This window comes from Nicotiana tabacum, chromosome 1, assembly GCF_000715075.1.
Source record: "Nicotiana tabacum cultivar K326 chromosome 1, ASM71507v2, whole genome shotgun sequence".
Taxonomy (NCBI): Eukaryota; Viridiplantae; Streptophyta; class Magnoliopsida; order Solanales; family Solanaceae; genus Nicotiana; species Nicotiana tabacum.
In genome coordinates this window covers 74,693,336-74,765,424 of record NC_134080.1, presented here as the reverse complement: position 1 = coordinate 74,765,424, position 72,089 = coordinate 74,693,336, and the positions used below count along the sequence as shown (strand labels likewise).

The 72,089-nt window shown below is 39.5% G+C and overlaps 2 protein-coding genes across 2 annotated transcripts; one reads left to right on the top strand and one right to left on the bottom strand.

Annotated features, from left to right (window-relative positions):
- The first annotated feature begins 17,738 nt into the window (after positions 1 to 17,738).
- LOC107793771 (potassium channel KAT3-like) lies at positions 17,739 to 32,591 on the top strand. Its single transcript, XM_075219935.1, has 14 exons — positions 17,739 to 17,787; positions 24,020 to 24,029; positions 24,540 to 24,755; positions 26,651 to 26,812; positions 26,939 to 26,996; positions 27,073 to 27,390; positions 27,499 to 27,738; positions 27,834 to 27,932; positions 28,007 to 28,039; positions 29,434 to 29,520; positions 29,742 to 29,810; positions 31,327 to 31,385; positions 32,092 to 32,228; positions 32,437 to 32,591. The coding sequence occupies exons 1-14, from the start codon at positions 17,739 to 17,741 to the stop codon at positions 32,538 to 32,540; spliced, it is 1,641 nt and encodes a 546-aa protein (XP_075076036.1). The 3' UTR covers positions 32,541 to 32,591.
- A 27,296-nt stretch (positions 32,592 to 59,887) lies between these two features.
- LOC107762633 (subtilisin-like protease SBT1.8) lies at positions 59,888 to 62,655 on the bottom strand. The gene is made up of 2 exons (XM_016581002.2): positions 61,788 to 62,655; positions 59,888 to 61,649 (listed from the first exon to the last, which is right to left on the bottom strand). Exons 1-2 carry the CDS (start codon positions 62,449 to 62,451, stop codon positions 60,028 to 60,030), a joined length of 2,286 nt encoding a protein of 761 aa, XP_016436488.1. The 5' UTR covers positions 62,452 to 62,655; the 3' UTR covers positions 59,888 to 60,027.
- Between the last annotated feature and the right edge of the window lie 9,434 nt (positions 62,656 to 72,089).

Here is a 72,089-nt window from a genome sequence, read left to right as displayed (position 1 = left end):
ATATATTTGATGATTATGTTACAAATATATTGAGTTCTCTTATAATTATTTTTGTATTAGATGCAGTTAAATTTTTTTTTTTAGCTTTAAGATACAAATTTAATTTTTAATTTTCATTAGTAAAATTACCTATATTAGAAAGTTATTTATATTGTTAAATTTTATTTTAATCATAGAAAAATAATTTCTTAATTGTTTGAACATATTATATATATGTAGTAATATGTTTATTGTCATTTTATTTCTTTACATAATATTTTAAAAAATAAAAACTTATGAAATAAAAAAAATCTCATCTCAAATTCAAATAATTCTTATCATTCTATTTTCTAAATTGGACCGCATTTTTAAAATATTATACTATATATTCAAACTTAAACTAAGTGCACTCAATTCAGATATTAATCATAAAAAAATATTTTCTTTGTTGTTTGAACACATTATATGTTAATGTTGTAGTAATATTTTCATTATCATTTTATTTCTTACGTAAATTTTCTTTATTTTTTAGATTTAATACAAATTTAATCGTTAATTTTTATTAGTAAAATTACCTATATTAGAAATTTATTTTCTATTTTAATATTTTTTCATAAATAAGACTTCAATTTCGTGATATTATCCATAGTTTGGATATTCTAATCGTAGTTTTAACAAATTTCTAATTTCAAATTCAAATAGCCTTTACCTTTCATTTCTAATAATAATTTTTTTAATAATTTTGCTAATTTTTAATCTATTATTGTGACGACCCAAAGGGCCATCACCGTAATTCTTCCTTGTTCCGTGCTCCCAAGGCCTTGAAAACCTTACTTTTAGTTGCCTCGATTGGCGTGCACAGTTCGAGCGCGTAGCCGGAAAGTTTTTATGTTAGAATATGTGAATTATGTGAAACATTTGATGAATTTTGATATTAATATGCATAATGTTGACTTCGGTCAACATTTTGGGTAAACGGACCCGGACCTGTGATTCGACGGTCCCGGAGGGTCCGTAGAAAAATATGGGGCTTGGGCGTGTGCCCGGAATCAAATTCTGAGGTCCCAAGCCCGAGAAATGAATTTTTGAAAGAAATTGTTTTTTTGAAATTTGATATGAAAATTTGAAATGAAAAAGGGGTTAGAAAATATAGGTATTGGGCTCGTATTTTGGTTCCGACGCCCGGTACAAGTCTTAAATATGTGTTAAGCACTATCTGTAAAGTTTGGCTAAAAACGGACATCATATGACGTGTTTCGGACTAAAAATGGAGAGTTTGAGTTATGAAAGTTGAAGAAAGAAAATCATGTGTTTGAGGCTTGATCCTATGTATAGGATGTTATTTTGGCAATTTGATCGCACGAGTAAGTCCGTAAGATGTTTTTAAGGTTGTGTGCATGTTTGGTTTGGAGCCCCGAGGGCTCGGGTGAGTTTTGAATGGGGCCCAGGAGGTCTTGGACTTAAGAAAATGCAGGTTCAGGTGTTGCAGACACCAGCGCGGCCGCGGTCATTTCCGCGCGGTCCGCGCTGGAGCCGTGCGGCCGCGATGCATTTTTGTGCGGTCCGCGTGGCTGAGTCTGAGGGTTAGGGTTTCAGGTTAACCAGCGCGGCCGCGCACCAAAACAGTGCGGTCCGCGCTGGAAGTGTTCAGAGAAGCCCCACTTTTCTCCCACTCGGCGCAGCCGCAACACATTTTTGTGCGGTCCGCGCCAGGTCCTCAGAAAGGTATACAAGTTCGGAAAATCTCAGTGATTTTTCACTTTTCAAAAACCCAAAACCTAAGAGGCGATTTTCCAAACAACTTGTTTTTCTCCAAAACGATTGGTAAGTGATTTCTAACTTAATTTCTTTATTCCTTAACATCTTTTAATATAATTTCACCTTCAAATCAAAGATTTTCATGGGGAAAATTGGGTGTTTTGGGTAGAACCTAGGTTTTCTACAAATTGAGAAGTTGGACCTCAATTTGGGGTCCGATTTAAAAACAAATCATATATTGGGATTCATGGGGGAATGGGTAACCGGGTTTTGGTCTGAACCTCGAGTTTCGACCACGTGGGTCCGGGGGTATTTTTGACCTTTTTGAGAAAAACCTTGAAAAATCTATTTTTCATGCATTGGGGATGATTCATTTAGTAATTATTAATGTGATTAAGTAACTTATGACTAGATTCGAGCGGATTGGTGGTGGAATCAAGAGGTAAAGCTATACTAGAAGCGTGAGTTGAGTTTGGAGCATTCGAGGTAAGTGTTTGTTCTAACTTTGGCTTGAGGGAATAGGATTACGATGATATTTGCTACTTGCTAATGTGGAGTACGGTGTATAGGCATGGTGACGGTTATCTATGCACTGGAGTCTAGCATGACCGTGAGTCTTGATTGCTTTTAATTCGAATAATGTGACACAAGCTCCTTGTTTATTTGATGAGTTTCACATAATATGAACGGTTGAGGTAAAATTGCGATTGGTGTACTTTTGGAGCGTTAGCTCGAACATGAATGTGTTAGTTGAGGAAGAATGGATTTAAAGGAGAATGTGTTGTGAATACTCCCTTACCGGGATGTGTAGACTGATATATATATATTCTCCCTTGTCGGGATATTTTGGGCTGTTAGCTGTACCTTTGCCGGGTTAAAGGTATTGAGTTGTTATTCTCCCCTGAAGGGGTCTACTATATGAAGTCAGATATTATGAACTATATTATGGGATCGTGTGGCACGTCGTCCACTTATATATGATATTATGGGATCGTGTGGCACGCCGTCCACTTATATATGATATTATGGGATCGTGTGGCACGCCGTCCACTTACATATGATATTATGGGATCGTGTGGCACGCCGTCCACTTACATATGATATTATGGGATCGTGTGGCACGCCATCCACTTATATATGATATTATGGGATCGTGTGGCACGCCGTCCACTTATATATGATATTATGGGATCGTGTGGCACGCCGTCCACTTATATATGATATTATGGGATCGTGTGGCATGCCGTCCACTTATATATGATATTATGGGATCGTGTGGCACGCCGTCCACTTATATATGATATTATGGGATCGTGTGGCACGTCGTCCACTTATATATGATATTATGGGATCGTGTGGCACGCCGTCCACTATATATATATATATCATGGAAACCAGAGTTTCTTCTATTTATTTCCGATATTTTATTTTTATATATATATATATATATATATATATATATATATATATATATATGCTTATTTCCGATATTTCATTTTTATCTGTTACTCCCCGATAGCATGTCCCCTCCTAATTTTACTTTGTATTATCTTGTTATTATTTTCTTGCACTTGTTGTATATATATTTGTATAGGTTTAATGTGGTAGGTACTATCTAGCCTCGTCACTACTTCACCGGGGTTAGGCCAGGCACTTACCAACACATGGGGTCGGTTGTGCTGATGCTACACTATGTGCAAATTTTTGTGCACAGATCAGGGAGCAGCTTACGGACCACAGCAGTAGGATTTCTGGGAGCTGTCTTCAGTCCAGGGACTCTCGAGGTAGCCTAGCTGGCGTTCGCAGGCCGAAGTCCCTTTCCATGTTTTTCGTTTGTTCATCTTGTATCAGACAAACATGATGTATTTCCTTTCAGACATTGTTTGTAGTATTCTGTAGTAGTCCGTGAGCTAGTGACACCAGACCTTGGGTAGTGATGTGTATTAAACTTCCACACTTTTGGTTTTCAGTTTCTTTAGATTTAAAGTCTTCCGCTTAAATTTTGTCTCATTTATTATATTGTTTGAAAGAAAGCAAAAAAGGTGTTTTAAATATTTGGCTTGCCTAGCTCCGATAGTAGGCGCCATCACGACACCCGATGGTGGGAAATCCGAGTCGTGACAAGTTGGTATCAGAGCACTAGGTTACTTAGGTCTCACAACTCACGGACAAGCTCAGTAGAGTCTGAGGGATCGGTACGGAGATGTCTGTATTTATCCCGCAGAGGCTACTGAGTTAGGAAAACTTTACCTTGTTCATTCTTGTCGTGCGATTCTGGTTCTTAAGTACTGATTGTCTTTCCACTCTGTTCTTTCGCAAATGGCGAGGACACGTGCTTCCTCTTCTACCGCACAACAGCCTGAGCCCCCAGCAGCAACCCCTATTAGGGGCAGAGGGCGAGGCCGAGGCCGTGCCAGAGGCCGAGGCCGGGGCAGAGGCCGAGGCCGGGGCAGAGCTCAGCCCCGAGCAGCATTTCCAGCGACGGAGCCTCAGGTCAATGTTGAGGAGGAGGTTCCGGCCCCAGCTTTTCCAGTGGGCCCAGCTCAGGTCCCAGAGGGTTTCATAGCCACTCCAGTGCTTCAGGACGCTTTGGTCCGACTGGTAGGCTTTATGGAGGGCATTTCTAGAGCGGGTTTGCATTCCGTAGCTCCAGCCACATCTCAGGCTGTGGGAGGAGTTCAGACTCCCGATACTCGTACTCCAGAGACGGTAGCTCCTCAGGCTCAGGTTCCAGCAGTTCAGCCAGCTGTGACAGCCCAGCCAGGTATTGCGGCTCAGTCCAGCGATGGTGCGACTATGTCCGCGGATGCTTTGTGGAGGCTTGATCGTTTCACCAAGCTCTTCACAACCACATATAGTAGCACTCCCTCAGAGGATGCTCAGGATTTCATTTTCAGCTATCATGAGGTTCTATGGACTATGGGCATTGTAGAGACCAATGGGGTCGACTTTGCCACTTTTCGCCTGGCAGGATCCGCCAAGACTTGGTGGAGGGATTTCTGTTTAGCCAGGCCAGCAGGGTCGCCATCATTGACCTGGGATCAGTTTTCAGAGTTATTTCTGGGGAAGTTTCTTCCAGTTACTCAGCGAGATGCTCTTCGCAGGCAGTTTGAGCGTCTCCAGCAGGGTCCTATGACGGTCACCCAGTATGAGACCCGGTTCATTGATCTTGCTCGTCATGCCATTGTGATACTCCCCACCGATAGAGAGAGGGTGCGGAGGTTTATTGATGGGTTGGCCCAGCCGATCCGTGTTCAGATGGCCATGAGTGCCGGTAGTGAGATTTCATTTCAGGAGGCGGCAGATGGTGCCCGCCGGATAGAGATGGCACTTGCTCAGGGAGGTGGTCATGGGTCTGATAAAAGGCCCCGTCATTCTGGTAGATTCAGTGGTACCTCGTATGGAGGTAGGGATTCTTATGGTAGAGGCCATCCTTCGAGGCCCTTTCAGTCAGCTCTCCAGGCTTCTCATGGTACACCAGGTGGTCGTGGTTCTCAGCCGCAGTATTCTAACCAGCAGCTCTTCAGTTCACCATCAGCACCTATCAGTGCACCACCACTTCGTTTTTCTCAGCAGCCGAGGGCTTGTTATACTTGCGGCGATGTGAGTCACATTGCCAGATATTGCCCTCGAGCTTCAAGTAGCTCGCAGCAGCAGGGTTCTCGCCCGATGATCTAGGCACCAGTTGCCCCACCTCCTGCCCAGCCGGCTAGAGGTGGGGGTATAGGACATAGAGGTGGAGGTAGAGGTCTTAGAGGTAGAGCTCAGACCGCTAGAGGTAGGGGTCAGCCAGCAGCAGATCATCCCAGGAATATGATTCAGGGAGGTGGGTCCCAACCCCGTTGTTATGCTTTGCCAGCCAGGCTAGAGGCTGAGTCATCAGATGCTGTGATTACAGATACTATTCTGGTCTGTGATAGGGATGCTTCTGTGCTATTTGATCTCGGATCTACGTATTCATATGTGTCGTCCTATTTTGCACCCTATTTGGTCATGCCTAGTGACTCGTTAAGTATTCCTATTTATGTGTCAACACCGGTGGGTGATTCTATTGTGGTCGACCAAGTTCATCGTTCTTGTATCGTAGTGTTTGGGGGTCTTGAGACCCGTGTTGATTTGTTGCTTTTGGACATGGTCGACTTCGATGTTATATTGGGGATGGATTGGTTATCCCCGTACCATGCTATCTTGGATTACCATGCCAAGACCGTAACCTTAGCCTTACCGGATTTACCCCGTTTAGAGTGGAGAGGGACTTCTGGTCATTGTACCCGCAGTGTTATCTCGTATGTGAAAGCTTGGCGTATGGTCGAGAAGGGATGTTTGTCCTACTTGGCGTATGTTCGCGATTCTAGCACGGAGGCCCCTTCTATTGATTCTGTGCCCGTTGTTCGGGAGTTTCCTGAGGTTTTCCCTTCAGACTTGCCGGGTATGCCGCCCGACAGGGATATCGACTTTTGTATTGATTTGGCCACGGGCACTCAGCCCATTTCTATCCCGCCATATCGTATGGCCCCGCCGGAGTTGAAAGAGTTAAAGGAACAACTGCAGGATTTGCTTGAGAAAGGTTTCATTAGACCCAGTGTTTCACCTTGGGGTGCGCCGGTGTTGTTTGTTAAGAAAAAGGATGGTTCGATGAGAATGTGCATCGATTACCGGCAATTGAACAAGGTTACAATTAAGAATAAGTATCCACTGCCGAGGATCGACGATTTATTCGACCAGCTTCAGGGTGCAAGGGTGTTCTCAAAGATAGATTTGAGATCTGGTTATCATCAACTGAGGATTAGGGCGTCTGATGTCTCTAAGACAGCATTTCGCACTCGGTATGGGCACTATGAGTTTTTGGTCATGTCATTTGGATTGACTAATGCCCCAGCAGCGTTCATGGAGTTGATGAACCGAGTGTTCAGACCTTATTTGGACTTGTTCGTGATAGTCTTCATTGACGATATTCTTATATACTCCCGCAGTCAGGAGGAGCATGAGCAACACCTCAGAGTGGTCCTTCAGACCCTAAAGGATAGTCAGTTGTATGCTAAGTTGTCAAAGTGCGAGTTTTGGTTGAGTTCGGTCGTATTCCTAGGTCATGTCGTATCAGCAGCAGGTATTCAGGTAGACCCGAAGAAGATAGAGGCAGTCAAGAACTGTCCTCGACCAGCTTCAGCTGCGGATATTCGGAGTTTCCTGGGGTTAGCAGGTTACTACCGTCGGTTCGTAGAAGGGTTTTCATCCATTGCAGCCCCTATGACCAGATTGACCCAGAAGGGTGTCCAGTTCAGGTGGTCAGACGAGTGTGAGGCGAGCTTTCAGAAGCTCAAGACGGCTCTGACTACGGCACCAGTATTGGTTTTGCCCACAGGTTCAGGGCCATATACGGTCTATTGTGATGCGTCTCGTATTGGGCTTGGTGCAGTGTTGATGCAAGAAGGCAAGGTCATTGCTTATGCTTCGAGGCAGTTGAAGATCCACGAGAAGAATTATCTGGTTCATGATCTCGAGTTGGCATCCATTGTTCATGCCTTGAAGATCTGGAGGCATTACTTATATGGCGTGACGTGTGAGGTTTACACTGATCAAAAGAGTCTTCAGTATCTGTTCAAGCAGAAAGAGTTGAATTTGAGGCAGAGGAGGTGGTTAGAGTTGCTAAAGGATTATGATGTTACTATCTTATACCACTCGGGGAAGGCCAATGTGGTGGCCGATGCATTGAGCAGGAATTCCGCTAGCATAGGTAGTCTTGCTTATATTCCAGTCAGCCAGAGATCGCTTGCTTTGGATGTTCAGGCCTTGGCCAATCGTCTTGTGAGGTTAGATATTTCTGAGCCTAGCAGAGTGTTAGCTTGCACGGTTGCTCGTTCCTCACTATTAGAGCGTATCCGCGAGCGGCAGTTTGAGGATCCCCATTTGTGTGTCTTGAGAGACACGGTGCAGCGTGGAGGTGCCAAGAAAGTAACCTTAGATGATGATGGTGTATTGAGATTGCAGGGGCGAGTTTGTGTGCCCAATGTTGATGGGATTCGAGAGTTGATCTTAGCGGAGGCCCACAGTTCTCGGTATTCTATTCACCCGGGCACCGCGAAGATGTATCAGGATCTGAGGCAGCACTATTGGTGGCGTAAGATGAAGAAAGACATCGTGGTGCATGTGGCTCAGTGTTTGAATTGTCAGCAGGTTAAGTATGAGCATCAAAGACCCGGTGGTTTATTTCAGAGGATTGCACTTCCCGAGTGGAAGTGGGAGAGGATTACGATGGATTTCGTTACTGGACTTCCGATGACTCGGAAAAATTTTGATGCAGTTTGGGTCATTGTTGATAGGCTGACCAAGTCAGCGCATTTTGTTCCTGTTGCAGCCACCTATTTGTCCGAAAGGTTAGCCGAGATTTATATCAGGGAGATTGTTCGCCTTCATGAGGTGCCGCTATTTATCATTTCGGATCGGGGTACGAAGTTTACCTCGCATTTTTGGAGAGCGATTCAGCGAGAGTTGGGCACCGAGGTTGAGTTGAGTACAACATTTCATCCCAGACGGACGGTCAGTCCGAGAGGACTATTCAGATTCTTGAGGACATGCTCCGAGCCTGTGTCATTGATTTTGGAGGCTCGTGGGACTAGTTTTTGCCTTTAGCAGAGTTCGCCTACAACAACAGCTATCAGTCCAGCATTCAGATGGCTCCGTATGAGGCATTGTATGGTAGGCGATGTCGGTCTCCAGTTGGATGGTTTGAGCCGGGAGAGGCTCGATTATTGGGTACGGATCTGGTTCAGGAAGCCTTGGACAAGGTCAGGATTATTCAGGATAGACTTCATACAGCTCAGTCCAGACAGAAGAGTTATGTAGACCGCAAGGTCAGAGATGTTGCTTTCATGGTTGGTGAGCGGGTATTGCTCCGTGTATCGCCTATGAAGGGCGTGATGAGATTTGGGAAAAAGGGCAGGCTCAGCCCTAGGTTCATCGGTCCATTTTAGATTCTTGATCGTGTGGGAGAGGTGGCTTATAGACTTTCCTTGCCACCTATCTTTTCAGCTGTGCATCACGTGTTTCATGTATCTATGCTCCGGAAGTATCGCGGAGATCCGTCGCATGTGTTGGATTTCAGCACTATCCAATTGGACAAGGATCTGTCATATGAGGAGGAGCCGGTGGCTATTCTAGACCGGCAGGTTCGACAGCTGAGGTCGAAGAGTTTTCCTTTGGTGCGTGTTCAGTGGAGAGGTCAGCCTCCTGAGGCATCGACCTGGGAGTCCGAGTCCGATATGCGGAGCCGTTATCCTCATTTATTTCCCGACTCAGGTACTTCTTTCTTTGTCCGTTCGAGGATGAACGGTTGTTTTAGAGGTGGAGAATGTGACGACCCGAAGGGTCATCACCTTCTTCCTTGTTCCGCGTTTTCGAGGCATTGAAAACCTCGCTTTTAGTTGCCTCGATTGGCGTGCGCATAGCCGGAAAGTTTTGATGTTAGAATATGTGAATTATGTGAAACATTTGATGAATTTTGGTATTAATATGCATAATGTTGACTTCGATCAACATTTTGGGTAAACGGACCCGGACCTGTGATTCGACGGTCCCGGAGGGTCCGTAGAAAAATATGGGGCTTGGGCATGTGCCCGAAATCAAATTCTGAGGTCCCAAGCCCGAGAAATGAATTTTTGAAAGAAATTGTTTTTCTGAAATTTGATATGAAAATTTGAAATGAAAAAGGGGTTAGAAAATATAGGTATTGGGCTCGTATTTTGGTTCCGACACCCGGTACAAGTCTTAAATATGTGTTAAGCACTATCTGTAAAGTTTGGCTAAAAACGGACATCATATGACGTGTTTCGGACTAAAAATGGAGAGTTTGAGTTATGAAAGTTGAAGAAAAAAAATCATGTGTTTGAGGCTTGATCCTATGTATAGGATGTTATTTTGGCGATTTGATCGCACGAGTAAGTCCGTAAGATGTTTTTCAGGTTGTGTGCATGTTTGTTTTGGAGCCCCGAGGGCTCGGGTGAGTTTTGAATGGGGCCCGGGAGGTCTTGGACTTAAGAAAATGCAAGTTCAGGTGTTGCAGACACCAGCGCGGCCGCGGTCATTTCCGCGCGGTCCGCGCTGGAGCCGTATGGCCGCAATGCATTTTTGTGCGGTCCGCGTGGCTGAGTCTGAGGGTTAGGGTTTCAGGTTAACCAGTGCGGTCCGAGCTGGAAGGGTTCAGAGAAGCCCCACTTTTCTCCCACTCGGCGCGGCCGCAACACATTTTTGTGCGGTCCGCGCCAGGTCCTCAGAAAGGTATACAAGTTCGGAAAATCTCAGTGATTTTTCACTTTTCAAAAACCCAAAACCTAAGAGGCGATTTTCCAAACAACTTGTTTTTCTCCAAAACGATTGGTAAGTGATTTCTAACTTAATTTCTTTATTCCTTAACATCTTTTAACATAATTTCAACTTCAAATCAAAGATTTTCATGGGAAAAATTGGGTGTTTTGGGTAGAACCTAGGTTCTCTACAAATTGAGAAGTTGGACCTCAATTTGGGGTCCGATTTAAAAACAAATCATATATTGGGATTCATGGGGGAATGGGTAACCGGGTTTTTGTCTGAACCTCGAGTTTCGACCACGTGGGTTCGGGGGTATTTTTGACCTTTTTGGGAAAAACCTTGAAAAATCTATTTTTCATGCATTGGGAATGATTCATTTAGTAATTATTAATGTGATTAAGTAACTTATGACTAGATTCGAGCTGATTGGTGGTGGAATCAAGAGGTAAAGCTATACTAGAAGCGTGAGTTGAGTTTGGAGCATTCGAGGTAAGTGTTTGTTCTAACTTTGGCTTGAGGGAATAGGATTACGATGATATTTGCTACTTGCTAATGTGGAGTACGGCGTATAGGCATGGTGACGGTTATCTATGCACCGGAGTCTAGCATGACCGTGAGTCTTGATTGCTTTTAATTCGAATAATGTGACACAAGCTCCTTGTTTATTTGATGAGTTTCACATAATATGAACGGTTGAGGTAAAATTGCGATTGGTGTACTTTTGGAGCGTTAGCTCGAACATGAATGTGTTAGTTGAGGAAGAATGGATTTAAAGGAGAATGTGTTGTGAATACTCCCTTGCCGGGATGTGTAGACTGATATATATATATTCTCCCTTGTCGGGATATTTTGGGCTGTTAGCTGTACCCTTGCCGGGTTAAAGGTATTGAGTTGTTATTCTCCCCTGAAGGGGTCTACTATATGAAGTCAGATATTATGAACTATATTATGGGATCGTGTGGCACGCCGTCCACTTATATATGATATTATGGGATCGTGTGGCACGCCGTCCACTTATATATGATATTATGGGATCGTGTGGCATGCCGTCCACTTACATATGATATTATGGGATCGTGTGGCACGCCGTCCACTTACATATGATATTATGGGATCGTGTGGCACGCCGTCCACTTACATATGATATTATGGGATCGTGTGGCACGCCGTCCACTTATATATGATATTATGAGATCGTGTGGCACGCCGTCCACTTATATATGATATTATGAGATCGTGTGGCACGCCGTCCACTTATATATGATATTATGGGATCGTGTGGCACGCCGTCCACTTATATATGATATTATGGGATCGTGTGGCATGTCGTCCACTATATATTATGGGATCGTGTGGCACGTCGTCCACTATGTATATATATATATCATGGAAATCGGAGTTTCTTCTGTTTATTTCCGATATTTCATTTTTATCTGTTACTCCCCGATAGCATGTCCCCTCCTAGTTTTACTTTGTATTATCTTGTTATTGTTTTCTTGCACTTGTTGTATATATATCTGTATAGGTTAAATGTGGTAGGTACTGTCTAGCCTCGTCACTACTTCGCCGGGGTTAGGCCAGGCACTTACCAGCACATGGGGTCGGTTGTGCTGATGCTACACTATGTGCAAATTTTTGTGCACAGATCAGGGAGCAGCTTACGGACCACAGCAGTAGGATTTCTGGGAGCTGTCTTCAGTGCAGGGACTCTCGAGGTAGCCTAGCTGGCGTTCGCAGGCCGAAGTCCCTTTCCATGTTTTTCGTTTGTTCATCTTGTATCAGACAAACATGATGTATTTCCTTTCAGACATTGTTTTTAGTATTCTGTAGTAGTCCGTGAGCTAGTGACACCAGACCTTGGGTAGTGATGTGTATTAAACTTCCACACTTTTGGTTTGCAGTTACTTTAGATTTAAAGTCTTCCGCTTAAATTTTGTCTCGTTTATTATATTGTTTGAAAGAAAGCAGGAAAGGTGTTTTAAATATTTGGTTTGCCTAGCTCCGATAGTAGGCGCCATCACGACACCCGATGGTGGGAAATTCTAATTTTTAATCTATTATATAGTCTTATTACGTTTTATGTGGCTTTTCATTAACTTATAATTTTTTTTAATATCATTATAATCTACTATTCTTTAATATAATATAGATAAATATATAATTTCTAATCATAAAATAAATATTTATTTTGTTTTAAAAATATTGCTCGAAAATTTTAAATTATTTAAATTTTAATAAGATTTTAAGCATTGTATATTTAATTTATTTTATTTTTTAAACTTATGATTTATAAATATCTCATATTATCTCTAATTTATTTCTATTATTCAATATTTTTAGTTTTTGATTTTATCCATTAGACTTGACTTACGTGGACTTATCCATATTATGAATTTTCTTATCATAATATAAAAAACTTTCCCATCTCAAATTTAAATAAGTTTTACCCTTCTTTTCTATGATAAAAAATTGAATTTTTATTTTTTCTCTATTTATTATTTATTTTTGATATTATATTATTAAATACCTAATATTATTACATTGTCATGTGGATTTTTATTAGCTTGTTTGAATTTAATATTTATTTCTACTACATTCATTCTAATATAATATAGATAAAAATTAAAAAACTTTCTCAAATTCAAATAAGTTTTATTATTCTATTTTCTATATTTGACTACATTTTTAAAGAATTATGTTATACTTTCAAACTTAAACTTACTGTACTCAATTCAAATATTAATAAAAAAATATTTTCTTAATTGTTTGAACACATTATATCTGAATGTTGTAGTAATATTTACGTATAAAATATTCGTTTGCCCGATTTATCAATATTAATATGACTTTATTATTCTTATTTTTAAAATATTTTTTTACTGATTATTTAAGTTTTTTCTTACCTTATAAATAATTTATATACTTTATTTAAGATCTTATTTTGCTGCTTGAATTTATTTAATTTTTAAACTCAATATATCTTTAATAACTTAAGTAAATTTTAATTTTATTTTATATTTTAACTTACTCTAATGTATAAATAGTCGTAGGTTATCTCAATTACGTCTTTCTATATTTTTTTTATTTTTTCGATTAGAATTTTTAATTAATTTTTACCTCCAATATCTCTAGCTAATAAAAAAAAAATCTATCGGTGAATCAATATAGATATAAATATACTTATAAATATAAATTTAAATGTAGATATATAGATTAAATTTGTCTAAGATCTATTTAGATTAAGTATAAGATTCATTAACTACTTCCATTAATTATGTTTTCATTTATGATTCAAATTTTTAATGTTGTCTTTAAATTGCCAAGTGGTTTCTTTTTAGCTTGTCACTTGGCTTAACCACATGCTTCACTACTCTCCTTTTAATATAATATAGATAATATAGATATAGATTCCTATTCGCCTTCCGTGTAGGTACTTCATCATTTCTCAAATCTTCTCTTTTTAATGTATATTTAATTTGTTTTGGTTTTTTTGTTGTTGAGCTTTTGCATATGATTTCAGAATTGTCGTCTGATAATATATTGTGTCTTGAAAACAAACTAATTGTGTTCTTTAGTGGAACTAGATGATTATTTTCTATTAGACTTTAATGCCAAACTGATGTCTCTAAGGCTCGATTGTAGCCAGCGTGTATATAGAGAAAAAGAATTCTTGACAATTTCATGTCCTTTTTTTTATGCTTTTCTTGCATGTTATCGGGTTATGTTCATTGTTTAGGTAGATAGAATATCTTATTGTTTCTTTCATGAAACTTTATTTGGATCATCAATAAGAATTTTAAATAGCTAATTTTATCTTTATGTGTGTTTATTTGAAAGTGATCGGTCGAAAATTATTCTATATAGCAAGAAGAATTATAGAGCAGTAAGTCTCTCTAATTGATATAATTTCTTATAAATATCTTTTATCTATTTTTAGTCTCTGTCGCCATGCTACATTATGTTATTCATCTATTAATTAGTGATTATATTGGCATAAATAGCATTTTTCATAATTAAAATGTGTTTTGCTAAATTATCTAATTTGTGAAAATCAATATGAGGTTTCGTATTACTACATCATCAAAGTTTATGTTAATGTTATGTCGCTCCTTAATTCAGTGGTATTCTGAAAGTAATTAAGGAAGAAGCAACTACAAAAATTTTGAAATAATGAAAAGAACATGAAATAAGGGAAACTGAAAGTTTCAACATTTGTTGTCTGCCGACATTTGTGAAGAAAATAGTTTAAAAGGGGTGAAATTGTTTATTTTTCTAGATTTTTCAAATACATGTATATATGAGGTAAAATAATAAAACGACAGCGAAAATAGAAAATAAAATTATACTCAAGATTGTTGAAAAGAAAAATTGGTGAGATACTAAAGGCGAAAGAATCTTGATTATCATTGTAAAAAAGTATTTACCAGTGAAAGAAACTTTACCCCTATAATCATATTCTTCTTTGTTGTACTAAGTATAATTTGCAATAGGATCTGTTGGTAACAATATATCATGTTTATTTTTGAGGTTACATCTCGTTTTTCAATAGTGGGAACAAATGGGATAAGTGATTCGTTCGTATTGATAAGAATGGACTTTGGGCCTAACTCAACCCCAAAAGCTAGCTTATGAGGTAAGGATTGCCCAAGCCATATAAGGAGATCAAGGACCTCAAATTCCTCCGATGTGGGCAACTCAACACCCCCCCTCACGCCCAGACCTCTGGAGCGTGGACAACATAAATAGAGGCTCAACATCAGTAACAATAATTGGGATAGGTCTGGCTTTGATACCATGATAAGAATGGACCTTGGGCCTAACTCAACCCCAAAAGCTAGCTTATGAGATGAGGATTGCCCAAGCCATATAAGGAGACCAAGAACCTCAAATCCCTCCGATGTGGGACAACTCAACACGCATCACACTTTATTTTTGCCGATTTTTTTTCCCTCTCTCTATATCTCTTAATATTTTCCTATAATAACTATTAGTTGAGGTGCTACATATTAAAACAATCTTTTCTAATTACTCATGGCATTCAGTTTCGATGGATGGTTTTAATTTCTTTGATTTTTTGGATCAAGATTTCAGACCTTATATTGATAGTCTTCTTTGAGACTTCCGAATACAACAACCTCTTAAGACATTACGTGCTAACTAGCAAAATCACTCCAGAACTCTTTTTGGGGTAATTAAAAGTAATTGGCAAAAATTTTAAGTGTTTTCAGAGTAGAAAAAGTACCTTTCATTGAAAACTATGGAAGCAATTTTATTTTTTTTTAAAAGAAACGACAAAAAATTCTTTAAAAAAATTTAAACAAACACGTTAGTTCGAGCTACACACACTAATTAAGGTTATTCATATTTTCATGTTTCAAACATGAGAGGATTTATTATAACATTTTTATTTCTAGACTTTTCGGTTCGAAATTTTGATTTGATAGTTAAAATTTCAGACTTTCGGATATAAAATTAGGTTATGGCAGTCGAAAATTACAGATCCGATAGGTCTGAAGAAGAGAAAGATTCAATATGAAATTTGCCAAAGCTTGCTAAACTTTAGGTAGCTATCAAAACTAGATATATTTTATATAGGTACTACAAGCGGCTACCTGGTGTCATTTTAAAGAAAATAAAATAAATAAGACATTTGATGGACTCTAACATTTGTTGACACTTGATGGAGTGCTAATAATTTTTCGATGTTATATTTCATTTCATATTTTTTCATATTAGCTTTTAGTCATGATATTAAATTAAGGTTAAATATTTAATGAAAACAAAAATTTCAAGCTAATTACTTTGTTTTAACCCTTTTATAACATAATAAATGATATTTAACAAGTTGTGATAGCATAACACTTAATATTGAGTTTGCATTTGCTAATTGATCTTGCATTTTTTAGCCTTCAATAATTATATATACTTCATACGCATGCTTTAATAATACTTATGTAGTTTTTTTTTTAAATATATACAACACGGCGTAATATACACGTGCAACGCACGTACCCTAAAATTAGTTCTATATAAAAGACTCAAGCCAAGTATTTGGAGGAAAAAGCATTCAGCAGTAAAAGAAATTAAGAAAAACGTAATTAGTAAGTAGAAATCAGAAAGATTAAGATTTTTCTTCGAGTGAAGAGATAATTTTGGATCGCCAAATTTAAAAGTAGGAACTACCCCTATGCAATTTTAATTTTGACTGACAATTGAGTAAAAAAAAATATTGAATTGAATTATACTACAATACTAATGTATTTCATTTGTGTCTGTTTGTGTTTCCTTTTTCACTACATTTCGTTAAAAAAAATTTAGGAGACATTCCAAGTAAAATATCAATTAGATATTTTTTACTTAACAAAGATACTTAGATATAAATAACAATCACTATAATAAAAATAAACATCCATTATAACTATATTTGAATTGAAGAGAAGGTAAATATGGCATACCTCTCAAATTAAAAATCAATAAGTAACTAAAAACTTGAGTAAGAAAAGAGAACCTTTACATCAATTATTGTTTGAAAATAGGTTTCTTGCCAAACAGTGTGGAAGAAGTAATGACGGGATTGCTTTTCTATCGGTTAATCCCTTCTTTTCATTCACCGCTTTTATTACAGTCTGATATTTAAAATGATAATACTTAAGAATCTCAAATAGTGGTTGATAGAAATTTTTTATCGGCAATTTGCTAATGAAAGTTGATAAATTGTATTCAGTCAAAGGAAACAGACTCTTGCAAAAATTACTTTAAATTCCGTTAGAATCATCACTGTCTCTATTTATTTTGATGTGAAGGGAGCAAGCCATTTGACTTCAAATATTTTTTTTTTCTGTTCTCAAATTCATTGGAAGTTCTCAATGGGTAGCCCTTGTAAATGTCAAGCCTTCTCCAAACGGCTCTTGCCTTTGGCAACCAGACACATCTTTCTCTTGCATCTTTTCAGATTGAATCATGACTTTTCATAAATTTGTTCTTTTGAATTGTAATTTTAATATTTAAATATATATTACTAAAAGGGTTTTTTGGTCTTTCAACTTTTTAGTTTTGAGCTTCCTACTTTTGAATAATTTTATTCATCCGGGTAGTAACAAATTAATTTTTTCGAAACTCTTAATAACTTTTGTACTACAAGATCTTTTGTCATACTATTCATATGGTAAATATCTCCTTCACGGAGAAAATTATATCATAATAAATTGTCATGGTCAAAATCATCATAAGCAAAATCATTTCTTGCTTTAACTTTGCTTTTAATAACTTTTATAAGGCATGACAAAATAATATTTGGCATATCACATGTACGCGACCAATGACATATTCGTGTAACCACACAATAATATTTATTCTCTTTATTTTACTCAAACCTCCCTTAGAGGTGAGTTGTGTGGTATTCATGAATTACATGTCTTTATTCATTGCTTTTATCACATATTGCCACATTCAACTTTAGGAATGGGTTTGCATTCTCAATGCTTATCACATTCCTAAAGCAATTTAGTAAAGTATGAACAAGAAATAAAAGCAACTTAGTAAAACATGAACAAGAATAGAGATAGAGAGAAGGAAGAGATTTTCTTCTTCAATTGTGTGTATTTTCCTATCTATTACAAAACCTTTATATAGGCATGAAAAGTGAAGCAAATATGTCATGGAATATGTCATTGAACATAGAAAATATGTCATTGAATATGTCATTATGTGACATAACACGTTATCAGCACGAGTCTCTAACCAATTGTATTTATATATCTACAAAAAAATTTCCTACATCCAGAAAAATTACAATTAGAAGCCATACATATCATCACATTGTTAAATGTAAAGAGAAACTACATATGGTAAATAATGAAATGTAAGAAGGTATGATTATCTTATACTTGTCATTCCTTTAAAATCTCATATGCACACAACTTTGTACTACACCTGTATTGCATAAGCACATATTAACATTACACCTTTTATATCACATGAATGGAATAAAATTTTCGAAGTTCTATATGTTAAAATCATAGTAGCAGTTAATTGTTGATATGATGCATGTCATGGTAACCAAGGATATTTTATATAAATTGTCTTATGCATATTTATGTGTTAACTATTTTCAATCTGTCCTGCCGCTTTTAACATTTTCTTTTACTTGGATGAATATTTTTTTTCCTTTTGGATTTTTACACTTGCATATAGTACCAAAAAAAAGGAATAAAATATAATAATAAAATTGGTCACACTGATTAAAAGCATAAATCATCTTGAAGAAAACAAAAAATACTTCACATCTTTATCTAGGTTGATTAATTACTTCTTTGAAGTTTGGAAAACAAACCAGCTATTGAGAAAGTATACTTCATAATTTATGGTCGTATCATTTGAAAGCAAACAATGATTAGTATGATTACTAGAAGAGGTATTTTTGAGTATCCATAACCTACTTGATGTTTGCTACTAACTTACCATTTTTAAGTATTTTATATGAATGATGCACAAGCTACAACTGGTAAGTTGTTACCTATAATGTCACTTTTCAGGTAATATAAATGTTGAATTTATGTATTAGTACTATATATGTGTTGTTACCTATATGGTGTATTTTTGATAAATTTATTCACTAATTGCTTGGTTGAATTGAGTGAAGGAAAGTCATGGCGTTTAATCAAATCCAATAGGTAGGGTATACCCCGAAAACAACAATATTTTTGAGAGAGACTCAATAAATATTAAGACAATGATTTTATGATTCTTTGAAACTCTAATAAAATTTAGAAGAAATATTCTGACTACAAACAATTGTATTTCATATAGATGCTACAAATAATTAATAAAGTTTTACGCTGATTTGAGATTTGTACACTTATTTAAGAAAGCAAATTTGATTTGCTAAGTTGCAAATTAGCTGTGTACAACTTTCTTGGCATGTGATTGAAATTAAGGCTTGAGAATGAATCTCAATATTTTTTAGCCTATTATGCTATTGATTAAGACATCGGGATCAAGTCCTGATGCTCCATAATGATAAGAGTTGGGTTTGAGTCCCAATTTATTATGGCCTAACATGCCTTTATATTGGTAAGACATTGAGTTTGAGTCACAATGTACCATATTGATGATATAATGATGACTAAAGAAAAATAATATATTTTTCATGAAAAGGCATAAAAATTGTCCCACTTGATTTGCTCCATTCTTGAAGTGAATGTGATAACAGTGCATAATAAGTTTCAATGAAGACAGGTGGTTGAACAATGAACGTGGGCATTCCAAATATCAAAATAATAATAATCATCACTATGATTATAAAAGGAGAACAATAAGGGTTCTCAAAATAGTCCTTCAAAATATGAAGGTAATGCTTACCATCAAATTGGTATGAAAATAATAAAGCACGTCGCTGATTATGATCCATTCCTTGAAGAGAATGTGACTTGTGATAAGCATTGAGAATGCAAACCCATTCCTAAAGTTGAATGTGGCAATATGTGATAAAAGCAATGAATAAAGACATCTAATTCATGAATACCACACAACTCACCTCTAAGGGAGGTTTGAGTAAAATAAAGAGAATAAATATTATTGTGTGGTTACATGAATATGTCATTGGTCGCGTACATGTGATATGCCAAATATTATTTTGTCATGCCTTATAAAAGTTATTAAAGGCAAAGTTAAAGCAAGAAATGATTTTGCTTATGATGATTTTGACCATGACAATTTATTATGATATAATTTTCTCCGTGAAGGAGACATTTACCATATGAATGGTATGATAAAAGATCTTGTAGTACAAAAGTTGTTAAGAACTCCGGAAAAACTAATTTGTTACTACCCGGATGAATAAACTTATTCATGACATTGATATTGTAAAGTCTTAAAAGAAACTTTTTGAGTTTCAACTATATAAGTCAAAGTGATTGGCATATTGAGACTATAAATGAAAGGAAGATTGAATATCTTCATATTTCTATAATCATATTGGGTAAATATGAAAGGTTACCCGGTCTTCTTTCTATTTGTACTACACAAATATAAGCATGATGTTGGAATCATATGCCACCAGTAAACTAGAGGTTTACTAAAACAAATATTAATTGGCATGACCGGTTGGTCATCTCGGTTCAATTATGATGCGAAAAATTAATTAAGAATTACATTGACATATATTAAAGAATAGAAGATTCTTCAAGAATTCTCTTGTGCTGCTTATTCTCATAATATACCAGTTAAAGGTTGGGATTGAATCCTTTGATTTCTAGAAGGAATAAAAGGTGATATATATGGGCCCAGTCACCTGCCATGTGGACCGTTTACTATTATATGATTTTAATAGATGCACATATTTTATGGTCACATGTGCATTTGTTATCAACTTGTAGTTTGGTTTTTGCAAGATTGCTTGCTCAAATTATTAGAGCACAATTCCAGAATATAAATTATGATGATTTATCTTAATAATACTGGTTTAAATCCAAGTTGGTTTAGCAGAAATTGTATGCCTCGAATTATAGCTAAATCATTGGTTATGAGAACAAAACTCCCAAAAACGAAATTGGTATGAGATTTATTATTTAATATACAGCAGCACTTGTACGCATCTAGCCAAGTTATAAAAATTTCTCCCTATCACAATCGGTTCAGGGTCAGGAACCAAATAATTTCTATATAGAAATATGGATGTGCTATATGATTTAATTATGCCACCAAAATGCACAAAGATGAGTTCCCAAAGATGGTTGGGAAATGTGTTGGTGATCCCAACATTAGGGGGAGAAAATGGGCAGCTGAGAAAGTGATACGTGAAATGAATTATTATGAATACATATAGATCCTCGTACAAGAAAATATAAACTTGAAGTTCAAGTGATATTCATTTACAAATTATTGCCAGACGCATTTGCTGACCCAAAGCTAAATGTCATATTTCAGCTGCTAATGCTCCAAATAGAATAAAGTCCATGAGGGACAGAGTCTATGGCACACATGAAGTGTAACAGACCAATCGGTTCCAAAGATAAAACTCCTTGAAGAAGGAGAGGGGCAAATATTCAAAATGGTCATAATAAGAAGGCAAGTGCCCTAAAAGGGCACCATGACATAACACTTCATAAGACCTCATGGGAGAGGCTCAGGTACCTGAAAATAATGAAATAAAGAGATCTCAATAAGTTATGTCTTTATTGGGTAATGATGGAACCGACATAAAATGATTGTCGACGATATTGTTAATATAATGTAGCGCTCAATATGATTAATATTGACGAGGATCTTGAGATCAAATCTGTCATAAAATTTGGACGGATAAAAGATTGGCCAAATAAAAAATACGCAATGAAATTGACTTCACTTGAAAAATGTGAAATTGGACGGATAGTCCAACACCTGAAAGTATAAAGTCAATTGAGGTATAAATGTGTTCTTGTGCGAAAGGTTCAAGTCGATAGACATAAAGACGACTTGTGGCACATGAAAATTAGTAAATATCCTCACATTGAATATATGGAGACATGTTCTCTTATAGTGGATATAGTCACTTCAGGTTTTAATATGACAATATATGAAAAACTTGATATGCGTATAGTGGATAACATTGAAAGATTTAAATTGTCTTGGAGCATATTAAGGTTTCCAAGAAATTTATTAAATAAAGCTTCAAAAATCCTTATACGGATTGAAACAATCAGGGCGCATGTGGTAAATCATCCGAGAGAGTACTTGTTGAAATAAAGGTATAAGAATAATTCAATTTGTCCTTGTGTCCTTATAAAAGGATATGGATTTGAATTTAATCGCCATGTATGTTGATGATTCAAATATCATTAGAACTCCCGGAGAGCTTCCTAAAGCAGTAGACTGTTTAAAGAAAGAATTTGAAATGAAAGATCTTGGAAAGACAAAATTTTGTCTTGGTCTACAAATTGAATATATGAAAGATAGAATTTTTGTCCTTCAATCAGCATACACTAAAAAGATTTTAAAGAGCTTCTATGTGGATAAAGCACATCCATTAAGTACCCCGATGGTTGTGAGATTACTCGATATAAATAAAGATCCACTTCGACCTCATGAAAATAATGAAGAGCTTCTTGGTCCTAAAGTACCATATCTTAATGCAATTGGTGCGCTAATATATCTTGCTAACACTACAAGGCATGACATAACTTTTTCAGTTAATGTCTTAACAAGATATAACTCCGCTTAAGGAGAAATTGGAATAAAATCAAGCACATATTGCTTTATCTAAGGGGGATTACCGATGTGGGCTTATTTTATGGCAATGATTGCAATACCGATTTTGTTGGTTATGTCGATGTGGAGTATTTATCTGACACACACAAGGCTTGATCTCAAACATGTTATATGTTTACATGTGTGGCACTGTCATATCTTGGCGATCGACTAAGCAATCAATCGTGGCTACTTCTTCTAATCATGCTGAGATAATTGCTATTCATGAAGCAGGTCGAGAATGTGTATGGTTGAGGTCTACTATACATCTTATTCGAGACAAATGTGGTTTGAAGTGTGATAAACTACCCACAGTTTTGTATGAAGAAAATACAACATGCATAACCCAATTAAAGGGAGGATTCATAAAGGAGTTAGGACAAAGCACATTTCACCTAAATTATTGTTCACACATAATCTTCAAAAGAATGGTGATATTAATGTGCAACAGATCCGTTCAAGTGATAATATGACTGATTTGTTCACCAAATATCTACCGACGTCAACCTTCAAGAAACTAGTGTACAAGATTGGGATACGAAGGCTCAACGATGTGAACTGATGATCTCATCAGGGGGAGTTAATACGCGTTGTACTCTTTTTCCCTTACAAGGTTTTGTCCCATTGGGTTTTCCTTGCAAGGTTTTTAACGAGGCAACCAAAAGGCGTATTTCTAATATGTGTACTCTTTTTCCTTCATTAGGATTTTTTTTCCCATAGGGTTTTTTCCTAATAAGGTTTTAACGAGGCACATTATTTATGGACATCCAAGGGGGAGTGTTATGATAAAAATTAAAATATGGTGGATGTCTACTCTTCCTCCATGATCTTTCTCTCAAATGGTTAATGACATATTCAATGACATATTTTCTATGTTCAATGACATATTCCATGACATATTTGCTTCACTTTTCATGCCTATATAAAGGTTTTGTAATAGATAGGAAAATACACACAATTGAAGAAGAAAATCTCTTCCTTCTCTCTATCTCTATTCTTGTTCATGTTTTACTAAGTTGCTTTTATTTCTTGTTCATACTTTACTAAATTGCTTTTATTTCTTGTTCATGCTTTACTAAATTGCTTTTATTTCATAACATGTTATCAGCACGAGTCTCTAACCAATTGTATATATATATCTACAAAAAAAATTCTACATCCAGAAAGATTACAATTAGAAGCCATACATATCATCACATGCTTAAATGTAAAGAGAAACTACATATGGTAAAAGCTTGCATATCATTACCTAGATTTAAAAGCTCGTGGAGATTTCCAATCTTTATTTGTATTTTGTTAGAATTATTCAACTCTTCGAAGAACATGAACTCCTTGTCCCAACAATATGATTAACAAGTTAACAAATAAATAATGCACTAGAGTACGAAGTATAATATAAAATATGATAATACCAATTACCCTTATACTCTTATGTATAGTGGTGGACCCAGCATTTTGTGAAAGCGGGTTCAGTCGGAGAAGTCCATAACTAACATAAGTGGTATAAGCCGTATAAGCGGATTAAAAAATAATTTCTATACAAAATTTATCTTGCTTTAGCCATAATTTATATATATATACAGTATTATTTTTTGATCTAGTTATGTAAACGTGGAATATTTTGTACACCGGACTGCCCTTTTTCCCATATATATAATTGTGTATGCATATGTGTGCTCATGTTTGTTTTCATTTTCATAAAATGGTGTTATTTTTTTGTCTTAATGCTAGTTGCATGTAGATATGCATATAGGTTTAGCAAAGTTTAACTAATAGATCCCCAGGAAGAAACAAAGAGAGTACTGACAAATATATTTATGGGGATTAGCCCTTAGAGTTCGTGTTAGCTCCAAACAGAGGCGGATCCAAAATTTAAAGCTTATGAGTTCCTATAACGATCTTAAGTAAATATACAATAAGTAACTGAGTTTACAATCAAATATTTTCGTTAGAAACCACGTATAATCTTTGTCAATAAAACCTCAAGAGGACGATGATGTCTTGGTTGTTAGGGGCGGATCAGCCCTTTGGTATCGGGTTCATCTGAACTTGGTAATTTCGATACGGAACATAAATTTATGCGTAAAAATTCAACATATGAACAAATAACTTAAAAAATATACGAGCTCAAAGCTAAAAACCTTAAAATTTGAATCATAGGGTACAAATATTGCAAATACAGTCGAGTCTCGTGATCAAAAAGACAAATTGAAAGAGCAAGATCATTTCCTTGTTTTCCTTAATTTTAATATATGGTGAATATAATATTACAGAATATGGCAAACATTTTGGGTGGTATTGGTAGCATACTCAGGATGGTCATCCCCTTTCGAGTTGGCATTCAAGAAGGTAGCCGTTGAAGGCCTTTTGCCTCTTGATATAGTGGTCGATGCCTCCTTCGCCATTGACATTCTTCTCACTTTCTTTGTCGCTTACTCGGACAAATCCACTTATTTACTCGTTGATGATCATAAGAAAATTGCTTTCAGGTGCTTTATATATTATTAATTCTTTGAATTTCCGATTATAGATCGTTTGTACATGAAAGAATAGTTTAATGTCTATATGCTAACATTATAAAAGATTATCCGGTCAGCTATATATAAGATAATTTTAAACAACGTTAACAACTTGTTTGAATGGTTGTTACATATTGTATTTTTACTTCAGATAAAATGTTTGTTTTGATTGTTACTTAAATTTTATTGTATCGTATCGTTAAATCCGTCGTTAAGTAACGACAAAAAATACCACTTTATAGAACGACAGATTTAATGTGGTGGCAACGTTGCCTTGTTTTTTTCCTTTCATCTTGCCCTTCATATTTTTTTATTAATCTCACCATCTCGAGGGGTTTAGGCTGACATTAGAATCCAAAAAGGAAATACATGGAGACGGGGACATAAAACCTTACCTCTCCTTCTGCAACAAGTAAGTTAGGTATTCCTAACCGTAAAGTTAGCAAAAAAATTACATGATGTAATGTCATTCCCATATTGATCACCAAATAAATAAGTTGATCCTAGTGTCGGATTGACTAGGAATAAACAGTTAAGCTTCCAGAAAATGAGGGAACACAACTCCCTATTATCGATGTGTAAAAACATAGCTTGACGAAGTTCCATTCTTGTGCTTTTTCCTAATTCTGAAATTAGGAATTTGATTTTGATCCATTCTGGAGCATCCTCTAGCCTTCTTAGGGAGGTCTTTCCATTCATCAAACAAGACAAGGCAGTAGTACCATCTAATAAGTTTTTGCTAGAACATCTGCTCGCAACAGTGTTTGCTTCTCTAAAGCAGTGTTGAATGTTGAAATGATGGGTTTGTAGACCTTGTTTAATCTCCTCCACCCATTGAGCTAATTCCCATGGAATAACATTCCTGCTACCATCTGTATTACGTAACTTTTAACCAATTAAGTGGAGCTTTTTCCCAACTAACTGGTACAATAGTTAACATAGGTCTGGCGCTCTCTAGAGCATTACATAAGGTATGCCAGTTCCATTTTAAGTCAATTGGAGCACCAATCTTCTTTAAATGGATTTTCAGATGAAAAAGAATTTCCTCACCAGGAAATCCTCTTCCAAATCTAGCTTCACATCTAGCTTTCCAGATCTCCCAACATATATAAATCGGAGCAACCTATATATAGAAATTAGAAGAATTGAAGTTGTTCCAAGTGAAAAATCTCATTCGTAGAGTAGGAGAGTCTGATGTAAATCCCAAAGCTGTGGAAAAAAAAGACCATATTTGTTTGGCTTTTTCACTAGTGTGAAAAACATGGCCTTTACCCTACTTTTTATAATAATTCTACTCTTTATTCTATTTTTTCTTAGTAATGTTGCAAGTTTATTCTTCATATTGTTGGTGTGTGACATCATGAAACGATGGCAAACGATACAATTTATCAAAACGTTGTATTCACCAAATAATACAGTACAATGCAGTACAATACAATACCATACATAATGAACATGTAACAACAATCCAAACAAGCTATAACCTCTCTTAAAAACTGAGATTAGTGACCTAAAAAATAAGTTTACCTACTACAAGTTAGAGTACATGGATAGTGTCCGAAATTCTGTACATTGTTAGTATATACAAGGTAAATTTAAACACATATTGCTCGTATCTAGCGGATTAAATGTTCGTATTCAATTCGAAGAGGACTGCCACATGTAGGAGTGTAGTTTCTTGGCATACTACATGAAAGAAAAACTCAAAGACTCAAAGAAAACGAAATTGGAATTACATTTGGGATCTTTTACTTTTTGCATGCCAATGAAGGTTACACAAGAGTTTTTCTTTTTGTTATGACGATGGTATCTGGACCAACTGGGGTACCTCGACTGAATATTTGTAATTATTTTTATTTCGAAAGGTATGTCATTCATCTAGGGTTCCCAATGGATGTTGCATCAACCGTACCATTTCAAACCATATTCCGGATCTTTGACGGGAAGAAGCAAGGAGAAGATGTTTTTGGCTTCCTAAACTTGCTCAGACTTTGGCGACTACGGCGTGTTAATAAATTCTTCTCAAGGTATTGAGTTGACATTAATACTCAAACATGATCATTTCCAAAAGTCCTGTAATTGAATTCCAATCTCAAGTTCCAATATGAATCCCATCAATTCCATCTCAATGTTAATCTCTTTCATTCTTCCAGGCTAGAGAAGGACATTCGGTTCAGCTACTTCTGGACAAGATTCTGTAAACTAATTTGTGTAAGCACTTTTTTTTTCAAACTATATATCCATTACGCCAACTTTACCTGATCTTGTGGCTGTAATTCTGTCATAGATGACCTTATTCGCTGTGCATTCCGTTGGCTGTTTATATTACTGGCTAGCAACTCATTATCATACTGCAGAGAATACCTGGATTGGATCAAATGTTACTAATTTCCAAGAAAGAAGTATCTCTCTAGGATACACATATTCCATGTATTGGTCTGTTGCTACCCTCACCACGGTTGGCTACGGTGATCTTCGTGCACATAATACAGGAGAGAAGATTTTCTCCATCTTCTACATGTTTTTCAACATTGGCCTCACTGCTTACTTAATTGGCAACATGACCAATCTTATTGTCCATGGCATTGCTCGAACTTTCGCAATGGTAATGATACCATAAAGAAAAATGAGACTACAGTAATGCTATCCACATTTCAAGTCTCAGTGAAGAGAGCATGTTTAGAACAATATGATAATCAGTTTTTAATTGCAGCGGGACGCCATCAATAAGACAGTGAGATATGCAAGCAAGAATATACTTCCAGAAGGCATAAAAGAGCAAGTTCTGGCACATTTGACTCTCAAATTCAGGACTGCAGAACTACAGCAAGAGGAAGTAATTGGAGACTTGCCCAAAGCAATAAGATGTAGCATTGCGCAATATCTTTTCCATACAACACTTGAAAATACCTACCTTTTAAAAGGGGTTTCTGAAGATTTCTTAGTCCAGTTGGTGATGCATTCTCTTACCTGCCTACTAAAAGCAGAATTTTTAACCCATACAGCTCCACATAACTAAGCTATGTCCTTTATCTTTTGATCTTACAGGTTTCCGAGATAAAAGCAGAATACTTTCCACCAAAAGTTGACATTGTTATTCAAAATGATATACCAACAGATTTCTATATTGTTGTCTCTGGAGCTGTGGTATGTACCAGTCCCCTCAGCCTTTGCTCTTACTACTCCTACACAGTTAACTGGTAAGTGGTTGAAAACTGCAGGAAGTGGTTACATACAAGAATGGAATGGAACAGGTTAGTTATCCCATTCTCACATTGTTTGATGCTGCTCCTAATTTTTCTTTGCCGTCCTAGTCATTGCTAGACAAAGTAGAAGTTGGCTAACTTTAAAGAATGAAGAAGAGAAAGAATAAGGATAATTTATATCCAAGTGCCTGGAGACACAGGGGCAGAAAGTCCACGGTGCATACTGATTTCAATTATTCTATAAAAAGAGGACAGAAGATGAGTATCGTTTGGTTGCTAGAAATAGTCTGAGAGAACGATCTAATCTATTCTAATAAGTATACTTTCTCATATTGTCAAATTCAAACCAATCACATTTCTTACATTTATCTGTATTTTTATTAACAAGAGACTACAGAACCTCTATATTAGTTTAAACAAACTTCAGAGATTAAACATGACAAGAAGCTTAAGTAGGATATATGAACATCAATCACATAAAAAATTTGGCATAAAGATCTTGAAAGCTGGTGGAAACTATCTTATAAAAGTGAGGACAGTGCCTATAGGATTTAAACTACATATCAAGCTGGATCTAGGAGAAATTTTCAGCTTGAGGAAGTGAATTATCACAATACAAATGCTACTTTTCTTATGTAAAGCCTGATAGCTAAAAATATGGGTATAACAGACAAATCACAAAAATAGCTTTACTCACCAAAGCTGTTTGACACTTGAACTAATACCGTGCATTGAGATAAGCAGACTCTTTGACTCAGAAGTAATGAAATAGATCAACGACATGCCCATGACCAACAGAGAAAAAACCTGGTGCAAAAGCTTTGTGCTAGAGGCTATAAAAGAATAATTCTTAAGTTAACCAAGAGAGGGTGAAAAGCATATAATGTTGAGAGATCATTTGACTATAATCTCTAGATTAATGATCAGTTGACATGGACTTCACATCTATTAAATTAGAAACTGCAAAGCTAAGTGCGACTGGATTGTAACTTTCTCATCGTACCTTTTCAGCTGCATCCAACAATCTGAAATGTCATTTACTATCTACTGAACAAATCAAGAAACATCATAACAAACCATTAATGAATGATATGTGAGCAGATACTGTCGATTCTTGTATTAACTTAAAACATATGACAGTTATGTAACCTAACCATTGTTGGTAATAGATTGCATGTTCAATCATAAATGTTATCGAAAAGTGATGCTAACTCGAAGCAGACAACCTTTACTTACGTTATACCATTCACTGGTCGATTAAGCCAACATTTATCATAGTATGAAAATCTCCAATTAATCAGAGAGTTGTTTTCTTAAAATAGTTTCTCCTTTCTGCTGAACAGTTCCTGTCAAAGTTGGAATCCCCAGGATTGTTCGGGGAAGTAGGTGTTATCTTTAATATGCCCCAGCCTTTCACCGTGAGAAGTAAGAGGTTTTCTCAGGTTGTTCGAATCAGCCATCATCATTTCAAGCAACTGCTGCAGCCACTTAACGCAGATGGAAAGATAATCCTCTCCAATTTTCTTCAGGTACTGTGGTAGCTTTTAGTTGCTAGTCTTGAACATCATAATATTCCCAGTGACAAGCTAGTTATTAAGGTTTCGTGCCCTATGCTTGAAGATCTGAGCATCAGTAACACTGAGCTAATAATGGCATTTTCCAGTTGGATGACAGCTCATCAGATTAGCTCTTATGTTAGTTCTCTCTCTATTCATACTCACATCATGGTCTTGTGACATGATGTAATCAGCATCTGAAAGGAATGGAAAGGGAAGAGATACCACTCATATCAGAGCTGCTCAGTGACCTGAAAAGTGAGGTAATCCTTTGCAATAAACTAGCAAAATCTATGGCATTAAACTAAGTAATTGAACCTGGTTTGATCCTTTTTTTTTTCTTGATGACTGAGAGATCCTTCTGGGTCGAACCTTTAGGACCAACCGCGGCCTCTGAAACTCGGGGATAATGCCTCCACCCTCCCCTACCCTTCTCCACTTAAATACCATGATTAGTTCGTATGGCGCGGGTCTCGAACTTGTGACAAACATCTTTCAGGAAAAAGTTCTCCATGAGAATGACTTGTCATACCAAATAATAAATGTACGTCTACCACAGTAAAGGAGAGGACAAATACTTTTTATCCATCATCTTGTATCATCGATGGTAAAGAAACCAAACAAATGTCACCCTTTTTTGATATCCTTGAGCCAAAAAAACAGGGGAAAAGATATTCCTAGAAAGGTTTGACAACGTCCCGTTGCCGATACAACAGTAAAATCTAAAATACAGAAGTTGCAAATTCTTGTAATAGCGGGCACTACCGAAACAAAGCAAGAAGCATAGTCAAGCAAACGAAAGGCTTCCAAACTCTTATTCACTAGTAACATCAGTAACGTTATCCAAATTTTACCAGCCGATCAATTTCTTTTTTTTTTTTTTTATGAAGTAAGGTGTTATATTGCTGGCATCAAGAAGATGCAAATCATTACAAAGAGGTTGGTTAGCTCCATTTACACAAAAATATAGTTCTGACCAGGGAGCTAACCAGAAGCGCCAAAAGCCTAAAGTTGGCAATCAAACGAAAGACAGAGAGCTAATAAAATCTAGAAATGGAATTAAATCATTTACAGAGGAAAGGTTGCTCCAGCTATATAGATTCCTAAGGCACTTTGCTTTCAGTTAGCTGTTGGGAGTTGATATTCCATCAAAGCATCTGCGATTCCTTTCTGCCCAAATACACCAAAATATACATGCTGGGATCATCTGCCAGATCTTCTTGATGGTTCTACCGACTTTCCATTGACTCCAACTTTCAACTGCTTCTTCTATGCCTTGTGGTATTGTCCAACTTATGCCAAAAATTGAAAGAAACATGTGACACAAATCTGCAGCCACTCTGCAGTGCAATAGCAAATGGTTTATAGATTCTGAGTTGTCTAAACACATGTAACATCTATTCACCAGCTGGAAATTCCTTCTACATATGTTGTCTTGAGTTAAAATAGCAACTTTAAGAGCTATCCAGGTGAAGCACATGAACTTTGTGGGGAATTTTGTCTTCCATATGAGCTTCCATGGCCAAAGCTCAATTATTTCATTGCTAGCACACAATTTCTTGTATTCTACCTTCACTGAATAACAACCTCCGTTCAGATTGCCCCACCTTAAACTGTCTTGAGCTTGTGTATTCATTTGAAAACTTTCCAGTAGCCGGAAAAGATCAAAGAGTTCCCCAAGTTCCCATTCCTGCATGTGCCTTCTGAAGAGGGGATCCCATATGTTTCCTGATCTGTATTGGGCAATTTTTGAGTCTGGATTGCTTCATTCTCTTGCAGGTGGGTACAGTGAGTAGGAGACAAAATCATGAAGGACAAAGCCAAGATGGAAATAGTAAGCTTATGCTTCACCTAGAACTGTTCCATTATTAATACCTCACCCTGTGAGTAAGATATATGTGCTGACATCAAAGAGTGAACAGTTGGCATCAAAATTTACCAAAGATCGTATCATATATGCCTTAAATGTGACTATGAAACTTTGCAGAGTATGTAAAATATAACGGAACGTAGAATGGTGAAATTTGATGGACATAAACCCTTGGTTGTTTTGAAAATTTTTTAGCTACTTTCTACCTGCTTCATATTTGACCTTATATAATTTTACTCAAATAAGCAACATTTTTGTTTTCTGTAGGCATTATTAAGTTTGAAATTGAAAAACCTTGAAACATTTTGGGTTGTCGACACGCTTTTTTTCTTTTTAGTAACGTAAATAATTTCATCAATGTGGAAAAACTTTCGTAAAAAGCCAAAAATGCTTCTTTAAAAGTTTGATCTGAAAAAGTGAAAACTACTGTATGATTCAGATTTCTATTTGCAGTTCAGAAAACGGGCATTTCCAATTTAAATTCATGAGTTGAATCTCACTTAGACAACTAAGATTTAGTTTTTGACTATGGGTTGCTTCTGTATGCTTTTTAGTTTTGCATGACTTAAGGAGGATAAAAAATACATGATGGCATTCTTGGTGAGGAAACCCCGAAACATCTTTCAATAAATTATAAGGGTTTTGTGCTCTAATTTTACACGAATTACCACAAGTCCCAGAGTGTCAGACACACTTCCCACTAGGGTTATAATACATGGACATCATCCACATGACAAGCCAAATGAAGGAGGAATTGCAGGAAAACCAATACATCTACCTGAGTCAGTTGAAGGTCTCCTAACAATAGCAGGTAAGCCTAAGTAAATTGGCTTAGTCTACTGGACTCAGCTTGTGAAGCATTGAAATTTAACCAATACTTACGACAAATTCGTTTCAATTCATTCTTTAATATGAAGAAAAGAAAATCAACGATTTTTCTCCAATGCATTGTCAAGGAATAACAATATAAGAGAGGAATTACAATTTTAGAGCATCTAATTAGATTTTGGTGGATGCAGAGAAAAGGTTTGGCAAAAGAGGAAGTAAAATTCTCATGGCAAATGGCTCCCAAATGGAGGATTTGGGCGCTTTACAGGAAAATGATCACTTGTATATAGTTTGAGGGAAAAGTCCTCTAAGATATGTATTGACAAATAAAATCATGAAATGATTAAGAAGTAAAGCTGATAGAAAATACCTTACTAAGACACGGAAGTTCTGTGTTAATAAACCTTTATCCAGAGTTGTGAAAGCATAGATATTTCCAATGATCCTATGTTAAAGAAGATTGAGCAGGACATGAAATACCTTACCTTTTATACTCCCTTGTGAATTCCGCTCAAGTTTTGATGCCTCTTACTATTTTCGTTGTTTTATAGGCCTCGGTGCTTCACCATGAGAGCTTCCTCCGATACCGAAATCAACCAGCTCGAGTTCGAGCTCAAAGATCAGGTCTGGAAAAAAGACATGTACAGGCTCCTTAGTGAGCAAAAGGACGGGGCCGTCAAAGACCTCTAGGTCGAGCTGGACAAGGCTCAGAAGGAAGCTTCGACCGTGAAGCAGGAACATGCCGACCTGGTTGAAAAGGTAAAGGCCTTTGAAGCTAAAAACGAGGAGCTAGTCGTGGGGACTAACAACACAACCTAGCAGGTCTACCAGAAGATCGACCTGATCGACCAGCTCTGAGCCGAGATGGACGAGGTCAAGGCCATGGCTGAAGAGTGAAAAAGTAGAACGGACATGCTGGCCTCGGAGAAGGAAACCGCGAAGGCAGAGCTAGCATCAGTTGAGAACCAACTCCGGGTGGAGAAGGACAAAGCTGACAAATGGTCTCAACTGAATGATGATCTCCGAGTACAACTAAGCACGGTACCCTTGGTAGAGAATATGAGGCAATAAAGCCCAAACCGGACACAACCTCCGCTGATGCCAAAGAAATGGTGGCCTAGTACAAGGCTAATGTGGAGGCAGATGAGACCCGCGTAAAGACAAAGGCTGAATATGTGAAGAGGCTGTCCTGGAGAGAGACCTTTGAAGAGATCCACGCTCGAGGTTTCGACCTATCGACTGAGATTGAGGAAGCAAAAAGGCTCAAGACCGAGGCAAAGTTGCTCTACGAGCCTGAAGGTGCCTAAGGCTTCGAGGGTTCCGACGTTTCTAGCGATGAGTGGGGCCCATGTGAAGACCAGGCGTAGATGCCGTAGTACTTTTTTTAAAATTTTTTATCTCATGTATATATATATTTTTTTGTTTATTTTGAGGCCCTTTTTATTGGGCCTTTGTAAACATACTTTGGAATATATATGAAATTTCCCTTTTCTGGCAATATCTTTTCTTTACTTTTCCAGCATCCTTTTATAATTTCTATTATGATAATGTTTTTGATGCCTTAGCATAGAATCAAGTGTAGTTATGGGGCATTCGTTTTTCGGAGGTTCGAACGAAGCCCGGCCTCGATGCAACTTTGTTTTCTCAAGGCTTTAAAACCTCGGTGTGAGCGGAGGTTTTTAAGATGCTTAAGTGATTTTAAATGATACTTTTGCCAAGGGTAATCTTTTAACAGGTTTCGAGTTTTTATAAAGGTCTTACTTTCTGATTACGAGCTTCAGACGTCTCTGTTTGACTCAAAAGATGTTAAAACTTTTTTGAACAAATCAATCAAAGATGAAGGGGTAAATCGTAGCTGAAGATAATAACTCTAGAATAATAATAGGTAAAGAGAAGAGAGTTGTGAGTTTTCTTTTCATTCAAGATTCGTAAGTTTTTCTGAGTCCCCCTTTTACAAGGTCCTTTTTTCCCCCTTATATACTAGAGAGAAACCCTTCTGAATTGTAAGAAATAAAAATACAAGGAATATTCTTAATGTCCCCCAATGGGTTTACACTTCTACAAGGGTCGTACAGTTTCTTCTTTTGCCTTAAGGTCGTCCCCCTCGGGACACCGGTTCAGAGTTATCCGGTCGTTTGTCATACTATTTATGGGTCGTGGTCGGTCAAATTTGGACCCATACAGTTAGTCCCTCTGCTTGTCGGGGTTACGACCAGATACTTCCTCGATGAGCAGACTTCATGCATTCTTTTGGAGAAATTTGACCTATGGGAGCGCTATGTCGTGGCTAATGGGAGGTGGTCATCATGCTCAGCAAAACATCGTGTGATACACTTCTCTGGGAAGTGATGTCAGCTTTACGTGCGTCATCATTACGCAGGTTTTCAAGGCGGGGACTGACGACTTGGTGCTTCGATTCTTGAGCTTCTTTGAAGCCAGTTGCCTCAATTCTGGCGCCTCCCAATCCTATAAATAGGTGAAGGATTTGATTTTTTGAAAAACATTAGCCCTTCCTCTCTTGAAGACCTCTTTCATTCTTTCTCACTTGTTCTCTTATCCTTCTGCTCTTCTTTCGTTCACCACCTGAAACTTCTTTTTCCTTCCTCCTTTTGTGTTGATACTCCTTCAAACGATATTATGCCGAGGTGACGTTGTTCTAGCGAAGAGGTTCCTGAAGTCGCCTCATCATCAACGGTGCCTCCTTCTGACAGCAGAGATGTGGTGGTAGAGGAGAGTGATAGCCCTCCTACGGTGGAGGAGCTACTACCGAGGCACCCCTTATCCCAGAGTGACTTCCTAAAAAATCCACCTTTTACCCCGAACCCCGTATTTTCTGAGATGGAGCAGGTCCATATTGATGCCCTTCGTATGAAGTATGACATTCCTGCTCATATAGAAATGGTTCTAGCAGGGAGAGATCACGTAGACGTCCACAGACCTGCGTATTGTGCTTTCTATGGGTACCCTTTTATGATCGGCTACACCCTTCCTCTCTTCCCCTTAGCGGAAGAATTCTATAGATTTTACCAAGTTTGCCCAGCATAACTTTTGCCATACACACTCAAGGTGCTTCTGCTATTGACTAAGTATGCAGAGTTGGCGGAGTGTAGCGTTTCTGTCCACCACCTTTTGCACCTGTTCACGCCTGACTTCCTCAGGGGTACCATGGTGCATTTGAGGCTTCGCGGTACGAAAGGGCTGGTGGTTGGAATGGTTGACCGGGCGAGCCGTAAGTTTTGACACAAGTACTTCTTTGTGAAGACCGAGCAAGTCATTTCTGACTCCGCCAGATTCCCATAGCGGTGGAACGGGACTCGTAAGTGCCGTCATTTGTTATGTTCCCCTTTCTTCTATATTCACTATAAAGTTTATTCGCTTGCCGTTTTGCAGCTATGGGCCGTCCACCTTACCTTATTGCGGGTATCAAGGATTGGGTAGCCCGCTTGTTGCCTCATGTAGCAGAAACTCGAACTTGGCCCGCCTTCATACAGCGTTATGGCCCTAAGGTTTCCTCAGGTAAATGTCTTACTTAGTACTTCGTTGGCCATGCGACCTTGCTTAATTGTACGACCCTTTGTGATGACAGGTCGAGGAGCTTCCAGGCGGAGGGTGCCAGTCCCCGCCTTTAGACAAGCCGTTGCTACTGCAGATACGCAGTTTGTCTTCAGCGAGTCTGTTCAGGAGGGTCGTCCTCAACCTATTCAATTGGGAGATCCGTCTCGAGTTGTGGCCGTGAGGGAAGAGACTTCTTAGGTACCGGCCTCACATCCTTTGGATGAATATTCTAATGGGAATGAGCCGTTGTCAAGGAAAATGAGGAGGCTGGAACTGGGGAAGGGTGTGGCTGGACAACCCCTGTGCCCGTATTCATGGCCGATGCCATTTTGTCGGGGAGATCTCCCCAAGTGGAAGGAGTTGATCCAGGAGCTGGTTCGGTGCGCTCTGTTGAGGGTGGTACATCGTCTAACATTGGAGGGCATCGTGTGGAGGGTGGAAGCTCGGGTTCAGATATTGACCCAGAGGATGTTAATGAATTTGTAGGTCGCCATACCCATGTGGAGGTTAGGATGGACGGATCTGACTGTCATGTGGTCATTCCGGGGAACTACAACTTGCTGTTGAACAGCGAATAGGTGGCATCAGCCCTAGCTCCTCTATGTGCCGCTCCTGAAAGCGAGATGCTTGGGGCGATGAGCAACATGGAGTTATCTCATAGGTCGCTGGTATGGCCCTGCAGGTAGGTGCCTTTCCTTCTCTTTTTGTCGTTGGATTGATGCAGTAATCGTCATTCTGTATTTTGTTTTTAACTTCTACCCTTCCCGTTTTGTCAGAACCACGTCCTGGAGATTGAGAGAGAGCATCGAGAGAGAAAAAGACGAGCATTTATAAGAAGATGTCATCCAAGTATCAGCAGTATCGTGCTAAGCATCGGTCGATGTCCGACATTTATCATCAAGACCCCGACTTTCAGGTGTTTCGTGAGGGGCTCAAGCAGCGGGAAGGCCAGCTGGAGCGCAAAATAGAGGAGTTGAGGGAGAGGGACGAGGAGTTCGTGAAGGTTGTCACCCGTAACAATGAGTTGGAGACCTCCCTTAAGGCGAAAGAGGACGAGCTCGAGTTAACCACGGGGGTGATGGCTGAGAATGCCGACTTACAAGCGAAGGTGGCCGCCTTGACTGCTGAGTTGAGTACTAAGGCAACGGAGATTGAAGGGCTTAAGGGCGAGCTGAATGTTAGCGCTCATAAGCTGGCGACAACTATCTCTGAATCGGTATCTTTGGAAGATGCCCTTTACATTTCCAGGTCAGAGTTGATTGGGGAGAGTGAAGCCTCTGGTCGTCGGGCTGTAGGGCTCGAAGGGCGTGTCAAAGAGCTAGAGGCGGAGCTGACTGCACTAAACCGACAAATGGCCTCGTTAAGGGCAGAGGATGCGAGTCGACGTTCTTAGCCTTCTACGTCTCGTGCCTCAGCCGATTCGGTTGTGCCCCATCGTTTATATGAGTTATGGGTCCACGCGGAGGCTTGGCTTGATGTTTATAAGACTTTTCACGTCGAGGGAAGGGCTGCTGAGGCGGAGGTTCAGGCTGTGCACGCCGAAGCTCTTATAGCTCGTGAATCATGCGGGTACGACCCCCTTACACCTGACGGGGGTGGTATCAACTCTGATGATGCGAATCACATTGCTTCAGATTCATGGTATGAAGACGCTTACCCCGCTAGTGATGATGTGTAGTCTTAGTTTGTATTTGCGTTTGTTTAGGGATTTTTGCATGGGTCGTACTTGGGCCCGTTTGTAGGGGCAAGTGTAAATGATACTTTGTTGTAATGTAAAATTTACTTTTGTCAGCTTATTTATTTCTTGCATTTACCGCACGTATGATATCGTTGACGCCCTTGGCTATTGGGATGTTGTTTCGACCTGTCGTCGAAGTGGAATCCCATCGTAGTTCGAACGAGGTCGAACTTACGTTTTCGTCAATGGCCTTAGCCATTGGGACGTTGCTTCAAACTATTGTCGAAGTAGAATCCCGTCGTAGTTTGAACAAGGTCGAACTTATACTTTCGTCAATGGACTTGGCCATTGGGATGTTGCTTCGAACTATCGTCGAAGTAGAATCCCATCGTAGTTCGAACGAGGTCGAACTTATACTATCGTCGATGACCTTGGCCATTGGGATGTTGCTTCGAAATGTCGTCGAAGTAGAATCCCGTCGTAGTTCGAACGAGGCCGAACTTGTACTTTCGTCGATGGCCTTGGCCATTGGGATGTTGCTTCGAACTGTCGTCAAAGTAGAATCCCGTCGTAGTTCGAACGAGGTCGAACTTATACTTTCATCGATGACCTTGGCCATTGGGATGTTGCTTCGAACTGTCGTCGAAGTAGAATCCCATGGTAGTTTGAACGAGGCCGAACTTGTACTTTCGTCGATAGCCTTGGCCATTGGGATGTTGCTTCGAACTGTCGTCGAAGTAGAATCCCGTCGTAGTTCGAACGAGGTCGAACTTGTACTTTCGTCAATGGCCTTGGCCATTGGGATGTTGCTTTGAACTGTCATCGAAGTAGAATCCCGTCGTAGTTCGAATGAGGTCGAACTTGTACTTTCGTCAATGGCCTTGGCCATTGGGATGTTGCTTCGAACTGTCGTCGAAGTAGAATCCCATCGTAGTTCGAACGACGTCAAACTTATACTTTCGTCGATGGCCTTGGCCATTGGGATGTTGCTTCGAACTGTCGTCGAAGTACTAATCCCATGGTAATTCGAACGAGGTCGAATTTGTACTTTCGTTGATGGCCTTGGCCATTGGGATGTTGCTTCGAACTCTCGTCGAAGTAGAATCCCGTCGTAGTTCGAACAAGGCTGAACTTGTACTTTCGTCGATGGCCTTGTCCATTGGGATGTTTCTTCGAACTGTCGTCGAAGTAGAATCCCGTCGTAGTTCGAACGAGGTCGAACTTATACTTTCGTCGATGGCCTTGGCCATTGGGATGTTGCTTCGAACTGTCGTCGAAGTAGAATCCCATGGTAATTCGAACGAGGTCGAATTTGTACTTTCGTTGATGGCCTTGGCCATTGGGATGTTGCATCAAACTCTCGTCGAAGTAGAATCCCGTCGTAGTTCGAACGAGGCCGAACTTGTACTTTCGTCGATGGCCTTGGCCATTGGGATGTTGCTTCGAACTATCGTCGAAGTAGAATCCCGTCGTAGTTCGAACGAGGTCGAACTTGTACTTTCGTCAATGGCCTTGGCCATTGGGATGTTGCTTTGAACTGTCATCGAAGTAGAATCCCGTCGTAGTTCGAATGAGGTCGAACTTGTACTTTCGTCAATGGCCTTGGCCATTGGGATGTTGCTTCGAACTGTCGTCGAAGTAGAATCCCGTCGTAGTTCGAACGAGGTCGAACTTATACTTTCGTCGATGGCCTTGGCCATTGGGATGTTGCTTCGAACTGTCGTCGAAGTAGAATCCTGTCGTAGTTCGAACGAGGTCGAACTTGTACTTTTGGAGGTTTGATCGTATTCTCGTAGGAAGACATCACCTGTCAACTAGTGGAGATCTGGTTCTGCACATTCAATGGAGGTTTGATTCCGTAGATATAATGGAGATTTGATTCCTCACATACAATGGAGATTTGATTCCTTACATACAATAGATTTGATTCCGTACATACAATGGAGATTTGATTCCGTACATACAATAGAGATTTGATTGTCTATATGTAGTCCCTTTATTACTTTGATCTAGAGGTCATATCGATGGGTCGAGGTAATGAACAATATGTCGCTCTTTAAGGCGTCCCCCTTGACGCCTCGTTAAAACCTCCCCGGGAAAACCCGATTGGGACAAAACCAGGGCGAGGGAAAAAGAGTACGACTTATGTGACGCCTTCCTTTTGAAGTGGAAGTACTTGAGATGGGCGACGTTCCAGTTGTTTTGGAGTAGTTTTCCCTCCATTGTTTCTAGCTGGAACGCTCCTTTGTTTACTGCTGCTATGATTTTGTATGGTCTGTCCCAGTTCGTTCCCAATTTTCCTTCATTAGGGTCTTTTGACGCTTGTGTCTTGGCCTTGAGGACGTAGTCGCCAACTTTGAGTGGTCGCATCTTGGCTCTCTTGTTGTAGTATCTTTCTACTTGCTGCTTCTGGGATACCATTCTTATGTGGGCTATGTCTCTTCGTTCTTCTTCATCCAGATCTTGTAGCCTGCTTTCGTCGTTGCCTGTTACGCTTTCATTGGAGTATCTCAAACTGGGCTCCCCGACCTCGACGGGTATGACTGCATCGGTCCCATAGACCAGTAAATACAGCGTTTCTCCCGTGCTGGTTTTTGGCGCAGTGCGGTATGCCCATATACTTCCGGTAGTAGTTCAGGCCATAGCCCTTTAGCTTCCTCAAGATTCTTTTTCAATATGTTCAATATTACTTTATTGGAGGATTCGGTTTGACCATTGGCGACAGGGTGGTATGGCGTGGAGAGTATTCGTTTGATGCGCCACTTTTCGAAAAACTCAATTGTTCTTTTTCCGACGAACTGAGGTCTGTTGTCGTAGCTAATTTCTTTGGGGATGCCACAACGGTATATAATATTTTTCCATATGAAGGCGATGACCTCCTGCTTGCGTATCTGAGTGTATGCACCTGCTTCCACCCATTTAGAGAAGTAATCAGTTAAAACCAAAAGGAAGCGTACCTTACCTCGTCCTGCTGGGAAGGGCCCAACTATGTCCATTCCCCACTTTATGAACGGCCATGGCGAAGTAATGGAATGAAGGAGCTCCCCTGCTTGGTGTATCATAGGGGCGTACTTTTGACATTGTTCATATCTCCTGACATAGTCGGCGGCTTTTTTTCTCATGGTGGGCCAGTAATATCCGGCGCGAATGAGACATCGGACGAGGGCGCGGTTTTCTATGTGGGCATCGTAGAGCCCTTCGTGTACTTCTTCCAGTACCAGCCTTGTTTGATGTGGCCAAAGACATTTGGCTAGGGGGCCGCCGAACGTTCTTTTGTAGAGATCGTCGTTTACTAGGCTATACCAGGCTGCTTGCACCCGGAGTTTTTTGGCTTTTTTTTTGTCTTGTAGGAGCGTTTCATCCTGCAAATAGGCTACGAAGCGGTTACGCCAGTCCCAAGTTAAGTTTATAGAATGTACCTCGACGTGGTCTATTGCGGAATGAAGGAGGGTGACCACATTTTCTTTGTTGATATTCTTGGTGGCCGCGGCCAGTTTAGTGAGTCCATCTGCTTCGATATTTTGCGCCCTGGGTATTTGGTCGAGGCGGCATTCATCGAATTCTGGTAGTAGTTTGTGGATTTCTGACTGGTATCTTTGTAGCCTCTACTTTTTGATTTGGAAAGTCCCGGTGACCTGATTCACCACGAGTTAGGAGTCGCAATGGAGGACGAGTCGTCGAGCGCCATATTTGAGGGCTAACTTCAAACCTGCAGTCACAGCTTCATACTCGGCCTTGTTGTTAGTCATCTCGGGGCATCGTATGGACTGGCAAATTACTTCGCCTGTAGGGAACTCGAGGACGAGTCCCAGCCCCGATCTCAAGGCATTAGAGGCACCATCGGTGTAGAGGACCCAGAGGTTGGTATGTGTAGAAGCGCGGAGTGCTTCCTGTTCTACCTCGGGCAGTATTTCTGTGCTAAAATCAGCGACGAAGTCTACGAGCACTTGCAACTTGATGGCAGTTCGCGGTTGGTACGTTATGTCGTGCTCGCTTAGTTCTATGGCCCATTTAGCTAGTCTACCCGATAGTTCGGGTTTATGTAAGATGCCCCTCAGGGGGAAGGTTGTCACCACTTTTATGGGGTGATATTGGAAGTACGGTCTAAGCTTCCGTGAAGCTATGACCAATGCCAGAGATAGTTTTTCAAGGTGAGGGTACCTCGTCTCGGCATCGATTAAAGTTTTTCTAACATAGTAAATCGGAGATTGCGTACCTTTATTTTTACGAACCAAGACTACGCTTACCGCAACTTTGGAAACTGCTAGATACACAAGTATGCATTCATCTGGGTCTTCTTTGACGAGCAGTGGTGGCGAGGATAAATACATTTTCAGCTTTCTCAGGGCGTCGATTCATTCATTGTTCCATTGCAAACCCGTGGTCTTTCCTTAGTACATTGAAGAATTTATGGAATCTATCTGAGGATCGTGAAATGAACCTTGATAGGGCGGCTATTCGTCCCATCAACTTTTGCACCTGCTTTTTGCTGGTTAGTATTTCCGGTATTGGGTCTGATTTGATCCGGGTTGACCTCGATTCCCCTTTGTGACACTAGAAAACCGAGGAACTTTCCAGAAGTCATGCCAAAGGCGCACTTTTCAGGATTTAGTTTCATTCCGTACTGCCTTAGTATTTCGAAGGCTTCCTTCAGATGACCAATGTGATCTTCTTTCTTTTGCTGACTTCACCAGTATGTCATCGATGTAAACCTCTATTGTCTTACCGAGTTGTTCTTTGAACATTTTAGTGACCAACCTTTGATACGTGGCCCCTGTATTCTTAAGAGCGAACGACATTACCTTATAGCAGTACGTACCTCGGTGAGTGATGAAAGTAGTCTTTTCTTGATCTTCTTCAGCCATTAGAATTTGGTTATAACCGGTGTACGCATCCAAGAATCTCAGTAGTTCGTGTCCCATTGTTGCATCGATAAGTTGGTCGATGTGGGGTAACGGGAAAGAGTCCTTCGGGCATGCTTTGTTCAAATCGGTGAAGTAGACACATATTCGCCACTTCCCGTTCTTCTTTTTGACCTTAACCACATTGGCGACCCATTGGGGGTATTTTGATTCTCTGATGGAACTGTTGGCGAGTAATTTATCAACTTCTTTGCTGACCGCCTCATTGATTGCGGCATTGAACTTTCTCCTTATTTGTCGTACCGGCAGGTAAAGTGGGTCGACATTTAGCTTGTGTGTGGTGATCTCCCTTGGGATTCCTGGCATATCTGAATGGAAAAAAGCAAACTAATCGGCATTGTTAGTTAAAAACTCACGATACTCACCTAGCTCTGAGAGGTTGTGTCCAACATAAGCCTTTTTGGTGCAGTCGGTGTTATCTAACTGGACGGGATCAAGATCTTCTATGGTTGCTTTGCAAGCTTCTACAATGTCCGGATCTTTGATGGCCTCTACTTGTATGTCGGGTTTGATGCCCGACATGACTGACTGCTATACTTCCGCGCTTGCCCCTTTTAGTTGTTTGGTATGTTTGCAATCTTGGGCGATCCGATAGCATTCTTGGGTGGTACGTGGTTCGCCTCGGATGCTGAATATCCCCCATGGGGTGGGAAATTTGATCACTTGATAGAAGCTAAAGGGGACGGCTCGCATGGCGTATATCCATGGTCGCCCTATGATGGTGTTGTAGGTCGTTTCCTGGTTCATGATGTGGAATGTTGTTTCCAAGGTGACCTCTCCTGCTAGGACAGGTAGCACTATTTCTCCGGATGTCCGCTCTACTGCATTATTAAAACCCATTAGTGTTATGCAACGCGGTATTATTTTATCCTAGAGCCTCATTTGCATGAGAACTCGTGGGTGAACAATACACGCACCGCTTCCGTCATCCACCATGATTCTTTTTACATCGGTGTCAGCGATGCGTAAAGTTATAACCAAAGCATCATAGTGAGGGAAAGACAAACCATCGGTATCTGACTTATCGAAGATGATACTATCTTCGAGGTCATCATATCGTTCATCGGTGACTATCCGTTTGCGAGTATGCGTGGTGGTGAACTTCACATGGTTGATTACCTTATCATCGCAACCGCCAATGATCATTTATATGGTACACACTGGTGATGGTGGCTTTGGAGGTCCTTAAGATGGGTCGCGCCCTCGAGCAAAGTTGGCCCTTCCTTTATCGCTTAGCAGTTCTTTCAAGTACCCCTGGTTCAACATCCTAACTATTTCTTGCCGCAGACCTATGCAATCTTCGGTCTTGTGTCCTCTTTCTTAGTGGAATTCATAGAGGACGTTCGACCTCCTGGTGCTTGGATCCGATTTCATCTTTTGCGGCCACTGCCCCTTCGTGCCCAGCTTCTCTAGTGCGTACACTATTTCTGAAGGGGAAACACAAAAATTATGAGCAGATAGTAGTGGAGGCATTCCTCTTTCATTTTGGAGGGGTACCATGTGTCTTGGCACGACGTCCGCATGTCGCAGAGGGGGCGGGTTGGATGTGCGGATATAGGGCTGATGCCTTTCTCGATTGAAATGTGGTGGTTGATCTCTTCGCCCATCGTTACGTCGATCTCTCCTTGCCTTGGTCTGGAGTGATGTCAATCGATAAAGTGGGCCATTTAGGTCATCCTCGTCTGCCCTTACCTCGGCGCAATAGGCGTCGTGGATTTCTTCCCATGTGGTAGGGGGTACTTCATGAGTCTACTGAGCAGCTTTTTGGGCGCCTTTGATCCGTTCCTGTTTAACCCATTTTGAAAGGCTGCTACTGCCATCCCTTCTGACACGTTTGGTAAACCCATCCTTACTCTGTTGAATCGGTCCAGGAAATCCCGAAGTCCCTCGCCCGTCGTTTGCCGGACGGCGAAGATATCATTAACCCTAGCCTCGGCCTTTTTCGCTTTTGCATGGGCGGTGGCAAATTTATCCGCCATCTCTTCGAACGTCGATATCGATCGCGCTGGCAGCTAGGAGTACCATGTCAATTCTCCCCCTGTCAAAGTCTCGCCGAACTTTTTTAGCAGTACATACGGTACCTGTTCTTTTGACAGATCATTTCCCTTTACTGTAGTGACATAATGGATTAAGTGATCCTCCGGGTCCGTGGTCCCGTCACATATTTTCAAGTATGGCGGCATCTTGAAGGTTTTTGGAATAGGATAAGGAGCAGCCCTTCGCTATATGGCCGTTCGACGAATCGACCCACATCGCATTTTGGTAATAGCTTCGTAGCACCCAGTATTTTGTCAACCCTCTCCTGATGTTCCTTCATTTGGTCGCGGAGTGTTTTGTTCTCATTTTCCATCTCTTCCATTTTCTTTAAGATGGCCATGAGTGCATTGTCACCTGCATTAGTAACAGTGCAGGTGTTACCTGTTCGTGTGGCGCTTGGCTCATCGGCGACAGCTGCAATTTCTGTAGGTGGCAACGTCTTCGACGTCTCATTGAGTGGGTTTCTCGAGCATGTTGCTCAAAGCACTCATTAACCATTCTTCTAGTAGCCTTTTGACTGCTTGTGGGGCTTCCTCCGCCGTGGATGTTGAGGTTCCCCTTTTCGCATAAGATCCTTAGATCCCCATGTGGAAGAGATGAGATCTCTCGCTCTAGTGTAGCGCTTGGTGTAGTATTCTCATTGTCTTCTCTGCCGGCTTCGTTGAGAGAGTTCAGGAGATTATTCGAGACATTTGCTACCGCCTTCAGCCTCGCTTCCTTTCCAGCCATTGTTGGTTTTATGAAGTTTGAATAAAAGTAATTATCACTTTCAGGAATCTAGATGAGAACTATGATTTCAGCTATAGAAATCCCTACAGACGGCGCCAAGTTGTTTGACTCAAAAGATGTTAAAACCTTTTTGAACAAATCAATCAAAGATGAAGGGGTAAATCGTAGCTGAAAATAATAATCTCTATAATAATAATAGGTAAAGAGAAGAGAGTTGTGAGGTTTCTTTTCATTCAAGATTCGTAAGTTTTTCCGAGTCGCCCTTTTACAAGGTCATTTTCCCCCTTATATACTAGAGAGAAACCCTTCTTGTAAGAAATAAAAATACAAGGAATATTCGGAGGAATATTCTTAATGTCCCCCAATGGGTTTACACTTCTACAAGGGTCGTACAGTTTCTTCTTTTGCCTTAAGTTCGTCCCCCTCGGGACACCGGTTCGGAGTTTTCCAGTCGTTTGTCGTACTCGTTATGGGTCGTGGTCGGTCAAATTTGGACCAATACAGTCTTTGAGCCGCTTTTAGGGTGGTCGTAGCCTTTTGTATTCGGGCACCGCCTAATAGGTTTGGTGCCTCCGGGATTTGGTAACCCGAGTTGCCCGAACTTTCTTTAGGCGACAGTCCCCGAGTAGGGGTAGTCCATGGGTTCTTAGGATTCGGGATTGAAGAAGCAAGAAAATGTGTAATAGAAAGGCAGAACTTTCTTTCATTTCTCAGTGTGTAAAGTACCTGATCGAAGGCGCATAAAAACTTGTATTTTGGCTAGAGTGGACTATGTGGCCACCAAGCCTTAGCTTCTAGCATACAAGGTTTTTCTTTCTTGCTAAAACCTTAATCTGAGGGTAATGGCCCCTAGTATTCGAGGTCGAGCTTGAGAGGGCTCGAAAACTGTTGATATGAAATGCACTATCGTTGACTCCGGTTTGAGACCGGTCATCTATTCTAAGTTAGCACATTTTAATATTGCCTCGTTAAAAACATTGCCGAAAAACCCATTTTGGGAAAAAATCGGTTCAAGGAAAAAAAACTCTACGCGCGCTTTCAGACCTAATAGCCACATCCATCCTTGGCCGTTTGCCTGTAAATGTTTGTCTGATTCATAACATGATTAAAGAGTAATTGAGTTTGTACCTTAGCAGTAATACCGCTTTAAGTGAGTCATGTTCCAGTTGTTCGATAGTTGCACACTGTTTCCTGCTTCGAGTTTGTATCAGCCTTTGCTGGTAATTCTGACGACTTGATAGAGTCCTTCCCAATTCGGTCCCAACTTCCCGTTGTTGGTTCTGCATGTCCGTTCCTATTAGAGTGATAAGGTGATGATAATATCTTCTTGATCTTGTTATTTTCAAAAAATTTATTTACCTTCCTGCCGATGAATTATTTTCCATCATTGCAAACGACTTCAACCGATATTCCGAATTGACATATTATATGGTCCCCGATGAAAGTGATGGCTTTTTTCTCCCGAAACTTTTCAAATGCTTGAGCCTTGACCCATTTGGAATAATAATCGGTCATGAACAGTATGAATTGTGCTTCACCGGGTGCCCACGGTAGGGAACCGACAATGTCCATCCCTCACTTCATAAATGGCCACAGCGACAAGACCGAGTGGAGTAGCTCTCCTGGTTGATGGATTATTGGTGCGTGTCTCTTCCAGTCATCGCATTTTCGTACAAAGTCCTTCATATCTTTCTCCATTTCAGTCCAATAATTGCCGGCCCTGATTAATTTTTGGACCAAAGATTTTGCCCCCGAATGATTCCCGCAAGTGCCTTCGTGAACTTCTCCCAAGGCTTATTTGGTATCTTCTAGCCCCAAGCATCTGGATAGTGGGACGTCGAACGTTCTCCTGAACAATGTCCCTTCGAGCAAGCTAAATCTGGCAGCCTTGGTACACAGTGCTCTCGATTCCTTTGGATCCGAGGGCAATTTCCTAGTTTTCAAGTAGTCTATGTACTTATTCCTCCATTCCCAGGTTAAACTCGTTGAGTTTACTTAGGCGTGGCCTTCTTCTACCACTAAATTCATGAGTTGTACTACTATTCCCGAGCTGAATTCATCGTCATCAACCGATGACCCCAAGTTAGCCAGAGCATTGGCCTCGTTGTTCTGATCTTGGGGCACGTGTTTTAGAGTCCATTCCTTGAATTGATGCAGCATTACCTGTACTTTGTCTAAATACCTTCGCATTCGTTCCTTTTTCACTTCGAATATCCCATTGACTTGATTTACCATAAGGAGTGAATCACATTTAGCTTTGATCACCTCGTCCCCAAGGCTTTTAGCCAATTTGAGACCTGCAATCATGGCCCATACTCGGCTTTATTGTTAGTCAATTTCACAGTTCTATTATACTACCTAACTACATTCCCCGTAGGTGGTTTCAGCACGATACCGAGCCTGTACCCCTTCACGTGTGAGGCACCATCCATAAAAAGGGTCTAAATTCCCAAGGTAGTCCCCGAGGTTAACAATAATTCCCTTTTGACTTCGGGCACTAAAACCGACGTAAAGTGGCCGCGAAGTCTACCAAAATTTGAGATTTTATGGCGGTTCGGGGTCGATACTCGATATCGTACTCGTTGATTTCGATAGCTGATTTGGCCAACCAACCCGAGAGCTTGGGTTTGTGCATGATGTTCCTCAGTGGTTAATAGGTTACGACACATATGGGATGGCATTGATAGTATGGTTTTAACTTTCTGGAGGCGATTAGCAAAGCGAGCGCCAATTCTCCAAGCGAGGATACCTTGTTTTGGCCTTGCCTAGAGTTCTACTAACATAGTAAATAGGAAATCGTGTACCTTCCTCTTCCCGGACTAAGACTCCACTTACCGCCACCTCGGAGACTACCAGGTAAAGGACAACTGTTCATCCGCCTTCGGAGTGTCGAGCAGGGGCGGACTGGAAAGGTACCGTTTGAGTTCTTCCAAAGCTTGTTGGCATTTCGGGGTCCATGAAGAGTTATTCGTCTTCTTCAACAGTGAAAAGAACTGATGGCTTTTGTTTGAGGACCTCGATATGAACCGGCCCAGGGCGGCTATACGCCTGGTCAGCCTCTGAATGACCTTGACTTTTTCTATCATGGTGATGCCTTCTATGGCTTTGATTTTGTCAGGATTAATCTCGATCCCTCGATTGGATACCATGAACCCGAGGAACTAGCCGGATCCGACCCCGAATGTGCACTTTTTCTGGTTCAGCTTCATATTGTATCTCTTCAATATGTTAAAAGTTTTCGATAAATGTTTTAAATAGTCCTCTGCTCGCATGGACTTGACTAACCTGTCATTAATATAAAATTCCATTGATTTTCATATTTGTTCTTCAAACATCCTGTTTACTAGGCATTGATAGGTGGCACCGACATTCTTCAATCCGAACGACATTACCTTATAACAATAGGTGCCGTATTTAGTGATGAGGGAAGTCTTTTCTTGATTGCCCGAGTCCATCTGAATTTGGTTGTACCCGGAATAAGCATCGAGAAAGCTGAGTATCTCATGCCCGACCATCGCGTCGATCATCCGATAGATGTTAGGCAAAGGAAAAGAATCCTTAGGGCATGTCTTGTCCATATCTTTGTAATCCACACACATTATTAGCTTTTTTCTTTTATTAGGTACTACCACTACGTTAGCTAACCAGTTTGGGTATTTAACTTCCCGAATGGACCCTATCTCAAGGAGTTTAGATACCTCGTCCTTGATGAACGTATGCTTAACCTCAGACTGAGGTTTCTTTTTCTGCTTAACCGGATGGAACTTCGGGTCCAGACTCAAATTATAAGTGGTTACCTCAGGTGAGATCCGTGTCATGTCAAGGTAGGACCAAGCGAAATAATTTATGTTAGCTATAAGAAATTCAATAAATTTTTCCCGAGCTCGAGGGTTAACCTCGTGCCCAGGTATACTTCCGATCGGGTAAATGTTCGATTAATATGACATGCTCCAGCTCCTCGACTGTCGATTTGGTGGCATCAGAGTCATTAGGAGCTATGAACGATCTAAGAACTACGTAATCATCCTCCCCGTCTACTCCTCGTTCTCCCGGTTTGGTCGGGACTGGTATCGTTAATTGCTATTTAAGTTCTTCATTCCTAGTCGGCTCTGTGTTCTTTGATGTCGAGACCACGGGCACCGAGATCAACTCGTTGACTGCGAACATTTCCTTTGCAGTCGGCTGCTCTCCATAGACCGTCTTGATTCCTCCGGACATAAGGAACTTCAGTGTCTGGTGTAAGGTTGAGGGTCCCACCCTTATATTATAAACCCATGGCCTTTCGAATAGGGCGTTGTACCTCATATCCCCTTCGATCACGTAGAATTTTGTCTCTTGGATCATCCTGGCGGTATTCACTAGGAGGGTTATTTCTCCTTTAGTAGTTTCACATGCCATGTTAAATCTATTCAACACCCGAACCGCCGGCACTATTTGGTCTTGTAACCCCAACTGCTCTATGACCCTCAATCTGATGATGTTGGCCGATCTACATGGATCAATCAACACGCGTTCAAATCGAGATTTATTGATAAGTGCGGATATTACCAGTGCATCATTATGAGGTTGTATGATGCCCTCGACATTTGTCGCTGAACAAAATGGTTCCCTCCGAGACGTAATCTCGGGTGCACTTTTCCCTCATGGTGGATACTTTAATGCGCTTTATCATTGGCCCCTAGGGGACATCGGCCCCTCTGATGATCATGTTGATGACGTGCTAAGGTTCTTCTTGTTCGGTTTGTTTGTTGGAGTCCCTGTTCTTGAAGTGGTTTTGGCTCGATCACTCGGAAATTCTCGGAGGTGTCCGTTATTAAACAACTGGGTAACTTCTTCTCTCAATTGTTTGTAGTCCTCGGTCCTGTGGTTATGAGTGCCATGATACTTACACATCAGGTTAGGGTCTCTCTGGGTAAGGTTGGTCTGCTATGGTTGAGGCTACTTGGTTTCCTTTATGAGCCCAATGGCTGATAGAATATTGGTTGCTTCCCTTCCACCGAGCGGCCCATCAAAACCATTTTTGCTCATCAGACCTCGGCTATTGGGCCCTTGATCGCTTTTATTTTCGTTCCTTGTAGAGTTGCGCCCGGACCTGTTTCCCCTTCAGTCTGTATTGTATGGTTGATACCGATCTCGGACCGGCCTTGATTCATGATCGACGACTCTCTTAGACTTGTCATCGGTTCTGATGGGATAAATGGACCTAGAAAGGGCTCCGAGGTTAGTGGTTCTCGACTTTGATTTTTGACTGGTACCTGTTGTGGACTTCAGCCCAAGTTACCACCGGGTACTCTACCAAATTTTATTTTAGCTGCTGCAAAGCCAAGGAGCTTTGGGGGTTAAGTCCTTGAGTGAATGCTTGGACGGACCAATCATTCGCAACCGGAGGCAAGTCCATCCCTTCTATTTGAAACCTTGACACGAACTCCCTGAGCATCTCGTTATCTCTTTGCTTAACCTTGAAAAGGTCCAATTTTCGGTCTCGACCTTGATGGCCCCGGCATGAGACTTCACAAAAGCATATGCGAGCATAGCGAACGAGTCAATGGAATTTGGGGGTAAGTTGTGGCACCATATCATTGATCCTTTTGATAGAGTTTCCCCAAACATCTTTAGCAACACCAACTCGATTTCTTCATCTTCCAAGACGTTCCCCTTGATGGCACATGTATAGGAGGTCACATGCTCGTTTGGATATGTGGTTCCATTGTACTTTGGAATATCGAGCATAGGAAACCTCTTCGGTAGGGGTGGGCATCGGTCGATTCGGTTCGGTTATGTATATTATCAGTTTAGCATATCTGTTATCGATTTACAAATTTGATAAATCGATAACCGTATCGGTTAATCGATTATCGATCATTATGGGTTCGATTATCGGTTTACCCGATAAGATAACTCAATCTATAGTTAAGCAAAAAAGAGAAGATAATTCTCTGGAGTTAAGCAAAAAAGAAAAGAATTCACATATAGTATACTACCCATTTCTACGTTTTGTCCAGTGGGCACAACTGAAATAGTACTAATTCTTCAACAACAGATGTCCAAATACATTAAGAATAATACAAAGTAGTAGCAATTTCACCTTAAAATTAACAAGTCCAACCATATAGTACTAACAATCCAAGATAAACTGGATGTTATTTGTCAAATACCTAACCAGAAAAAAGAAACCATACAACAAAACATTGATCTGTGCATGGGTAATACTAACACAGAAATAAAAAACACCTAGAAGGCAAGAAAATGTTGTCCTATTGTCAAAGCTCAATGTATTGTACAGAAGAATAATATTCAAAAATATACCCGAAACTAGCGAAGATTGTCGATTGAGAATTGATAAGTGCGAAAAGAAATTGGTAGTAGGTATAGGCTGCACAATGTGAGCTCACAAAATTAACAAACGAAAATAAAAAAATAAAGGATCATTAACAGTCAAAAATACTAATATGAAGATGAATTTTGCTATAGAAATTAAAAGCCTAATGTATAAGACTAAAAACTTATGCTACGAGTAACTAGTAAGGTCTATGAAGAATGAAGATGAAGCAACTGAAGAGTGCGGCTGGGAAAAAATAGGAGAGAATGAACTGAAGCCCTAGCATATGTATATACTTAGGGGTAAAGTCGTAATTTTATTAATTCTTATTGGGTTATCGGTTGACCCATTAACAAAATTGGCAAATCGAGGCCCGAACCGATAATCTAATAGTGAAGAAATTCTAAACCGTTACCGAACTGTTAACCCAATAACCCGATACCGATAACCTAATAAACAATTAACGGTTCCCGTTATCGGTTTTACCCGATATATGACAAGCCATACTCTTCGGTATCGGCTTTGGTGCAGCGCTCGGAGGGAAAGGATTTTGGATAAACTTCTTGGAATCTCGTCCTTTCAATATCGGAGGTACTCCCGGGATTTGATCGACCCTGGAATTATATGTCTCCACCTTCTTGTCGTTGGCCTCAATTTTCTTCTCACCTTCGTCAATGCTTTAAGTATTTTCATTATTTCGGGGTTGACCTCAGGCTCAGCTTCACCCGACCTCTTCGCGGTTTGTTCCTTTCTTTGGGTGCTCTCCCGGGACCGCTCGGGCTTGATCCCTACAGGGGGTAGCCTTGATTCTGTAGCTGCGCTACCGCTGCCTGTTGAGCCTGCAACATTTCAAAGATTAGCCACAGGCTTACCCCATCGCCTTCGCCTTCGGGCGTTTCACTAACTGTTGGTTGGGGGCCTCCACAAACGCTATTTTCGGGGTCAGTTGATAGGTTGATGTCGATAGCAACCTGTGAATCGGCGTTGCTTGTATCGGTGACTAGGACTTAGTTGGGATCAGCAGGGGGAACCTCATTGCTAGGCACCAGATTGTGGTTTTCGCTAATGATGGCTAGACTCAGCCTCAACGTTTAAGTGAGCAGACTGAAAATTTGACATTTTTAAGCTAACCTGAAATTAAGACATCAAAAAACAAGCGTAAAATAGAGTGTGTTATGAATATTTGTATCAAACCACCACTATTAAGCTTAGCCCCACGGTGGGCGCCAAACTGTTTACCCCCATAATAAATAACAATTGAATTTATACGCAGTTTTAAGGATATGTGGATAGATTTAACACAAATAATCAAGAATGTTAGGTAAAGGAGTTAAAGATAAAATGAATAACCAAATCAGTTATGACGTTAACGTCGGGCTCGAACTTAAGCTGAATAGTAGTTTTGTCCTCGACCGGACCCTTAATTCGAAGCCAAATATATATATGAAGAACAACAATTAAAATAAGAACTTTTGAATAGCTATGAAGCAGATAAATAAGTTTGTATTGCCTTGATACGCGTGTTACCATGTGTCTTATCAAAGAAAAACTTCCCTTTTATATAGTAGGAGAGTTTCATCCCTAGTACAATTCTAAAAAAGGTAAAATCCTCCCTTCTCATCAATTACTAATCCACTATCGATGTCGAGCGAGAACTGTGCCGTGATATCTGGTGGGACGCGGATATGACGGTCCTCTGTTAGTCGTATGCAACCGTTGTCATGCCTTCCGAAGTCTCGGAGATCGTTCTAGGTTCGGGGAAGCATTGTCTTATCAGTATTGGTGGCGAGCACTCCGTTTGGGCCTCGGTATGAGAAGTTCTCAGCTTCGATTCTAATCCCATGTAGTCATGTCCTTGCTTAGTTTGACCAACTCGGAAATCGGGATGTGTGTTAGCCCCGATTTTACCCATATACACCATGAGTGTGCTTTGTCTCAGCTAGTTCTAGGGAGAGTTAAAGGATCATAACCTTTCTTTTTCTTCAAGAGGTTAATTAATTAGTACATATATCTGATTATGGATAAGTTGTCTCTAAATTGGCACACCAGAAAAAACATAAGAAAGGCGATAAAAATAGACTAGTGTTATGAATAGAATTCTATTTAGAGTGAATGTCTATCTTGTAGAGAGTTTTAATTTGTGGCTAAGTCATTTTTCCCCTATAAATAGAGGGGTCTTACCCCATGGTAAATCATCCCAAAATTCAATAAGAATTACTATTTCTTTCTCTGCAATATTGTTCTTTTACTTTTATTATTTTATCTCACGTTATCAACACGAGACTCTATCGTATCAAGAAGATTAAGGTACAACTTTTCTCCTCTTTTAATTATGACTGATATTATGAAAAGAATGTTCGTTGCCCTTGAAATTTTGGGCAAGAACTATATGACATGGGTGTTGGATGCTGAAATCCATTTAGATGCAATGGGTCTTGGAGACACCATTAAAGACAATACTAAAGCATCCACCCAAGACTGTGCTAAGGCCTTGATTTTCTTGCGCCATCACCTTGATGAAGGGTTGAAAATAGAATATCTCACAGTCAAAGATCCACTTGTTTTGTGGAATGGCTTAAAGGAAAGATATGACAACTTAAAGTTGGTCACTCTTCCACAAGCACGATATGATTGGGCTCATCTGAGGCTCCAAGACTTTAAGTCTGTTTCTGAATATAATTCTGCAATGTTCAGAATTACTTCTAAATTGAAACTCTGTGGAGATACTATCACTGATTATGATATGCTTGAAAAAACGTTCACAGCGTTTCATGCCTCCAATATGGTCTTGCTACAACAATATAGAGAGAAAGGTTTCAAGAAGTACTCTGAGTTGATTTCTCTTCTCCTTGTAGCTGAGCGAAACAATGACTTGCTCATGAGAAATCACGAAATTCGACCCACTGGGTCTACACCATTGCCTGAAGTGGATGAGGTGTATTCCCATTATGCTAAGCGTGGAAAAGGCCATGTCCCTATTCGTGGTCGTGGTCGTGGCCGTGGACAAGGAAGAAATTTTCCTGGTGTTAATCATCCCCCAAAGAAAAATAACCACCAAAAGTGGAAAGGGAAAGATGAGAAACCAAAGGCAAATGGTTCAGAAACCGAATGTTATCGTTGCGGTGGAAAAGGCCATTGGGCAAATATTTATCGTGTACCAAGACATTTGGTTGAGCTTTATCAAGCATCTCTAAAGAACAAAGGCTCTGAAGCTAATTTTGTCTCTGACAATGATTTTGACATCACCCACTTGGATGTGACAGACTTCTTTGAGTGCCCTGATGGGAAAATAGACCACTTGATCGGTGATGGATCCGTGGTTAAAGATGATTGAGTAGTTTAATTTTTATTTTTGCCTATTCATAGTAGTTAGTGAATAAATATCATGTAATCATAGTTGTTTACATGAGTAGTAGTCATTAGTATCAATTAATATTATTTATTTTATGGAATAGTTTTAGTTCATTTTGATTAAATATAGTTCTAAGATTCATTTTATACAATGTTCCAATAATGGTATGAATACCTTTCTTATAGCTTCTTATATTGGAATGGCCTACCTTATAGGTAATTTGATTTAAAATAGAATATTAACTATCCTACTAAAACTAAAATGTAATAAGCCAGTGGAACATATGATTTCAAGAACATTAACGTAACGAAAACATATATTTATCGAACATGTAAGTATTCACGTTGTTAACAGTGATATGGACTGAATGGTATACCGTGTTCCCACTTCTATTTTGCTTTAAATTCATATAGGTACATGGTACTTTAGAAGAATTATTTTCAAAATCACTGTGTGGATATTTTAAACATGTTTAAAAGCACTATGGTAGTGTTTTTGTCTTGTGTTTATGATAATAGTACGGTTTTTTTCCTGAAAATACTAATGTTTATTCGTATATTTCTTTTGTATGTCAAACAATGGGAAGCAAATATGGATATTCCACAAAGCAAACTTGGATCAAAGTTCAATTGTAAAAATATTTATTTAATTGATTCATGTACACATACAATATTCAAAGAGAAGAAACATTTCTCTCATTTAAATATATGTAAGGCAGATGTTACTACAATTTCTGGTAGTAGTAAATTAATTGAAGGCTCTGGAAGAGCTACTATAACTCTGCCTAAGGGAACAATACTTATCATAGAGAATGCAATGTTCTCCTCTAAGTCCAAGAGGAACTTGTTGAGTTTTAAAGATATCCGTCGAAATGGATATCATATTGAGACAATAGATGAGAATAATCTTGAATATCTCATCATTACCAAGAATGTCTCTGGCCAAAAGAGGGTTATTGAGAAGTTCCCATCTTTATATTGTGGCCTGTATTGGACAAGAATTAGTGCAATTGAGGCACATTCTACCGTAAACCAAAAGGTTACTGATTCCAATACTTTTGTACTTTGGCATGATCGATTGGGACACCCTGGATCAATTATGATGAGACAAATTATAGAAAACTCAAATGGGCATTCATTAAAGAATTTAAAGATTCTTTTAAATAATGAATTTTCTTGCACTTCTTGTTATCTAGGCAAGTTAATTATTAGACCATCACCAACAAAGGTTGGAATTGCGTCCCCTGCATTTTTGGAACGTATACAAGGGGATATTTGTGGACCTATTCACCCACATAGTAGGTCGTTGAGATATTTTATGGTCTTAATAGATGCATCTTCTAGATGGTCCCATGTGTGCCTATTGTCATCTCGCAACCTCGCGTTTGCAAAATTAATGGCACAAATAATTCGATTACGGGCACAATTTCCCGATAATCCAATTAAGTCTATTAGACTTGATAATGCTGCTGAGTTTTCATCCCAAGCATTTAATGATTATTGCTTATCAATTGGGATAAAAGTGGAACATCTTGTAGCTCATGTTCACACTCAAAATGGTTTTGCAGAGTCTTTAATTAAACGTCTGCAATTGATAGTAAGACCATTACTCATGAAAACGAGGCTGCCCACTTCTGTTTGGGGTCATGCCATTTTGTATGCAGCAATTCTAGTTCGTCTCAGACCGACAAATTATTATAAATATTCCCTGTTGCAACTAGTTTTGGGTCATGAACCTAATATATCCCATTTAAGAATTTTTGGATGCGCAGTATATGTGCCTGTAGCACCGCCATATCGCACCAAAATGGGTCCCCAAAGAAGGTTAGGAATATATGTCGGGTTTGAATCGCCCTCTATTATTCGCTACCTCAAAACATTAACGGGGGATTTGTTTACTGCACGATTTGCAGACTGTCGATTCGATGAGACACTTTTCCCAAAATTAGGGGGAGAAGTTGGTGAAACCAAACGGGAAATTTTGTGGAAAAATCCATCATTATCTCATCTTGATTCACGTGCCTCTATTTGTGAAAAAGAGGTGCAAACGATTATCCATTTGCAAAGAATCGCAAATCAAATGCCAAATGCATTTACGGATTTGAAAAGGATAACAAATCACATATCCCTGCAGAGAATGTTCCAATCCGTATTGATGTCCCTATTGGTCTAGTGTCATAGCTAATGAGTCAAAAGCACGCCTAAAACGTGGCAGACCATTAGGTTCCAAAGATCGAAATCCTAGAAAAAGGAAAACAAATGATCAAAATGACACTATGAAAGAACCTCATGAAGAAATCCACGATTTAATAAATTCTGAGATTCATGAGGAATCCACTAAGCCCGAGGCTCAAGAAAATAAGGAACTATCAATAAATCCAATCGATATTGAGATAAAGTTGAATCGAGTGGATATAGTGGTGGATTATGTCTTTGCATATAATGTTGCATCTAGAATTATGCAATAAAGTGAGGATCTTGAACCTCAATCTGTTAAAGAATGTCGACAAAGACTTGATTGGCCAAAATGGCAAGAAGCAATTCAATCAGAGTTGAACTCACTTGGAAAACGTGAAGTTTTTGGGCCTGTAGTCCAAACACCTAATGGTGTTAAGCCTGTTGGCTATAAATGGGTTTTTGTACGTAAGAGAAATGAGAAAAACGAGGTACAAAGATATAAGGCATGCCTTGTTGCACAAGAATTTTCACAAAGGCCTGGTGTCGATTATGAAGAGACATATTCACCCGTTATGGATGCTATAACGTTCCGGTATCTCATTAGTTTTGTTATTCATGAAAAGCTTGACATGCATTTAATGGATGTGGTTACCGCCTACCTTTATAGCTCACTTGATAATGAGATATACATGAAAATTCCCGAAGGATTTAAAATGCCTAAAGCAAATAATTCAAAGTCCCGTGAAATGTTTTCAATCAAATTGCAAAGATCGTTGTATGGTCTAAAGCAATTAGGACGAATGTGGTATAATCGTCTTAGTGAGTATTTATTAAAGGAAGGCTATATAAATGATGTCATTTGCCCATGTGTTTTTATAAAGAAAACAACATCGGAATTTGTTATACTTGCCGTATATGTTGATGACATAAACCTTATTGGAACTCCTATAGAACTCCAAAAGGCAATTGATTATTTAAAGAAGGAATTCGAGATGAAAGATCTCGAAAAGAAAAAATTATGTCTTGGTTTGCAAATTGAACATTTGGCAAACGGAATTTTTGTTCATCAATCTGCCTACATAGAAAAGGTATTGAAACGGTTTTACATGGATGGAGCACATCCATTAAGTACTCCGATGGTTGTTCGATCACTTGATGTGAATAAGGATTTATTCCGGCGTCAAGAAGAGAATGAAGAGCTACTTGGTCCTGAAGTACCATATCTTAGTGCAATTGGTGTATTAATGTATCTTGCTAATATTACAAGGCCTGACATAACTTTTTCAGTTAATGTCTTAGCAAGATATAGCTCTGCTCCTACAAGGAGACATTGGAATGGAATCAAACACATATTGCGGTATCTAAAAGGGACTACCGATATGAGCTTATTTTATGGCAACAATTGCAGTCCCGATCTGGTTGGTTATGCCGATGCTGGGTATTTATCTGACCCACACAAGGCTCGGTCTCAAACAGGTTATGTGTTTACCTGTGGAGGCACTGCCATATCTTGGCGATCGACTAAGCAATCAATTGTGGCTACTTCATCTAATCATGCTGAGATAATTGCTATTCATGAAGCAGGTCGAGAGTGTGTGTGGTTGAGGTCTATGACATTTTATTTGAGACAAATGTGGTTTGAAATGTGACAAGTTACCCACAATTTTGTATGAAGATAATGCAGCATGCATAGCTCAATTGAAGCGAGGATTCATAAAAGGAGATAGAACAAAGCATATTTCACCAAAGTTATTTTTCACACATGATCTTCAAAAGAATGGTGATATCAATGTGCAACAGATTCGCTCAAGTGATAACATGGCTGATTTGTTCACAAAATCTCTACCAACGTCAACCTTCAAGAAGCTAGTGTACAAAATCGGGATGCGAAGGCTCAAGGATGTGAATTGATGCTCTCATCAGGGGGAGTTAATGCGCGTTGCACTCTTTTTCCCTTACAAAGTTTTGTCCCACGGGGTTTTCCTTGCAAGGTTTTTAACGAGGCAACCAAAAGGCGTATTATTAAACATGTGTACTCTTTTTCCTTTTCTAGAATGTTTTTTTCCCATTGGGTTTTATTTTAGTTAAGGTTTTAATGAGGCACATTACTTATCGAGTAGACATTCAAGAGGGAGTGTTATGAATAGAATTCTATTTAGAGTGAATGTCTATCTTGTAGAGAGTTTTACTTTGTGGCTAAGTCATTTTTCCCCTATAAATAGAGGGGTCTTACCCCATTATAAATCATCCCAAAATTCAATAAGAATTACTCTCTCTTTCTCTACAATATTGTTCTTTTACTTTTATTATTTTATCTCAACTAGTGTATTTATTTCCTCAACTGAATGCCAATAATTTTATCTTTATTTAAAATAATATATATTCTTTCATTTTTCATAGTATCGAGCTTTATTCACTAGTTTTTATTATTATTTCTCATCTATTTACTGGTTCTTTAACCTGCGCCAGAAACTATTTACATCTGATAGTCGAAAAAGTGTATAAAACTTGTATAATTTTTGTATATAACATACATAATGTATATATATACAAAAAATATACAAATTTTATATATTTTTTTGACTATTATTTTTATAGCGGCTATACAATGTCATTTTTAAAAAAAGTAACGTGTATCCTTAATCGCTTCAGCTACAACCTAACATGTCGTTTCTTTAATTCTTTTAAATATTTTTATGTATTCTGCTTGTTCTACGATCATCTTGACTGAGAATAAGAGTTTTGACCTTGTGGCCTGTGAGGTTATCGTTTTGTAATTACAAATGCTTTCAGTATTTATGATAGAGAAAAATGATGAGGGGCCAATTAGATCTTGGATTCCATTAAGTTAGTAGACATTTCATTTCCACTAATCAGAGATGCAGTTATTTATGGCATAGCATCATCCCTTGTAGTAGTTGTACAATATGATAGGATTAGCACCCTATAAGTTAAAGCATTAATTAGCACCATACATGCAAATATTTCACTGGGAAAAAGGAATGTTTCCAATCTAATTGAGGTCTGTCATCCAGGAAAATGCAACTGGACTCCTCACTTGATTTTCAGCATTTTCCCATGAAATCCAACCAAATGCATTCCCTGTTTTAGCACCTTTCTTGGACACAAATGTGACTGTGTAATGGAGTTTTTCTCCTACTTTCTTGAATACAAGCTTTGGCGGCTTCACAGTCGCTGTAACAGATGAAGGAGCATCTATGGCTACTTCATACACAGACTCTGCAGCTCCAACATTGGTCACTTCCCGAGTGTAACGAACAACTCGTGTTGAGTTAATCCCAAACAAGACCGAGAACGAGGGGTAATTGATCTGCCCAGCGTCTGCAAACTTGTTTGCACAAGTGAAGTTGACTCTTTTGACAATAGCTTGTATTTGATCCATAGGGTAGTCCAAGGAGCACAAGAACTTGATATGATCCTGAATTCTAATGTCGTACACGAGTCCTGGGGAGAGTGCTTTCTGGGGATTTACATGGCCTGATCCATGAGCCAATGGATTGGAAAATATACCGTCCTCTGCAGAATCACGAAATGAGGAGTTGGTGTTATCTTGATTGTACGCAGTTGTCATGATTGCTGATTTAATCGCGCTTGGACTCCATTCTGGATGTACAGCTTTTATCAATGCAGCAACTCCTGTAACATGAGGACAAGCCATAGAAGTGCCAGAAATGATATTGAATGAAGTCTTTCGCGTATCAACATCAAGTGAAGTTGGCCCTACATTTTCAGGCCAAGCTGCCAAGATATTCACTCCAGGACCAATGACATCAGGCTTTAATATCTGAGGAGCAATTGCATTTGGCCCTCTTGAGCTAAATCCAGCGACAACTGGGGATGGTTTAACTTTCACCACTGTCCCAAGAAAAGTAAAATCAACTGTTGGATTGCTTTCTGTTTTCACATATTCTCTTATTACATCCCCCACCTTCCTCCCAACAGCCACTGCAGGCAATAATTGGCTATCCGCGACTAACTCCTCTCCTGTTTCGGGTGTATTGGCTAATATCATACCTATTCCATTTGCTTCCTTCACTACCAGTCCCTTCTCAACTCTATCATTAGCCCCCCGGTCACATAATACTACTTTTCCACGAACCACATTTGGATCAAGCGAACCACGTAAGCACAAATTGCTAGACGAGTTGTTTCCTTTTGGGTAAATTAAGCTCAGTGATTTATTTTCCATTTCTTTTCCACTATACAACGACACACCTTGAAGTCTTTGGCCATTACCCAAAGTAACAAAAGCAGGAAAGTCTCGGTCAAGAGTTGCAGCACCAACAGTAATTACCCATGGAGCCGTGTTCACAACTGTTGATATCCTAGGACCATCATTCCCGGCTGAACACGACACAAGAATGCCTTTCTCAATAGCAGCGAAAGCACCTAGAGCAATGGCATCGTTGTAATATGTTGTTGCATTATTAGACAATGACACGGACAATACATCAACACCATCCATAATAGCACGGTCGAAGGCAGCAAGAATATCAGAGCCAGCACAAGTTTCATTCCAGCACACTTTGTAGCTCGCTATACGGGCTTGTGGTGCCATCCCTCGTGCAGTCCCTTTCGCATAGCCAAAGAGACTAGCATTTGCCACAATGGATCCTGCATGCAATATGAGTTCAACTGAATCCAGCCTTTTTGACACGATATATATATACACACGAGAATAATTACTAACTTTCAATAAATAGCACGTAATTTATTAAATGCATCAAGTTTAAATCTTGAATAGGCCACTACCTGCAGCTGTGCTCGCAGTATGAGTGCCATGACCGTTATGGTCCCGGGGCGATTCAATCTCCTCAGAGCAGCTGCTAGAGGCCTTACAACCTTTAACAAAATACTGAGCACCAATAAGTTTCTTATTGCAACGCACATTCGGGTCGAAATCAGGTGCCGATTGGCATTCACCACGCCATCTAGACGGCACATTAGACATGCCCACATCACTAAAACTTTTAGACTCGGGCCAAATTCCACTATCAAGAACTCCAATAATAACATCTTGAGCAGCATTATTTAATTCTGGTAAAGTACGTCCAGCCCATGAATTGAGATTATCGAGGCCAAGAAATTCAGGGGTACGGGTTGTTTGAAGGGTGTAAAAAGTGTCTTCATAGACATTAACGACAGAATCAGATTGGCGGAGTAAATCAACTTCATGGGGATAAAGACTTGCAGCAAAACCGTGAGAGGCAATGTCGTAAGTGTAGAGAAGAGAATTTTTATTTGAAGAAGTGAGAGACTGGAGATAGGATTTGTACCATTGATGGTGAGTAGAGAAAGAAGGAGGTTTGAGGTGATGTTTCATGTGTACAATGTAGGTTTTTTTGGTGGGAATTGCAGCCATTGATGAGTGGAGAAAGAGAAGTAGAATGGTGTACAACAAAATTACTGCTCCCATTAGTAAAGAAAACAGAAGAGGATGAAAATGATACTGACGAAATAAACAAAGAAGATGAGCAAACTGTGTGTGAAAGAGAGAAAAGGAGGGGTTTTTATTTTCAGTTACCACCTTATTTTAAGTCAAATTTTGACCCTGAAATTATATATCTTGAGATTAGGATGAACTTTGGTTTGAAGTGTATAATTGATTCCCTTTTTTATGTCTTCAGGTATATGGTTGCGGATATACTTTATCATTCAATTGAGTTTGACCATATTTTATACTTTCTCCATTTTGATCCTACATGGTGATGTTTGCTTCGTCGAAGAGGTTTTAGGGGAATAGAAAAGATTTTAAGACTTATGTTCGTGTGGTTATAAAATATATTATTACAAATAAAATAAAAGTTTTAAAGTTAAAAATTATGTCATAGAAATGGGTGATTCTTCTTTTTTAGACTCTTTTTAAAATAAAACAGCAAGAGTAATAATTAGTTTAAGTAGATGCATTGACTTATGTTCTTAAATAATAGTGATGAATTTCTTTATCGACAGATGCCACCAATTTACTCTCGTTAGCTTAAGTTGAAAATTAAACTGTGTATATTTATTCTAGCCAAAATACCTTACTACTCCCTAAACTTGACATGGATTATTAGTTACAGCCTTAAATTATTTGTGATCTTAATTACCCCTCAATTTGGCCTTTTGAGAGCCAGTACCCCCTGAATGCTGATGTGGCAAAGAGTATGGGTGCACTCGCCTACCACGTGGATTATTCTGTATATGTAAAATTTTTATAAAAAATAAAATATATTTTTACCTTTATAAGTATGTTACTTTTTTAGATAATTTTGTTCGAATCCAATTTTCCGAATGCTTTTTTCTATGACAGTGCTGTTCAGGTCAATTTACTCATACCTTGATAAGTTGTATACATTCCTTAAAATCGGCGAAGTATAAAACACATAAATTATATGTGTGCAATGCCTGGGGTCTATGTGCTTCAATGAGGAATAAAGAAATTAGAGTTCATTTTACTTAAGCTGAGAGATTCAAAATAGAATGCTAAATGTGTTTAGTAGTCTAAAGTCTAAACTGGGGAATTAGGGGAAAGTGAATTAAATCCAATTATAACTACAGAGTCTGTCGAGCTCAGGGCGAATTAAATGGGATGAGATAGTCATAAACGTTGCATGAGATAAGGACATAATTAATTTGACTACAAGATTTAGGTAGAAATGACAATCATGTGGCCACTTTAAAAGAACTGTTACTTAGAAATTAGTTAGTGCGTCCTGAACTTTAGTTTTCTGTTCAATTTTTTGGGATAAAAATGTCCTGCATTATCCTGAAATTAAGGTTTTAGTTTAAAATTCAAGACAAAATAAGTACCGACTGATCCCTAAATGACATCCCTGAAAATACCTATTTGTGCACTTGGTTTATTTTTTCCTCTCCTTTAGCTTTTTTTACTTTTGACTTTTACTTTTTTTTCTTCTAATTTGCCAGTAGTTATTACGAGGCTTTAACCGTTCATTGAGATTTTGTGTGTGTGTGTGTTTGGGAGGGAGAAGGGAAGGGGGGGGGGGGGTGTTGTTGCAATATGAAAAACTAGATGGCTCAGAAAATTAAAATTAAATCTTGATGTATGAAACTTTAACATAAAAACGAAAAATATATGCTGTCAATGATTTTACTTCAAATTGTATCAAGATTATTAGATTGCACGAAATGAAATTTTCGATCGAAGACTTCATTCCGAAGGGATATGATACAGTTTCCTCTACCGAGAATCAGATTCATTTGAAAATAACAGAATGGCAGCTTTTGGTAATTATAAAATGCTAAAACTCAATTAGTTCTTCTATATATAAGCTACGTTCGAGCATAAATATTCCACAGGCGAAAGCGCACACAAATAATAGCTACCAATCTAACATTTCATAATTTAAGAGTTAATTTGAATAAATTTGTTTACACTTAAAATCGGATAACAATTGAATTTATATGCGGTTTTAAGGATACGTGATGTAACTTGATACAAATTGAAAAAACAGATTAATACTGAGATTAATGATAAGAAAATAAAGACAAACCATCCAAATTGAAAAGTCTTAGCCTTGAAGTTTGATCACCCTCGAGCAAGAAAGTGCCTCAATCGATATCAAAACAAAATCACAAGATAATAAGAACTAGAAATAATAGTGTATTGCCTTTTGATGCATATTACAATGCGTGTTACAAATGATCAGATCCCTTTATATAGTAAGGGAATCCTACTTTAGATACAATTCTACAAAAGGTAAGAAATCTCATGATTAGCTAATCAGTGGGTCTCTTGCGGATAGTGCCGAGATTTCCGTCGTGCCGTGATATCCGACCGGTCACGGATATTACAGCCTTCCGTTATTCGGTCCGATAGTATTTCCTCGAGCTTGATCGGGGACGAGGTTGGTTCCGGAGTTACAAGCTCGATGATATATTCTAACTTCGTACCTTGATCCAGAATCGATCTCCAAACCATCTCATTTCAGTCTCGATCTTTCGTGCAGCATGCGAGCCCGGTTTCAACCATATACAGATAGTCCCCTCATTTTTCCGAGAGTTAATGACGAGAAACGATTGTGAGCACGTGATTTTTGTTTTGCGCGACAATCGCTCCAAAAGAATAAAAAAATAATAACAATTGGTCTTGCTGTACAATTTTTGGATTTCTGTACGGCACTTTGTTAATTATTTGTGACTTTTGCCCATTTTTATTTTTATTTTTATTTAAAAACAAAATACAAAAGATGTGTGTGTCATGCATAATTCGAACCGTAATCCGGTTGTTAAATAGAAAATCATAAATAGGCATCCTCGTCCGTGATTTTTGTATTGTTTGATTTTACCTGTTTTGAAATATTTTAATGTGTGTGCAAATAATTGTATTAAGTGTGTATTTAATTTTAATTTGATTTTGCTTAGGTTTGTTTTTAAAATAAAGAAGAAAAAAGAAATAAAAAAAAATCTTCTTCTTCCGGACTTGGGCCAATTTTAAATAAATTGGCCCAAAACAAACTCAGCCCAAAACCAGGCCTGCCCGGTCCACACCAGCTAAACACCAGAGCGTCCAAACGACGTCGTGTTAATCCAGGTTGATCTGGGCCGTTGATCTCAGATTGATCAACGGCCAAGATCACCTCCCCATAACCCACTGATGACCCCGACCCGTTTCCACCCGGATCAACCCAAACCCTCTAAAAGATGAAACGACACCGTTTCCTTCGAGCTGAAGGATCCTGGCCCTTCATCGCATCTCATCCAACGGCCAGGATCCACCTACCCACTAACTATATAAGCCGTTAACCTTACCCTGCCCCCCTATCCAATACCCCAGCTTCCGTCTTCACCTTCTTCCCCATCAAACCCTAGAGCCGCCCCTGTATCCTTCACCATGAAAACCGGCGGCATGAACGCCGGTGACCTTCACCTTAACACCCTAGAATCCCCTGGCCATCCTAAACATAGATCTGTTAACTACTTAACTCAAATACCATCCCACCTTCTCGAATCTTCATTTGAAGATTCGAGTTAAAACTCGATCTACACCGTTTAACCCCAGTTTCACACCAGACACTCCCCAGACCCCCCTCGTGACCAAACCATGCTTGGTTTGGTCCGAATCTGATCAGGGAAGCATGAATCCCAGATCTGATTTTTGGAACTTTGTGGTTCTTCGTCACTGGTCCATATCCGTTCAAACCGAAGAGATTAAGGTCTAATGGACCTTAATCGAAGTGTTTCTCATCCGAGAAACACTTCGTTTAAAAGTCCATCCAACCTTAAAGAAGGTCTGTTCAAACACCAGTGGATTTTTCTGATTTGTTCCTTAAAAAGCTTCTAAGGTGAGTTAATTTTCTTTTCTTTATTTCAGTTCGTATGTTTGTGTGTTGTTAAAGGTCTGTCCGTATGGCCAAACTTTTTGTTTTGTGTTTTTGATCTGCTATTGTCTACCTTGGCCGGACCTCTGTATTCAGTCAAGTCTTTCTTCATAATGCGTGTGTATAAAATGTATGTTCAATTGAATTCGTAATTAGTCATTCATTTAGTTCCTAGGGCCTTTCTGTGTTAACATTGCAATATGAACCCCTTATGTGATACTGTTAAATGTCTGATTTTTGGCTACGATTGTATGTGTTAATGCTAATATAGTCGAGTCGACATATGTCGTCAATTAGTTTCAACTGTCTGAACAAGAATAAATCGATTTGCTTCTGTTGAACATTGCCTGAATCAATTAAGAACTAAGTTCAGTTACTTATAGTTGTTAATGTGATTTCAGAAACCTAAGGCTTGGTATTGTAATCTGAATTGATGTCATGTGCATTTGTGCACAACATGTGCATAAAGGTCCTGTTTGAATTAAAATAGTTTGACAGCATATGCTGTCAGACTACATTCTGCTGCCCATACTCTACTTTAACCTCAGAAATAATAAACATTACTTAAAGTGAGTCTGCCAGGGAATATTATGGGTTTTTGTTCATACTTAATTAGCCAAGTGGAATCTGAAAATGTGAAGGCACATGGGAGGGGTGTTGTGATATTCTAAACAGGCTGTTAAAGGTTTGATTTTAGGCTTATAAAAGGCAGACTGTCATCAGTTTTAAGGGGACAGAGATAGAGGAGAAAAGAAAAAGGGATACCACCTGATATTGAAGAGGAGAACATATAGAGAGAGAGAGAGGATTAGGAATAGACATACAGAGGGGGACACACAGAGAGAGAAAGAGAGAGAGGGAATTGTGAAGAAAAGTATAGGGGGACACCTGATATTAGAGAGCATATAGGAGACAGAGGGAGGAGAGGAATACATCTGATATTAGGGAACACACATAGGGAACTCAAACTGGACTGGGGTTTGGGATTTTCAGAACATAAGAGAGAAGATAGATTTAAGAAGAGAGAGCTGAATACATACTTATTAACACACACAGACAGATACAAGGGAGAAAGGATAGGAAAATCAGGAACTGTTTTCTTCACATTGTCATCTGGATTTCATTTGTTCTTCTGCTTATTCTGTTCCTTGCAAATTTAAACTGAGCTCACTGGTTGTAGTTTGCATTGGGTTACTTCCTAAAGTTTGGCCTATCTGGGGTTTTCTATTTCCACTGCCCTGTTTGTTGCCTGCTGTTATTGCTGTTGCACTTGTTGCCATTGTTACTCCGCTGATTTCCCTCTTCTTCAATTGTCAAATATTTCCAGGTACACAACTTCTGAAACCATGTGTTGTTGAAAGTTTGAAGTTGAAGCAGAAATAAAGAAATGAACATCTGTTTATGTTATAATACTAGTGTTCAAAATAGGTTGAATGTTAGTTTGGCATGTATTTGTTTAACTGCAAACTGCAAACATTCTGTATAAATTAATATATATTCTAAGGTGAGATGAACAATTAGATAGCATTGGCTTGATAGATCAGATGTGTTTTAAAGCATGCAACCGTTAGTTTTGTTTCAGTTATGATATCATAACATAGAATCATAGCAAGCATATGTATGTATTTTTGCCTAGATCTCTGAACCATCGAATCTGCTACATTCGTTTCTATTTGACTTCAAGATAAGTGTACCCCAAACTAATTCTCATGCAGCGTTACGTTAACAGGGTAATAATGTATGCTGACCCTTTTATTGGACTACTTGTTTCTACATAGTTTCGATATGGGCTTCAATATAGATTCATCGTTTCGAAATAACGCGACTACTTTTTTGAGTTCAATTAACAGTGGTTTTCCTAACAAACAACTGATTTCATTTATCAAGCCCAAATGAGCTAGTTTTGCAATCCGAACTGGAAGGTCGTTTCTAATACAAATTTAGTGTACGTTATTAGTTTGCTTGCAATCCCCTTAGCAAATTAACAAAACTTATTCACTCCTTGAAGACGAGGCATGAGATAATTCTCACCTCATAAACAACCAATTAGGCAATCAAGCAAAAATCTGAATTCGTCATATATAGTAGAGATTTAGTATGTTAGTTGCTTAAACAAGTTTAGTATTTTTCTCTTTTATTTTTTAGAGATAAATGTATTAGAAATGTAGCCACTTTAGGATATCCTTTTCAGAAATAGAGGCGAGCCTCGCCAAATAAAAATGCAAAATTGCGGGCCCCTCAATGAATAACCACAATAATTATTTAGAATTCAGGATGAGCCATTTAGCGAATTCCATGGCCTTCTACAAAATAATGACGCGTTAGACTCTTTAGGCACGGCTTAATTAAATTACATTCTTAAACTCGAGTGCACATTGATGTGACCCGAATCCAAATCTCAACGGAATCGAAATGCGTTAACAACTACGGGTGCATTGATTGTGACGTGGTTCGAGATGCATTTTCACGACGTTGCAATTCTATAAAAATAAATGATAATAATAAAAGCGGTTTAAACTTAATAAAAGCACATAAGTCACAACATGTATTTAAATCAGATATTTAGCCATTATAACAATTTAAGCGACCGTGCTAGAACCACGGGATTCGAGGGTGCCTAACACCTTCCCTCGGGTCAACAGAATTCCTTACTTAGAATTTCTGGTTCGCAGACTTCATTTGGAAAAGTCAAAAATTTCCTCGATTTGGGATTCGAGATAAATCGGTGACTTGGGACACCAAAAACTAAACCTTTCCCAAGTGGCGACTCTGAATAAAAATAAATAATCCCATTTCGAATATTGTCACTTAAATTGGAAAAACTCCCTCGCGCATTTTCTACCCTTCGGGGCGGGCGCGCAAAAAGGAGGTGTGACAACGATATGACCCCTCGATCTTCGTCTCGATTCTATGCGCCAGAAATGACAAAACTGATGAAACGTCTCGTCAGTCACGTCTTTAAAGGCATTAAATGCTCGTGAGTTACTCGTCAGCTATAAAGGGTTTTGAACCGTCGTTTGCAAATTATAAATACTCAAACCTTCTTTCATTCAAACTTTACGTTTAAACCTCTTCTGGTCTTGTTCTCAAAAAAAACTTTGCATTCTCTAATACTCGTACTAGATTTCTTGAGGCTTTTGCAAGAATTTTCGCTTATTTTCATTCCAAAATATTAAGCGTGACGTTTTAACTTCTTCTTCTTTATCTCTATTCAAAAGAAAAATGGTGAAAACTTCTAAGACTGTTCCGCAAAAAGAAACTCCCTCTGCCTCGCGACCGGCTGAAGAAGAAAATGCTCCGTCTACTATCGCCGAGGAAAAGACATCGGAGCCCTCCTTGACTTCGTTCGTTCCTATGGGATGCTCAACTAGTGCCAACTTTAAAGTTAAAAAAACCTCTTCTGTACCAGGTCGATGCGAGCCGGTCTCGAGGTATATATGCTCCATCATTGATGATCTTCTCTCCAAAGTCAAGGAAGACTGTAATTGGGCCGGTAAGCACGTGGTGGTGCCTAAGCCCGAGGAGTCAATCATTACCCACGTGGAGGGTTTTCTAAGTATTTACACTTATCTCTTCACGTTGGGCCCTCTGGACCCGGTCATTATCGCCTTCTGTATGAGGTGACCCTCGGTCATATTCATCCCTCCTTCTGGAGGATAGTGATTCTTCTCCGCTTCTTTGTAAGCAAGATCGACAAATACCCCTTCACCATCGATCATCTCATGCGTATGTACAGTCGCCGACTCTACTGAGGGGGATTGATAAAACTCTCCCATCGGGCCTCGAAGGCCCCATTCTCGAGCATAGACGAGATCGGGAATAGGCTGGTTGGGCCGATTCGTTCGAATGAAGACCTCGGACTTTATCCCGGCCAAAGACATGCCATTTTCCGAAAAATGAAACATGAAACGTAAGTATAACCTTGCCTTTTAAGATTTCATTTACTGTTTTCTCCTTCTTACCGTTGTTTCGTGATGCAGCTGTTGCTCGGATGCCGGATGTAGTTCCCCGACTCAAGGAGTGGATCGAGAGCATTGTATCACAGAAGCCCTACTCCGAGAGCGCGTGGCGCGAACTTTTAAAGGGCCGGTAGGAGGCCTGTTCTCACGGTAAGATACTTTCCTAGAGAAACATCATTTGAGGTTTCTTTTCGAGCTTACTCATCTCTTTTTTGTTCGTTGGCCTCAGGAAAGATGTTGCAATGAGGCCCCCATCTGGTGATGAAGATATCCTCCCCCAGCCACCTGCTCCGAAGCAGCACAAAGAGAAAAAAAGGAAAGGGTCTCCGAGTTCGGGAAGCATAAACCGAAAAAGAGGCAGGCTCGCAAACCTAAGGAAAGCACTATTGCCCTCCCATCGAACTCAATCCGCCGACTGAGGGATGAGTCCGAAGAAGAATAAGAAAATTTCGAGCTAGTGGCTCGGGTGCGAGTCCATACTGCATTGCCTCAATCCAGTGAGGCTGCCGAGAGGGCATTGGCCGGGATATCTTAACCGAAAAGGAGTGAGGCTTCTTTGCCCCAAGCTAGGGGGGTCGAGAGGGATACCGGGGCTGATACTTCTTGAGCAAAGGAAAGTGCCCCGAAAGATGCGCTTGGGGCGATTGACCTCACCGAGTCTCCTCTGTTCTCCGATTCCATGATTAACGAGGCTGACATGCTAGAAGGTCGTTCACACGAGGGACCTCAGGGGGGCGGCAGATCTCAACAACTTCTTAGATGGCTTAGAATCTACTGTCTGGGAGGACGTCACCGGGTTTGGTGACTTACCGGTGCCGAAGAAGGCACCATCTTCGGGAGCCAGTGGGTCTTCTTCGAGCCCAAGGATAGTGGATCAGTTCCTAGCTCCGAGTGTTGATCCTGACCGAAAGTGGTCAATAGTTATCTCTATCTCGGAGGATGCCCGAATTTTCTCTGCCCCCGTGGGGGTTTCTAGCTATCTTCGATGCTTGGTGACTGAAGAGGACCAAGCCAAGATGGATGAGGTAGAGGCGCCCTGCCTGTTCAAAGAAGCTCAACCGGCGTTAAATCGGGTAACTTCAAGTGCCTCTTTATTATGTACTTTAGATTTTAAGTTGCACGAAATCGTAACATTTTTCTTTATGCTTTGCAGGCCTCGGTACTTCACCATGAAACTTTCCTCCGATATCGGAAGGAATTGACCCAACACGAGGCCGAGGTTCGGGAGCTTACTGAGAAGAGGGACACCTACAAGCTTCTCAGTAAGAAACTTTAGGTCGAGTTAAAAGCGGCTCGGAAGGAGCATGCCGCATGGGTCGAGCAGGTAAATCGAGTACTTGAAGATAGTGATGACGATTTGGACACAGTGGCTAACGATCCGAACCTGCGGGTCCAAAATAGGGTTGAGCGGATGGGGTAGCTTCAGACGCAGGTGGACACGATAAAAGATGAGGCCGAGGAGTAGAAGAAAAACATGAACCTCCTAGCCTCGGAAAAGGAGGCTGCCCAAGCACAAATAGCGTTGTTCGAGCCCCAGTTCCGAGCTGCAAAGAAAAGATCTCGTCCCAGGCCAAAATAATCGAGGAGATACGGTATCAACTGAGCTCGTCAGCTTCTGGCCAAGAAAATCTTACCAAGGAACTTGAGGCGGCAAGGTCAGAAATTATTGTGGTCAAGGTCGAAGCTGACGAGAAGGTGGCCCAATATAAGGCCGATGCCGAAGCGGCTCAGGATCAAGTGAAGCATTTGGTCTAGCACATGAAGTGGCAATC

Coding starts and splice junctions, on each gene's coding strand:
- LOC107793771 (XM_075219935.1), top strand. CDS start 17,739: ATGTCATTATGTGACATAACACGTTATCAGCACGAGTCTCTAACCAAT. Junction 26,813..26,938: donor GTTAATAAATTCTTCTCAAG/GTATTGAGTTGA, acceptor TCATTCTTCCAG/GCTAGAGAAGGACATTCGGT. Junction 32,229..32,436: donor AGGTCTCCTAACAATAGCAG/GTAAGCCTAAGT, acceptor TGGTGGATGCAG/AGAAAAGGTTTGGCAAAAGA.
- LOC107762633 (XM_016581002.2), bottom strand. CDS start 62,451: ATGGGAGCAGTAATTTTGTTGTACACCATTCTACTTCTCTTTCTCCAC. Junction 61,650..61,787: donor TACTGCGAGCACAGCTGCAG/GTAGTGGCCTAT, acceptor TATTGCATGCAG/GATCCATTGTGGCAAATGCT.